The sequence below is a fragment of the Carcharodon carcharias genome, chromosome 33 (genome assembly GCF_017639515.1).
Source record: "Carcharodon carcharias isolate sCarCar2 chromosome 33, sCarCar2.pri, whole genome shotgun sequence".
Lineage (NCBI taxonomy): Eukaryota > Metazoa > Chordata > Chondrichthyes > Lamniformes > Lamnidae > Carcharodon > Carcharodon carcharias.
The window spans coordinates 10416836-10488513 of NC_054499.1; the positions used below are offsets into that span (position 1 = coordinate 10416836).

Genomic DNA, 71678 nt, shown 5'->3' on the forward strand with positions numbered 1-71678 from the left:
CGGGGAGTGGGGTTTGGGGGTTGGGGAGTGGGGTTTGGGGGTTGGGGAGTGGGGTTTGGGGGTTTGGGAGTGGGGTTTGGGGGTTGGGGAGTGGGGTTTGGGGGTTGGGGAGTGGAGTTTGGGGGTTGGGGAGTGGGGTTTGGGGGTTGGGGTTTGGGGGTTGGGGATTGGGGTTTGGAGGTCGGGGAGTGGGGTTTGGGGGTTGGGGAGTGGGGTTTGGGGGTTGGGGGTGGGGTTTGGGGGTTGGGGAGTGGTGTTTGGAGGTCGGGGATTGGGGTTTGGGGGTAAGGGAGTGGGGTTTGGGGGTCGGGGAGTGGATGTCATTGACTGGGGTTTGGGGGTTGGGGAGTGGGGTTTGGGGGTTGGGGAGTTGGTTTTGGGGTTTGGGGAGTGGGGAGTGGGGGTTGGGGAGTGGGATTTGGGGGTTGGGGAGTGGTGTTTGGGGGTTGGGGAGTGGGGTTTGGGGGTTGGGGATTTGGGTTTGGGGGTTGGGGAGTGGGGTTTGGGGGTTGGGGAGTTGGGTTTGGGAGTTGGGGAGTGAGGTTTGGGGGTTGGGGAGTTGGGGTTGGGGGTTGGGGAATGGGGAGTGGGGGTTGGGGAGTTGGGTTTGGGGGTTGGGGAGTGGTGTTTGGATGTCGGGGAGTGGGGTTTGGGGGTAAGGGAGTGGGGTTTGGGGGTCGGGGAGTGGGTGTCAGGGACTGGGGTTTGGAGGTTGGGGAGTGGGTGTCGGGGGTTGGGTGGGGGATGGGTGTGGGCAGTTCTCCCCAGTGCCCTGGGCCAATATTTACCCCTCAATCTCTATAAAAAGAAACAGGTGACCTAGCCATTATTGCTGGTTGTGGGAGCTTGCTGTGCACAAATTGGCTGCCACATTTCCTGCATTACGACAGTGACTGCACCTCAAAAGTATCTCATTGGCTGTAAAGCATTTTAGGAGGCCCTGAGGTGGTGGAAGTCTAGTTTTTGGTTGTTTCTGGTGCAGCTCCGCATTACGATTTGAACAATAAATGGACCAGGTTTGAAAAATAGTCATCCTGAACCAAGCTTTGAAATGTTCAGCTCAGTTTTTTCACAGAGCCAAGGAAGGATAGAGGTCAGACAGAGGCCATTCAGGCCATCACACCTGTGCCATCCCATTTCGTCTTGGCGACAATCCAACCGAGCTAAATACAGTCTGACTGCCAAGAGTTGGAGAGAACGTGGAGAAGAGAAATTTTCACGGCATTTCGGACTGCAAGGCCTTAATTGATTGACTTTTCTTCCAAGGACACCAGGAATAGGAGGAAGGAGTAGGCAATTCAGCGCCTTGAGCCTGCTCTGCCATTCAGTATTATCATGGCTGATCCTGGGCAACTACTCCACTTTCCTGCCAGCTCCCCAAACCCCTTGGTTCTCCGAGAGGCCAGAGATCCATTCAGCCCAGCCTGAAATGTGTTCAACAATGGAGCAGCCACAACTCTCCAACCCTCCAAAGATTCGCAGCCCTTTGAGTGAAGTAATCTCTCCTCATCTCAGTCCTAAATGATCGGCCCCGTAATCCTGAGACTGTGCACCACCCACACCCCTCCCCCACCCCCGTCCCTGTACTTTAGATTCCCCTGACCAGCGGTAATAATCTCCCAGCGTCCACCCAGTCAAACCCCTTCAGGATCGTGTCTGTTTCAATGAGATCACCTCTCCTACTTCTATACTCCAGAGAGAATAGGCCCAATTTCCTTAGCCCCTCATCATTACACAACCCTCACATCCCAACAATCAATTTAGTGAAATTCCACTGTACCGCCTCAAATACAAGATTATCCTTCCTTAAATACTGTGTATCTAACCCCGTGCTGTACCTGTCCTGGGAGTGTTTGATGGGGACAGTGTAGAGGGAGCTTTACTCTGTATCTAACCCCGTGCTGTACCTGTCCTGGGTGTGTTTGATGAGACAATGTAGAGGGAGCTTTACTCTGTATCTAACCCCGTGTTGTACCTGTCCTGGGAGTGTTTGATGGGGACAGTGTAGGGGAGCTTTACTCTGTATCTAACCCCGTGCTGTACCTGTCCTGGGAGTGTTTGATGGGGACAGTGTAGAGGGAGATTTACTCTGTATCTAACCCCGTGCTGTACCTGTCCTGGGAGTGTTTGATGGGGACGGTGTAGAGGGAGCTAAGCTCTGTATCTAACCCCGTGCTGTACCTGTCCTGGGAGTGTTTGATGGGGACAGTGTAGGAGGAGCTTTACTCTGTATCTAACCCCGTGCTGTACCTGTCCTGGGAGTGTTTGATGGGGACAGTGTAGAGGGAGATTTACTCTGTATCTAACCCCGTGCTGTACCTGTCCTGGGAGTGTTTGATGGGGACATTGTAGAGGGAGCTTTACTCTGTATCTAACCCCGTGCTGTACTTGTCCTGGGAGTGTTTGATGGGGACAGCGTAGGGGGAGCAGTACTCTTAGGGGGAGGTAAGTAATCTGATAAAATCCTCTCCCTGTTGCCCCAATGAGATCAAAACTAGCCCTGATTTAATTATGAGAGAGGTAGCAAGGATATAATGGGCTGAAAGGCCTCCATCTGTGTTGTAACCTTTCTATTCCATTGAAAGGCCACCTGTGCTGTGACCTCCACCACAGCCATGAACTGACCCGACTCTCTCCTGAAGGGACACGGAGATTCGGACCTCACAGGCTGGGCTTTTGTGATGCCCACTATACTGTGAGTTAAAGAGGAGCTGTTTCATATTTAACCAAACCACTCAAACTCTCTCACTCTAGTATTCTGATTAACCCAGTCATGCTGTGTCAAAGGACGAGTTCCTGCGATTAATCATTGAATGGAAATCAACAAAGTGTTGGTTCCAATGTTGGGTCCCTATTGGTCAGTGACCACCTTGCCAGCAGCCTTGGCAAGTGCTTAGCTGGTGTAAGTGTTGAAGGAGATGAGAGTTTCAGCCATTAGGTGTCCTTAAACGACCCCGTAACCCCGTTCATTGCCAACTTTTCCGGTTGCTGTTAAACATTTATTAATCCTGTGAGGGAAACCTAAAGAGTTTCAGACCTCAGTGCATTTTCCTTACTTTTATTCTTTGTGGGATGTAGGAATCTTTGGCTAGAATTTATTGCCCATCCCTAATTGCCCTTGTTCAGAGGGCATATTTAAATTCAAACATATGTCTGGAGTCACATGTAGTCCAGACCAAGTGAGGATGGCAGATTTCCTTCCCTAAAGGGCATTAGTGAACCAGATGGGTATTATTTTACTGTAATTGCTTCACAGTCATCATTAGACTTTTAATTCCAGATATTTGTTGAACTCAAATTTCCCCATCTGCATGGTGGAATTGGAACCTGGGTTTCGGGATTTCCAGTCCAATAACAATACCACTCTGCCATCGCTTCACCTCCCCTCACCTTGGTGTGTGCTGCAGTGAGTGGGTTTAACCTCCTTAGAGTAGAAAAAATTACGGGGAGATTTACTAAAGGCTTCCCCAATCGAGAATGGTGTCGATCATGTGAATAAGGAGAAATTGTTTCCACCGGCGGTGGGGGGGGGATCTTCAACCAGGGAGTCACAGATTCAATGCAAGTTGATGAAAGAGCTGGAGGGAAGATCAGGGTAAGACATGTTATTGGAGCGTTCCCGGGAAAGTCAGTGGAAGCGGATTCAATTATAACATTCAAAAGGAAATTGGATGAATATTGAACGTCCGAAAATTGTAGGGGCAATGTGTCTAATTGGATGGGTCTTTCACAAAGGGCTGGCACAGACACAATGGGCTGAATGGCCACCCCGTGTGTTGTAAGATTGTATAATTCCATCGCGCTGTAGGAAGTCAGATTGGGTATACGAATTGGCCCATTTGATCACTCACAATGGTTGAAGGGTTAAAGCTGGGTCAAGCGCTATCCAATATGAATGAAGGTTTGTGTTGATAATTTATTCAGAAGACCAACCCGATATCATCTGAACCTTTCTCCCCAGATATTCTGAGGCACCATCATGCTGCGGGGATTGATCCTCTTCATTCTCTTCACTCAGGGTAAGTCCGTCTGTGTTCAGTCTTGGTGGAGGGCATGCTGTGGAATAATTTCTGATTGTTTGAGGTGTTTACAGTGAACATTTCAAAGCTCAGCATGGTCAGACAGGCAGGAACTGAGACAAGGAGATTCCTTCCTCTCAATCGTGCTGAGTGAGTTGTTTACGAGGGTCTTTTCCCTGAGGTCCCACTAAGTTAATTAAGGTGTATCTCAGTCTAATTGGCTGTTTACAGCTGTGACACACTGGGTGACACGCTGGCTTTTCAATTGCAAGGTTCTGGGTACAAGTCCCACCCCAAAGGTGAATACAAAACTCTATGTCAATAGTCCTGCCGTGGTGAGGGAGTGCTGCATTGTTAGAGGGGCTGCCTCTTGATTAAGTTGTTAAACTAAGGCCTCATCCTCCTGTTTGGGGGGATATAAAAGGTCCTGCTTTCAAAGAAGAATGGTGGCATTCTCCCCTGTCTTCTGGGTCAATATTTACCCCTCAATCAAAAACACACACAAAGAGATCACATTGTTATTGGGAGCTTGCTGTGTGCAAATTGGCTGCCACATTTCCTGCGTTATTCCAGTGATTACACTTCAGGAAGCATTTTATTGGTTGCAAAGCTGCTTTGGGATGTCCTGCGGTTGTGAAAGGCGCTATAGAAATGCAGGACTTTATTTTGTTCTACATTCTTGCTGAAAAGTCTCGTTCCGATGACTGCAGTTTGTTGAACGGCCATTGTGTGACACTTCCCATGTCACATCTCCATGTGAATTACTCTCCAAATCAAGTTCCTGAGGGTCGCAGTGACAGCAGTAGGTTGGTTTTAATTCATTCACGGCATTGCTGGCTGGGCCATTGTTTATTGTCAATCCCTAGTTGCCCTTGAGAAGCTGGTGGTGAGCTACCTTCTTGAGCCGCTGCAGTCTCTGTGGTGTAGGTACACCCAGCGTGCTGTTAGGGAGGGAGTTCCAGATTTTGATCCAGCAACAGTGAAGGAACAGCAATGTATTTCCAAGTAACGATTGTTAGTGACTTGGACGGGAAAATCCAGGTGGTGGTGTTCCCATTTATCATTTGCCCTTGTCCCTCTGGGTGATAGTGGTTGTGGGTTTTGAAGATGCTGTCTAAGAAGCCTTGGTGAATTCCTGCAGTGCATCTTGTATATGGTACACACACTGCTGCAAATGTGCAAGATTGGTGGAGGGAGTGAATGTTTGTAGATGTGGTGCCTATCAAGTGGGCTGCTTTGCCCTGGATGGTATTGAGCTTCTTGAGTGTTGTGGGAGCTGCACTAATCCAGGCAAGTGGGGAATATTCCATCACACTCCTGCCTTGTGCCTTGTGGATGGTGGACAGGCTTTGGGGAGTCAGAAGGTGAGTTACTCATCACAGGATTCCTAGCCTCTGACCTGAAATTGTAGCCACAGTATTTATATGACTGGTCCAGTTTAGTTTCTGGTCAATGGTAACTCCCATGATGTTGCTAATAGGGGATTCAGTGATGGTAATGCCATTGAATACCATAGGGTGATGGTATTGCCTGACACTTGATGCATTGGAGATGGTTATTGCCTGACACTTGTGACTTGTCAGCCCAAGCCTGGATATTGTCCAGGTTTTGCTGCATTTGGGCATGGACTGATTCAGTATATGAGAAGTTGCAAATGGTTCTGAACATTGTTCAATCATCAATGAACATCCCCACTTCTGACCTTATGATGGAAGGAAGGTCATTGATGAAGCAGCTGAAGATGGTTGGGCCGAGGACACTACCCTGAGGAACTCCTGCAGTGATGTCCTGGAGCTGAGATGACTGACCTCCAACAACCACAACCATCTTCCTTTGTGCTGGGTATGACTCCAACCAGCGGAGAGTTTTCCCCTGATTCCCATTGACTGCAGTTTTGCTCGGGCTCCTTGATGCCACACTCAGTCAAATGCTGCCTTGATGTCAAGGGCAGTCACTCTCACCTCACCTCAGGAGTTCAGCTGTTCTGTCTATTCTGAAGCTCACCATCTCTCTCATCATAACCTGAACCAGAGAGTGTGGGCACCGAGTGCCAGGACCAAGCTCAGGGTAACACAGCTGCCCAGAGACACCCAGGTGGAGTTTGCAGTAAGAATGCAGAATGTGAGTAATCTCCCCTCTGCTTCACCCGCTGGGAGTCCCCAGCACAGTGGGACATTCCCTTCTTTGGAGACAATTTACAATAGTCCCAGTCCCAGGCCTTGAACCCTTCCATACCACATTCTCCTCATCACTCCCCTCACCATTAATATCATCCCCTGTCTAATCCCACTCTCCCCCTCACTCCCCATACCATTAATATCACCCCCTGTCTAACCCCACTCTCCTCATCACTCCCCACACCACTAATATCACCCCCTGTCTAACCCCACTCTCCTCATCACTCCCCACACCATTAATATCACCCCCTGTCTAATCCCACTCTCCCCCTCACTCCCCACACCACTAATATCACCCACTGTCTAATCCCACTCTCCTCATCACTCCCCACACCATTAATATCACCCCCTGTCTAACCCCACTCTCCCCCTCACTCCCCACACCATTAATATCACCCCCTGTCTCACCCCACTCTCCCCCTCACTCCCCACACCACTAATATCACCCACTGTCTAACCCCACTCTCCCCCTCACTCCCCACACCATTAATATCACCCCCTGTCTAATTCCACTCTCTCCCGTACTCCCCACACCATTTATTATCACCCCCTGTCTAATCCAACTCTCCCCCTCACTCCCCACACCATTTATTATCACCCCCTGTCTCTCCCCACAACATGTAATATTCCAAAACAAAAACAGAATTACCTGGAAAAACTCAGCAGATCTGGCAGCATCGGCGGAGAAGAAAAGAGTTGACGTTTCGAGTCCTCATGACCCTTCCACCCAGTCTAATCACTCTCTCCCCCTCACTCCCCAGATCATTTAATATTCCATCCAGTTTAATCCCTCTCTCCCCCTCACTTCCCACATCTTTTACTATCCCACCCAGTCTAATCCCTCTCTCCCTCTCACTGCCCAAACTCTTTAATATCCCAACCAGTCTAATCCCTCTCTCCCCCTCACTTTCCACATCTTTTACTATCTCACCCAGTCTAATCCCACTCTCCCCCTCACTACCCAAACTCTTTAATATCCCACCCAGTCTAATCCCACTCTCCCCCTCACTACCCAAACTCTTTAATATCCCACTCAGTCTAATCGAACTCTCCACCCTACTCCCCAAACTTTTCAACATCCCGCCCAGTCTCAACCCATCCCTATTCTCCCTGCACAAAGAATCAAAGGGATTGTTCTCTATTTTACCTTCGCTTTTACCATTTTTACCAGTGCAGGATGTCACATTTCACCTTTTCTGTGTTAAATTCTCTCTCGTACAGTTATGGCTGGGAGATGGGGGCAACTGTGTGATGGCAATCCCACAAACAGAGTGAGAGGGAAAGATAGATACGGCAGAGGAGAGTATGGAGCACCCAGGTAATTGTCACTCTGTGGTTATCAATGCAGCCATGCTGCCCCTCAGCAAGCAACACTTGCATTTATATAGCGCCTTGCACCTGGTAAAACATCTCAAGGTGCTTTGTGAACTGAAATTTGACACCAAGGCCCATATTAAGAGGATGAGGTCGAAGAGGTGTGTTTTAAGGAGGAAATAGAGATTGAGAGTAAGAGAGGTGGGTAGGGAAGTCCAGAGCTTGGGGCCCAGGCAGCTGAAGGCACGGCCACCAATTGTGGGGCGATTAAAGGAGGGGACGATCAAGAGGCCGGAATTGGAGGAGCACAGGGACCTCGGAGGGTGGTGGGGATGGAGGAGGTTACAGAGGTGAGGAGGGTTTGGTCAATACAGAGGGTTTGAAACAAGAATGGGAATGTTGCTTGTCCGGGAGCTGGTGTCGTTCAGCAAGCACAGGGATGGGAAAGAAATGGGACTTGCTGAGACACGGGGAGCAGAGATTTGGATGGCCTCATGTTTACAGAGGGTAGAATGTCGGGGACCAGCCAGGAGGCTGTTGGAATAGTCAAGTCTCGAGATAACGAGGAACGAATGAGGATTCAGCAGCAGATGAACTGAGACAGGGATGAAGTTTGACAATGTTATGGAGGTGGACATGGACAATCTTAATGAGGGTATGAATATGAGGCTGGGAGCTCAGCTCTGGATCAAAGCTGGAACTAAAGTTGCAAACAGACGGGCTTAGTCTCAGACTGTTGGCAGGGAGAGGGATGGAGCTGGTATTTAGGGAACTGTGTTTGGAGTGGGGATTGAAAACAATGGCTTCAGTCTTCCCAACATTTAATTGGAGTGAAAGCCACAGGAGGTTCCCTGGTAATTTTTCTAACGTGACATCTGAGACTTGGGGGAACCTGTGTCCTGTTTTGGTTCAATAATGGGGGTGTCCGTCAGACATGGCCGACATCCCAGGGAGACATTGAACGGAGAGATGACGAGAGGCTCGGGGCTAATTCTCTTCTGTTGTGCCCAGGGGTAGACGCACACACTTGGGAGTCGATGTGATTTGCAGTGACGGGTCGATAGTTCATGCCCCCTTTACCGGCAGGATGGTGAGACAGCTGAATCCCTTTGGTAACAACAATGCGATTGACAATGGAGCGATGCTGGAAGGATCAGGTGAGAGAGGATTTCAGACCATTCAGTGCATCCCTGCTTAGTCTGTAGCCTGCTCACTCTGTGGCCTGACACTGGGTTATTTAGCATAAGAGATGCCACATCTGGAGTACTGTGCGCAGTTCTGGTCACCACACTATTGGAAGGATGTGAATGCACTGGTCTCTGTGACATTATCATTCCTGACCAACTGTCAAGTCATGTGTCTCTGTGGAGTGGGACAGCGGCAGTGACCCCCATGACAGGGAGAGAATCTAATCTAGCGACTTTTTGCACTGGGAGGTTCTGCTCCCTCCTCCCCGGTAGGGGGAGTCTAAACCAATCCACAGGCCTTCGAAACATGGAACAGTCACAGAACAAGAGGTGGGCATTAGGCCCTTCATGTCGGTGCTGGCCCTCTGCAAAAGTAACTCAGCTAGCCCCACTCCCCACCCTTTACCCTGTAACCCTCCAAATTTCTTCTCTAGAGATAACTCTCCAATCCCTCTCGAAGGCCTCGATTGAATCTGTCTCTACCACACTCTCAGGCAGCGCATTCCAGATCCTATCCTCCTGCTGCGTAAAAACATTTCTACTCATGTCCTCGTTGCTTCTTTGTCAATTGCCTTAAAAGAGTGTCCCTCTTGTTATTGATCTTTCCATCAATGGGAACAGTTTCACCCTCTCTACTCCGTCCAGACCCCTCTCACTACCCCCGCCCCCATTCCCACACCCCCTGCTGACCATGATTTTGAACACCTCTATCAAATAACCTACCAGCCTCTCGTCTCCAAGGAGAATAATCCCAACATCTCCAATCTATCCACGGAACCATCATCCTTGCAACCATTCTCGTCAATATTTTCTGCACCCTCTCTAAAGCCTTCACATCCATCCTAAAGTGCGGTGCCCAGAACTTGCACAATACTCCAGTTGAAGCTAAAACACAGCTTTATAAAGGATTATCATGGTCGATGCCTCTATTTAGACAGCCAGAGATGCTATTTGCCTTAGGAACCACTTTCTCATAATGCCCGTCCATCTTCAAAGATTTGTGTACATATACGCACAGGTCTCCCCATCCTCTGCAGCTAGGTTCACGGCTGGGTGTCCCTGCAGAGGGAGGACGCGGGGTCTACCAGAGCTGTCCAAGTTCGGTGGGCACCTTGGAGTCTGCCATGTTTTACTGACCCTCTTGATCAGATTTTAGTTTAATGTTCTTAAGTTGCCTTTAAGCTTTGTCTTTGTTTTTGTAGTTTCCCTTTAAGCGGCTGCTTTTTCATTAGTTCCCCTGAGTTGTTAGTTTAGTTTCTTTGGTTTTGACTCAAAAGACTTACGCCCAGGTCCCTCTGTTCCCGCACCTCCATGGTTCATGGGCTGTCCTCTTATCTGTGAGTCAGAAAGTCCAATTGTTCAAACCCCACCCCAACCCTTAAACAAACAATGTGGATTGAGATTAGGATCTAGAACGAGGGGGCACAGTTTCAGAACAAGGGGTCACCCATTAAAGACGGAGATGAAGAGGAATTTCTTCTCTCAGGGGTCCATTAATGCTTGGAACTCTCTCCCCCAGTGAGCAGTGGAGGCTGGGTCACTGAATAGATTCAAGGCTGAGTTAGAGAGATTTTTGATCTATCAGGGAGACAGGGCTTAGGGGGCACAGGCAGGAAAGTGGAGTTAAGGCCACAATCAGATTGTCCATAATTTTATTGAATGTCAGAGCAGGCTCGATGGGCCGAATAGCCTCTTCCTGCTCCTGTTTCTGAGGAACTTTAGGCTACAGTGCGGCGTTTAGCGAGAGCTGCTCTGTCAGTTGTACTGGTTAAGAACCACAGTAATAGACCCTTGTATAGGTGCTCAGTGTGGCAGAAGTGGAGTCAGTGTGGGATCAATATTACTGTTCTAGTTCCTAATGAAATCTCTCCAACTCCAGGTTACTGCGTCAAGATGTTCCCCATCACTGCACAGCGTTACACTGGGAGCGTTACAAAAGGGGAGGTGATTGGGAGGCTGCTGAATATTCAAGACGTTTACCCCGGAATGATCTCTCACGTACACATCCAGATGTGCGATACCTCCATAAACCCCACACCCTACCTGTAACTCCGGACTGGAGGAAAGCCGGATACAGGGGGGCCTTCAAAATCGAGTGTAATCCTGACCAATTCAAATCATTAAGTGGGACATTGATAATGGAGGGTGGGGAGTTTGGAATCGAATGGTGAGAGCACGATGGGTGTCCAGGATCCTCCCCATTCCCTCTTTTGGGCTGGAATTTTATGCTTTTCCCAGGTAGCAGGCGGTGGGTGTACAAATGGGTGGGATGGCAGTGGGCGGGCTCTATGCCCGCTGACACCCCCACCTCCAGCGGCAGTGTTAGTGTCAGACACTCTTCTCACTCCTTGGGCCATTTGAGTCACTTAAGAGGCCAATTAATCATCACTAAAGGGCCTGTCCCCATTTCGCTTGGTTTAGGTGGGGCCAGAGTCCCTCCAGCTCGGACAGCCTGCGCTCCAAGGAGGACCCGCGAGCAGTAAGGTCCACCCAAGCTTGCTTACCCATCTCCTGCCCTTCCATCACCCCTAACAACAACTGCCCCTCACCTCCCAACCAATTTGGGCTGGTGAGCCTCCCCCATTCAGCGATGGCAGCGCCATTGAACGCCAAGGGCAGGTGGTTAGATTCCCTCCTGTTGGAGATGGTCATTGGCGGGCACTTGTGTGGCACGAATCTTAGATACAACCTGTCAGTCCAAGCCTGAATGTTGTCCAAGGTCGGTCAGACCTCACCTCCCCATCCCCTTTCCTGGATTCAGCTGGGGCAAGGAGAAAGGCCAGATCCCATATCCCAGGGCAGCTCACATCCTCCCACTGGCCCAGTAACAAATCGAGACTCAGAGACTTGGAGCCGGAGGTAGAATGAGGGTCCCGGGGAAAAGGTGATACAGGTTCCAGGTGTCCCCAACTCCAATTCTAAGAAGCTCTTTCTCTCCGATAAACCAAAGGAAAACCAGCCCAGTCAGTTATTCGCAACATCGAGGCTTCTGTTTTGTACTCTGAGTGATAAATAATAGATTAATTTGAGCTGTGCGAATTAAACTGATCTCTGTCTCCCTCTTTGACCTTTCTTGGTGCTGTGACTTGACGCCCCCAAGGTACTTTACAGCCAGTGAATTACTTTTTCAATCACAGTCACTGTTGTAATATAGGAAACGCAAAAGCCAATTTGCGCACAGCAAGCTCCCACAGCAGAATGACTAGATAATCTGTTTTTGTGATGTTGATTGAAGGATAAATATTGGCCAGGACTACAGGAAGAACTCCTGCTGATCTCTTTCGAAAAAGTGGACATGGAATGACTTTACATTCACCCGAGCAGGCAGATGAGGCCCTTGGTGTAATGTCTCATCCAATATTCGGCACTTCCAATTGTGCAGCGCTCCCTCAGTACCGCACTGGAGTGGCAGTGTAGACTCCTGTGGTCAAAGACTGGACTGGGACTTGAAACTGGGACTTTACAGTTCAGAGGTGAGCGTGACACTGACTGAGTCACCACCTACTCATTTTAACAGTCTTTATTTTCTCTTATATTGCAAACGCACTTATATTGTACTCACACTGTCCTCCCTGAGCCCCTTTCTTCCCCTACAATTACAAGTGGAGATGGTGGTGTAGTAGCAATGTTACTGGGTGTGTAATCCACAGGCCCAGGCTACTGCTTTGGGGACATGGGTCCCAATGTAGCAGCTGGCGGAATGTCAGGTCACATAATAAACCTGGAATCCTAAGCTAATCTCAGTCATGGTGACCATGAAGCTATCATTGATTGGTGTAAACACCCATCTGGTTCACTCACGCCCATTGGGGAAGGAAATCTGCTATCCTTTCCTGCATTGGCCCACGTGTGACCCCAGACCCACAGCGATGTGGCTGGCTCTTTAACTGCCCCTCTGAAATGGCCAAGCAAGCCGTTCAGTTCAAGGGCAATTAGGGATGGGCAACAAATGCTGGCCTTGCCATCGATGCCCACATCCCATGAAAGAGTAAAATAGTCCCATTCTTTCCTTGAGAGCTGTGACACTTTTCACCCCCCTCCTCTATCCCTGACATGTTCCTGTGATCCCAGTTGATGTCGTTTCTGGGCAAGTCAGATCCCAGGATGGAAGCTGGCTTGATCAACTGTCATAGAAACATAGAAACTAGGAGCAGGAGTAGGCCATTCAGCCCTTCGAGCCTGTTCCGCCATTCATTATGATCATGGCTGATCGTCCAACTCAATAGCCTGCTCCCGCTCTCTCCCCATACCCTTTGATCCCTTTCACCCCAAGAGATCAGTTTTCATTAATCCGTGGAGGGGACTTAGTGAAACAGATTCACAGGAACCTGCTGTTGACTTTTTAACAACAAGATAAAAGGTCCAATAAACAAGAAACATTATCTCTATTACACTCGGTAACCAATAGGTTGGAAAGATTTCAACACAAACACCAAGAGAAAGAGCTTCAAACCCAATGCTATCCCTTTTATCCCGGCAATACTCTTACAGAGCCCACACTCCACTGACGAGGGATCACTATTCCCACACCAAGCCTACAGCTGCTCAGTTACAAAGATGTCTACTTTTCCATTAGACTTCCAAATATTCACAAGAAGCCCTTCCCCAATGGCATCTCCCTTGAGATATCTAGAAAACTCAGTTGAAATCCGCTATTATTTTAACCTTAGAGCAATACTTATGAGTTCTTTAAACTCATTTCCTAGCAGCCTGGCATCATGTCCACCTCAGTCCTTTGTTGTCTTTACTCTGTGGTATAATCATAGCAACTGATGTCCCTTTCTGTCTCTCCCTGTGCCCCTGTGACTCTCTCCCTGACCCCCTGTTGCTCGGCAACAGCACAGCTTTTACCCACTTTTTGTGTTTGTTTTAACTTCCCTAAACTGCTAACCCCTTGGTGACCCATCGCTTCACTTCAAGAGTCGCAAAACCTCATTAAACATGCATGTATACAAAGAGGGCCTAGAGACTTCTTGGCTCCATCTCAAAAAAACCCTCTAAAATGAAACCAACCCAACCCCAGATTTCACCTTTCTTAACACTCGAATGGAAACAGTATAAACTAAACTTAAAGCTATAGCTTGTTCCTGACACCCACAAACACAATATAGCTTCCTTAAATCTATATCTAGCTCCTAACAATGTTCAAAAGACAAACTGAAGTGTCAACTGATTCTCCTGTGTTGTTTCCTCCCTCTACTCCTTCGGGGGTGGTCGGATATTTCCGGAATGTTACTTCAGGACTCCCAACAGGGATCAGATGCAGATTGATCTGGTTAATGCTAAACATCAACCCTGAGTCCTGAGCCCTATCCCGTCCCCAGTCAATGGATCAGCCTAAACTCAGGGGCAAGTTTCCCCACCAACCCCCCCACCTGCCCCCTCCCCCTCTTTGCGTTAAACTGCGAGTGCCAGCCTGCCCAGACCCTGGGTGCAATGTTCTGCACCCGCCTGCCGCCGCTGGCATCTTCCGGTCCCTCCGCAAGTTCAACGGACTCCTGGCTGGGGCCCCGCCTCATCCCGCGGAGAGTCCCACCCAGGACGGGTTTCCCGGCCCCTGAGTCACTCCGGGCCCTGAGACTCCATAGCCAGTCGGCGCTGGGGTGGTTATCGGAGGGTGGGGGGTGCAGGAGTGGGGGCAGCACGGGGAGGAGACGGCAGGGAGGGGCTGAGTGGGAGGGTCAGCGACACCATGGGGCATCCACACAGCAATGCTGGAGGGAGGGTTCAGTCAGGCAGCCGCACTTCCCCTTCCACGTGTCGACTCTCTGGGCCTGCTCCTTCCTCAGAGGTTGGCAGTCCGTGCCCTCAGGCGACTGAACCCCTCCCTCAGCCCAGCCCCTGTACACAGTTCCTTTCTCAAACCTTCCCCCCCCACCCCCCTCCACAATGCCCCCATTCATCTCCTGTTCTCCCCGAAAGGCCTGGACTCTCATTGCGGTCGTGGGAGGGGGCAGGTCACTTCCGATTCTCAGATATGAACTTAGATATTGGGGCTATTCGGCTGCAGAGGCGTCACAGCTGAGACCCTATTATCTCGTTTTGACCCCCCCTCCCCTTCCTGACTTTGACCGATGGGCACAATCCAGCCTGGGTGAGAGTGTCCGGGATAACAGATTGGGATGGAGAGCTCGGGTTGGAAGGTTGGGTCATCTGTTTGGGATGTGAGATTGTGGTGTACAGCTGGGATCTAAGATTATGGATTGGAATATCAGGATGGGGTGCACGATTGGGATGTAGCCTTGGGATATGGGTTCGGACAGGTACATGAGTGTGAAGGGAGTGGAATACGTTGGAGATGAGATTTTGGATTTCAGGTTCTTGGGAACAATTTTAGCAGTGAAAGCGACGTTGAGCTGGAAGCTTCCTGGGAGGCGCTGAGACACAAGTAGCTGCTTTAGCTGTGATCTGACACTGAGGAACCTTTGCCCCAAATCTGCAGAGGAAACTGAGTGAGTTTGAAAGTTAAATCTTACCCCATGTCAATAACACCCAGAGACAGTGAGTCTGCACCAAACAGCTAAAACCTTGTTTGACCTCTGCAAGCTGGAGAGGATCATGTCATGTTGAGATGGGAGCACAAAGGGCATTTGTGCAGCCTGCGTTCCGCTGTTTTAAAAGCTGATATCTCTCTGCACAGGGTTCAGTGACAGCCTGATTTCCTGAGGATGATCTGTTCATGGTTAAGCTAATGTGAAACCTCAAATGTTCTGCAGTTCATTCAGGGTTAATCGTCAGCCAATGGGTCAGACAGGAGCATGAAGCTGCCGAATGTCACTGTTATCAGCATCTGGCTGTTAATAATTAACGGTAAGTAGAACAGGTCAAATCATCCAGCTCTGTACTCAGCTGTCTGAATGTCTGACAATCTGTCTGTCTATCTATCTCCGCCTGTCAGTCTATCTATCCATCCATCTATCTATCTATCTATCTATCTATCTATCTATCTATCTATCTATCTATCTATATATCAATCTGTCAGTTTAACTATCTATTTATCTATCAATCTGTCGGTCAGTTTAACTATCTATTTATCTATCCATTTATCAATCGGTCTGTCAGATTAACAATATATTTATCTATCTATCAATTTGTCTGTCAGTTTAACTATCTATTTATCTATCTATCTATCTATCTATCTCTGTCAGTCTGTCTATCTATCTATCTATCTATCTATATATCTATCTCTGTCAGTCTGTCTATCTATCTATCTATCTATCTCTGTCAGTCTATCTATCTATCTATCTATCTGTGTATCTATCTATCTATCTATCCATCTAGCTATCTGTCTACCTGTCTATCTGTCTATCCGTCTATCTGCCTGTCTGGCTGTCTGCCTATCTGAGAGTGCGGTGGGGACAGGTTCAATTGGATAATTATCTGAAAAGGAAGAATGTGCAGGGTTCTAGGGAATGTTATTGGTGAATTGTTCATTCGGAGAGCCGGTGCAGAGACGACAGCCGGAACCAGCCCCTTCTGTGCTGAAACCATTCTGGGACTCTGTGAATTCTTTGTTTCTCTCTGACTGAATGCAAACAGGGATTGTAGAACGAGTGCCTTATTTTCTAAGAGGTTGAATATTAGATATAAGAATTGGAGTAACACAGCAATATTTAAGGCAGAGGTTGCTGAGTGGAATCCCCATCGTCTCCTGGGCTACATTAACAAACAACAAACACTGTGCAGGAAAATTCTCCACAGCTTTCCACTTTCATTCTACATTAGATAATCAGAATCATAAATACATCTTGGATCCGACTAAATAGCTCAGGAGGAGGAAAACACAAAAACTATTAAGCAACAGTCTGTCCTGTGCTGTACCTGTCCTGGGAGTGTTTGATGGGGACAGTGTAGAGGGAGCTTTACTCTGTATCTAACCCCGTGCTGTACCTGTCCTGGGAGTGTTTGATGGGGACAGTGTAGAGGGAGCTTTACTCTGTATCTAATCCCGTGCTGTACCTGTCCTGGGAGTGTTTGATGGGGACGGTGTAGAGGGAGTTTTACTCTGTATCTAACCCCATGCTGTACCTGTCCTGGGAGTGTTTGATGGGGACAGTGTAGAGGGAGTTTTACTCTGTATCTAACCCCGTGCTGTACCTGTCCTGGGAGTGTTTGATGGGGACAGTGTAGAGGGAGATTTACTCTGTATCTAACCCCGTGCTGTACCTGTCCTGGGAGTGTTTGATGGGGACAGTGTAGAGAGAGATTTACTCTGTATCTAACCCCGTGCTGTACCTGTCCTGGGAGTGTTTGATGGGGACAGTGTAGAGGGAGTTTTACTCTGTATCTAACCCCATGCTGTACCTGTCCTGGGAGTGTTTGATGGGGACAGTGTAGAGGGAGTTTTACTCTGTATCTAACCCCGTGCTGTACCTGTCCTGGGAGTGTTTGATGGGGACAGTGTAGAGGGAGCTTTACTCTGTATCTAACGCTGTGCTGTACCTGTCCTGGGAGTGTTTGATGCGGACAGTGTAGAGGGAGATTTACTCACTATCTAACCCCGTGCTGTACCTGTCCTGGGAGTGTTTGATGCGGACAGTGTAGAGGGAGATTTACTCTGTATCTAACCCCGTGCTGTACCTGTCCTGGGAGTGTTTGATGGGGACAGTGTAGAGGCAGCTTTACTCTGTATCTAACCCCGTGCTGTACCTGTCCTGGGAATGTTTGATGGGGACGATGTAGATGGAGCTTTACTCTATATCTAACCCCGTGCTGTACCTGTCCTGGGAGTGTTTGATGGGGACAGTGTAGAGGGAGATTTACTCTGTATCTAACCGCGTGCTGTACCTGTCCTGGGAGTGTTTGATGGGGACAGTGTAGAGGCAGCTTTACTCTGTATCTAACCCCGTGCTGTACCTGTCCTGGGAGTGTTTGATGGGGAAAGTGTAGAGGGAGGTTTACTCTATATCTAACCCCGTGCTGTACATCCTCTGGATAGGCCGAAGAGCTGCCTTCTTCAGGTTCTCTATCCACATATCGATTCTGGATCCCCATTGCTCCTCGGTGACTCCTGCCCATTGGTCAATTCTGGCATACAGGTCTAGTCGGGACTCGGAAAAATTTATTAATTTTGCTTCCAATCTCCACCCCTCCATCATTTTCACATCGTCCATCTCTGACATTTCCCTTCCCTTCCTTGACCTCGCTGTCTCAATTTCTGGTGATAGACTGTCCACCAATATCCATTACAAGCTTACCGATTCCCACAGCTACCTCGACTACAGCTTCTTACACCCCGCTTCCTGTAAGGACTCCATCCCATTCTCTCAGTTCCTTCGCCTCCGTCACATCTGTTCTGATGATGCTACCTTCAAAAACAGTTCCTCTGACATGTCTTCCTTCTTCCTTAACCAAGGTCTTCCACCCACAGTCATTGACAGGCCCCTCAACCGTGTCCTGCCCATCTCCCGTGCATCCGCCCTCACGCCTTCTCCTCCCTCCCAGAAACATGATAGGGTCCCCCTTGTCCTCACTTATCACCCCTCCAGCATCCGCATTCAACGGATCATCCTCCGCCATTTCCGCCAACTCCAGCATGATGCCACCACCAAACACATCTTCCCTTCACCCCCACTGTCGGCATTCCGTAGGGATCATTCCCTCCGGGACACCCTGGTCCACTCCTCTATCACACCTTACTCCTCAACCCCCACCTATGGCACCTCCCCATGCCCACGCAAAAGATGTAACAACTGCCCCTTCACATCCTCTCTCCTCACCGTCCAAGGGCCCAAACACTCCTTTCAAGTGAAGCAGCATTTCACTTGCATTTCCCCCAATTTAGTCTACTGCATTCGTTGCTCCCAATGCGGGTTCCTCTACATTGGAGAGACCAAATGTAAACTGGGTGACCGCTTTGCACAACACCTGCGGTCTGTCCGCAAGAATGACCCAAACCTCCCTGTCGCTTGCCATTTTAACACTCCACCCTGCTCTCTTGCCCACATGTCTGTCCTTGGCTTGTTGCATTGTTCCAGTGAAGCTCAACGCAAACTGGAGGAACGACACCTCATCTTCCGACCAGGCACTTTACAGCCTTCCGGACTGAATATTGAGATCAACAACTTTAGGTCGTGAGCTCCCTCCCCCATCCCCACCCCCTTTCTGTTTCTTTCCCCTTCCTTTTGTTTTTTTCCAATAAATTATGTAGATTTTTCTTTTTCCCACCTATTTCCATTATTTTAAAATATTTTTAAATCTTTTATGCTCCCTCCACCCCCACTAGAGCTATACCTTGAGTGCCCTACCATCCATTCTTAATTAGCACATTCGATTAGATATATATCACCAACTTTAACACCTATGTGTTCTTTTGTTCTGTTGTCTGTGACATCTTTTGATGATCTGCTTCTATTACTGCTTGCTTGTCCCTACAACCACACCACCCCCCCTCCACTTCTCTCCCCCCACCCAACCCACCGCCCCCCCCCACAACACACACCTTAAACCAGCTTATATTTCACCCCTTTCCTATTTCTACTTAGTTCTGTTGAAGGGTCATGAGAACTCAAAACGTCAACTCTTTTCTTCTCCACCGATGCTGCCAGACCTGCTGAGTTTTTCCAGGTAATTCTGTTTTTGTTTTGACCGTGCTATACCTGTCCTGGGAGTGTTTGATGGGGACAGTGTAGAGCGAGCTTTACTCTGTATCTAACCTCGTGCTGTACCTGTCCTGGGAGTGTTTGATGGGGACAGTGTAGAGCGAGCTTTACTCTGTATCTAACCTCGTGCTGTACCTGTCCTGGGAGTGTTTGATGGGGACAGTGTAGAGGGAGCTTTACTCTGTATCTAACCCCGTGCTGTACCTGCCCTGGGAGTGTTTGATGGGGACAGTGTAGAGGGAGCTTTACTCTGTATCTAACCCCGTGCTGTACCTGCCCTGGGAGTGTTTGATGGGGACAGAGACGTCTTTGGCTTTGAGCTAGGGGTGTTCCCGCCATTGATATCTCAGATTTCAGCTTTTCTGTTCAAATTCAGAATGACAAAATACTTTCCCTTATGTAGCGCATTTCATAATCTGCAGAATTACATTTTGAAATACTATAGGAAGCGCAGCAATCAGTTTGGGCACAGGAAACTCGCACAAACAGCCATGTGACTTTGACCAGATTTCCTCTTATTTTTGATGTTGGTTGGTGAATAAATTTTGGCTTTGAGGAACTGGAGGAAGGAGGAGAACCTCCCAGCTCTTCCTCCAATAGTGACCTTGTATTTTATCGGTCCAACTGAGAAGCGCCACACTTGTGTCGTCTCCTTAAGACGGTACCTGCGACAGTGCAGCTCTCCCTCAGTAACTACACAGGGGCCTCATCCTCGGTCGATATCTGTAACTTTGTGGATCCCTCACCTTTCAGTCAGGAGAACGAGGGGTCGTGGCCCACTCCAGTGACGTGAGCAGTGAGAGCCAGGCCGACTCTCCGGTGCAGTACTGAGGGAAAGCTAAACTCCCAGTGTTGCCGTCCTTCAGATAAGGCCTTAAATTGAAGCGCCATCTGCTCTCACTGTTGGGTGTAAAAGATCCCACGGCCACTATTTAAATGAGGGGTGGCACCTGATGTCCTGGGGGTCTTTATTTATCTTTCAAGGAAGATCAGCAAATCAGTCTACCTGACCACTTTCACATTACTGTTTGTGGGATCTTGCTTTGCACCGATTAGTTACCACGTTTCCTACATTCGAACATGCTTAAGACCTAACGCATTGGCTGGTCTTTTTTACAGGGGGCTTGGCCCATCATCTTGCCCACCAGTCACCCACCTCGCTCGAGGCTGAAGAAGGCACCACTGTCTCTCTGAACTGCTCCTTCGACCCCCCCAGGATGCCGCCCAGCTTGGTGGCTTTCCGGTGGCATCTGCCCGAGGGCAAGGTTTACAGGCTGGTGCCGGGCGGCAGGATGAGGGGCAAGGCCTGCCAGAGGCTGGCTCTCGATGCCGACCTGCGGACACGCAGCATGACCTTATGGATCAGCAATGCCAATGCCAGTGACAGCGGGCGCTACGTGTGCTTCATCCAGATCCTCAAACCTCTGCCCATCATTGAGCTGGAGGGCAGTGGGACCCAGCTTCGCATTGTACCAGGTACAGTACTGGCACATACAGATTCAAACCACCTTCAGCCACTCCCTCTGCCCTCATTCGCAAGCATCTATTGGTGGGAGTGCAGCCTGGGTTTACCAGAGGGATGCCTGGACTCAAAGGTCACAGTCTCTGGAATGTAGAAGGTTAAGGGGAGGTTGAATCAAAGTTTCCAAGATGTTATGTGTAATGGAGAGAGAGCGAGAGAGGAGAGAGAGAGCGAAAGAAGAGAGAGAGAGAGAGGAGAGAGAGTGGAGAGAGAGAGAAGAGAGAGATAAGAGTTAGAGGAGAGAGACGAGACAGTGAAAAGATAGAGAGAGGGGAGATGGAGAGAGAGCAAAGAGAGAGAGGAGAGAAGAGAGAAGAGAGAGAAGAGAGAGAGAGAGAGAGAGGAGAGAGAGTGGAGAGAGAAGAGAGAGGAGAGAGAGTGAAGAGAGAGAGAAGAGAGAGATAAGAGTTAGAGGAGAGAGACGAGACAGTGAAAAGATAGAGAGAGGGGAGATGGAGAGAGAGCAAAGAGAGAGAGGAGAGAAGAGAGAAGTGAGAAGAGAGAGAGAGAGGAGAGAAGAGAGAAGAGAGAGAAGAGAGAGAGAAGAGATAGAGGAGGGAGACGAGACAGTGAAAAGATAGAGAGAGGGGAGATGGAGAGAGAGCAAAGAGAGAGAGAGAGGAGAGAAGAGAAAAGTGAGAAGAGAGAGAGAGGAGAGAAGAGAAAAGAGAGAGAAGAGAGAGAGAAGAGATAGAGGAGGGAGACGAGACAGTGAAAAGATAGAGAGAGAAGAGAGAGGGGAGAGAGAGAAAAGAGAGAGAGAGGAGAGAAGAGAGAAGAGTGAGAAGAGAGAGAGGGAGAGAGGAGAGAAGAGAGAAGAGAGATGAGAGAGAGGAAGAGAGAGCGGAGAGAAGAGAGAAAAGAGAGAAGAGAGAGAGAAGAGAGAGAAGAGAGAGGGAGAAGCTTTTTCCGGTGGCTGGAGAGTCGAGGAGTCACTGTCCACAGACTGGGAAGAGAGTTGTAATGTCACTGCACTAATAACCCAGTCAGCCCAGGCTAATATCAGGTACATGCAGGTTCAAACCCCAACAAAGCTGGGAATTTAAATTGTAATAATTAATCAAAACCATCTAATTAATTAACAAGAAACCTGGAACTGAAAGGTAACCTCAGTAAGGGGGATCGATTGCCATAAAAACCCATCTGGTTCACTAATGCCCCTTAAGGAAGGAAATCTGCTATCTTTAGCTGGTCTGTTCTGGCCTCCATGTGACTCCAGACCCACAGCAGTCTGGTTGCTTAGCTGCCCGTCAGGTCACTTAGGGAATGCTGGTTTTGCCAGTGATACCTGGATCCCATGCAAGGATAATAAAAAGAATCTGAGGCAGACATTTCAGGAGTGAAACTCGGAGATGTCCCCACACACAAAGGGGGAGTATGGGGGAGAAGTTTGGAGTTCTCTTCCACAAACACCAATTGATGCTGGATTAACTGTTCATTTTAACTCTGAAAGTGATAGACCATTCTTTTATCCACCAGGCTGATTGGGGCAAAGTCGGCCATGATCTCACTGAATGGCAGAGCAGGCTCGAGGGGCTGAATGGCCTCCTCCAGTTCCTAAACTCTTCCCGTAACCATGTTGGATGTAGCTAGGGTTTATCACTGTGACTAATATTGTATCAACGCCCCTCCTCACTCTCTCTTGGCCTTTGATAATGATAACCGGTTCATCCCACTCCAATGGCTTTCCTCTGTCGACCAGCTGGTTTGGAGTACCCTCACCAGGTTCCACCGCATCTCTCTTCCTCTCTCTTGACCTCTCCGCGGCCCTGAACATGGTCAGGAATGGCTCCCCCGGTGTGTCTTCCTCATTGTCCAGCTCAGTCAGACTATCATTGCAAGCTTCCAGAATTGCAGCTTCCTTACTCAGCCTAGCATCTCGAGCTGAGGCTTTTCTCTGTGGCCCCCCACCTCTCGCCCATTACCTCTGGAGCACACCGCCCCTCCCCGCCAAGCCCCTGTACACAAAGGTTTGAACATCGGTCCCTCGCTTCCCTCATCGACACACTGCCCATTAACGACAACGTTCCACAGACATGGGCTTGGCTGAGAGCACATCTGGAGTTCCGGGTACAATTTCTGTCCCCTTACTTCAAGCGGGACATAAGGAGCAGTTCAGAGACTGTTCACTCAGCCGATCCCAGGCATGTAGTGACCATCTTGCCAGTAAATGTTAAGCAAATCGGGCCTGTACCCATTGGACTTTAGAAGAACAGGAGGCGATCTGATCGAAACATGTAAGATCCTGGGGGGATTTGACAGGGTAGATACTGAGAGGATGTTTCTCCTTGTGCGCGAGTCCAGAACCAGGGGTCAAAGTTTCATAAAATGGGGGTCTCCCGTTTAAGAGAGATGAGACTTTTTTTCTCTCTCAGAGGGTCCTGAGTCTGTTGAATTCCTTTCCCCTGAGAGCAGGGGGGTGCTGGTTCTTTGGCTATATTTAAGGCTGGACTAATGATAAACGAGGGACACCTTTGTCTATCTCGGGTGCCAGTCCTAGGAGAGAGTGCATCAGATCAGGTCGGCATGTGGCTTGCCCGTCCAGAATGAGACCATTCAATCCGTCAAGCCTGTGATAGTTCTTTGCTAGAGCAATCGAAAACTATTGTTCCACTGTGAGAGGTCAGCAATCCTGATTTTCCCAATGAGCTCTCATAGGAGAATATACTACATTCCCACTGCATCCTCCATTGACTTCAAGTGGCAGGGAATGACATATCACAGTGTCAGTGCACACAGGCTAAAATGGTCAGTCAGATTTATTAGCGGATGAAAGATTATAAAGAAATGACAATACAAAACAAGCAAAAATGGACACTTGTCTCAATGCTATCAATTTTATGTCTGAGTCAAAAGGTTGTGGGTTCAATCCCCAATCCAGGACTTAAGGACAATTACTAGGCTGATAGTTCTGTGCTTTTCTGAGTGAACACTCACTATTGGAGCTGTTGTCCTCCAGGTGTGACATTAAACAGAGCTCTGTCTACCTGCTCAGGTGTAAATACTGATTCCATGGCCCAACTGAAAGAAGCCTATCGGCCTCTGCTCATAGTCCAGGCCAACATACCTCTTTCAAACACCATCAGTGAAAACAAAGCAGATGGCTCAATCATCTATCCCATTTGCTCAGCCTGGGATCTTGCTGTGTATACATTGTAAATTTAGGCACAATGAGCAGTTGCAAATCCATTTCAAAAGGAATTCATTGTGAATGAGCTTGGGACATTCTGGGTATGTGAAATGCTAGATATAAAGGTGAACTATTCCCTCTTATCTCCCAGGTAGTGTGACGCTTCCAGGAACAAAGGAACCCAAAGTTATCACAGATCTGTCCGGTAAGTACTTGTGAAAATGTCTTAGGGTTCAGCCCCATTATTTTACTGTAACCTCTACATAGGCTGACAGTGAATTAATGAGACAGTCTGGGGATGTGCAAGGTACTATATAAATGCAGGTTATCCCTTCTCATCTCCCAGGTAATGTGTTGCATCCAGGAACAAATGAATCCAAAGTTCCTCATGGTAAGTGCTTGCAGAGTCGTCTCTGGTTAAGGTATATCTCAGAGCCAGCAGTGAGGGCTGGGTCAAGTAGTATATTTAAGGCTGAACTAATGTCAAACAAGGGAGCACAAAACTCATTTTGTCCATCTCGTGTCCCATTCATAGGGGAGAGTGCATCAGGTCAGGTAGGCATGTGGGTTGTCTGCCTGTCTATCCATCTATCTGTCTATCCGTCTATCTGTCTATCTGTCTGTCTATCTATCTATCTATCTATCTACCTATCTATTTATCTATCTATCTATATATCTATCTACCTATCTATCTACTTATCTATCTAGCTATCTACCTCTCTGTCCATCCATCCATGCATCTTTCTGTCTATCTATCTATTTGTCTATTTATGTCTATCTTCTCTCCTTCTATCTGTCTATCTATCTATCTGTCTACCTGTCTATCTGTCTATCCGTCTATCTGCCTATCTGTCCGTCTGCCTATCTGAGAGTGCGATGGGGAATGGTTCAATTGGATAATTATCTGAAAAGGAAGAATGTGCAGGGTTCTGGGGAATGTTATTGGTGAATTGTTCATTCGGAGAGCCGGTGCAGAGACGACAGCCGGAACCAGCCCCTTCTGTGCTGAAACCATTCTGGGACTCTGTGAATTCTCTGTTTCTCTCTGACTGAATGCAAACAGGGATTGGAGAATGAGTGCCTTCTTTTCTAAGAGGTTGAATATTAGATATAAGAATTGGAGTAACACAGCAATATTTAAGGCAGAGGTTGCTGAGTGGAATCCCCATCGTCTCCTGGACTACATTAACAAACAACAAACACTGCGCAGGAAAATTCTCCACAGCTTTCCACTTTCATTCTGCATCAGACAACTGAAAGAAGCCTTTTGGCCACTGCTCATAGTCCTGGCCTACGTACATCCTTCAAGCACCATCAGTGAAAACAAAGCAGATGGCTTTATCATCGATCCCATTTGCTCAGCCTGGGATCTTGCTGTGTAAATTGTAAATTTAGGCACAATGAGCAGTTGCAAATCCATTTCAAAAGGAATTCATTGTGAATGAGATTGGGACATTCTGGGGATGTGAAATGCTAGATATAAAGGTGAACTATTCCCTCTTATCTCCCAGGTGATGTGACACTTCCAGGAACAAATAAACCAAAACTTAGCACAGATCTGTCCGGTAAGTACTTCTGACAATGTCCTGAGATTCAGCCCCATTAGTTTACTGTAATCTTTGCATTGGCTGACAGTGAAATAATGAGACATTCTGGGGATGTGCAAGGTACTATATAAATGCAGGTTATCCCTTCTCATCTCCCAGGTAATGTGACGCATCCAGGAACAAATGAATCCAAAGTTCTTCATGGTAAGCACTTGCAAAGGTGCCTCTGGTTGAGGTATAGCTGAGAAGCTTTTATAAGAAAGGGAAAGCCGGATATGAGGGGTCTCAAGGTGGAAGTTGGGTTATAAAGGCATCCTATACAATAGCTCCCTATCACAAAATTGTACTTAACACACATCACCTCAAACGCAGTGTGATTAACTCAGGAAACAATGCATCACTTATTTTTGTAATGATTAACAAAACACAATGGAATTGGATTCCACCAGTGGAGCCTTGAATCAATCCCAAACTGTTAGCAATGTTCCTCACGCTTTCCTCATAGCCCTGTATCAACTGCAAACTAATCCCACAGCCCTGCTCTCTCCACAGCCCTGTATCGATCTCAAACTAATCCCACTGCCCCACTCTCTCCCCATAGCCCTGTATCAATCCCAAACTATTACCAATGATCCTCACTCTTTCCTCATAGCCCTGTATCAACCCCAAACTAATCCCAGTATCCCACCCTCTCCCCATTGTCCCGAATCGATCCCAAACAAATCCCACTGCCCCATACTTTCCCCATAACCATGTATCAACCCCAAACTAATCCCAGAATCCCACCCTCTCCCCACTGCCCCGCTCTTTCCCATTAACCCTGTATCAACCCCAGATTAATCCCACTTTTCTGCTCTCTCCCCATAGCCCTGTATCAATCCCAAACTAATTCCACTGCCCCGCTCTCTCCCCATAGCCCTGTATCAACCCCAAACTAATCCCACTGCCCCGCTCTCTCCCCATAGCCCTGTATCAATCCCAAACTAATCCCACTGCCCCGCTCTCTCCCCATAGCCCTGTATCAATCCCAAACTAATCCCACTGCCCCACTCTCTCCCCATAGCCCTGTATTAATCCCAAACTAATCCCACTGCCCCACTCTCTCCCCATAGCCCTGTATTAATCCCAAACAAATCCCACTGCCCAGCTCTCTCCCCATAACCCTGTATCAATCCCAAACTAATTCCACTGCCCCACTCTCTCCCCATAGCCCTATATCAATCCCAAACTAATCCCACTGCCCCATCCTCTCTCCATTGCCCTATATCAATCCCAAACTAATCCCACTGCCCCGCTCTCTCCCCATAGCCCTGTATCAATCCCAAACTAATCCCACTGCCCCACTCTCTCTCCATAACCCTGTATCAATCCCCAAACTAATCCCACTGCCCCACTCTCTCTCCATAGCCCTGTATCAATCCCAAACTAATCCCACTGACCCACTCTCTCCCCATAGCCCTGTATCAATCCCAATAACCCTCTGTGTAACTTTTCTGCCAATCCTTCTCATTGTTCAGACTGTTTGAAATGATCAGTGTCCCACTCCAGAGCTGGGTGTAAGTTGCTTTTCCATCACCAGAGGGCAGTTAGAATTCACTGTCTGTCCCCAGCCCTAACACCAGCACAGTCAGGGGCTCACAGCCATACTAATCCTACTGCCACCCCCTCCCTCCCCACCACACTGTAACAACCTCAAACTAATCCCCCTGCCCCAGGGGTCACTTCCTGGGGGGACTTGAGTGCCACATTGCAGGTGGGGGAGGGAGGGGTGCGGAATGGGGTCGGGGTGGGATGGTGCACAGCTTGGGGAAGGGGGTGGGGCAGAGGGTGGTTCGTGGGGCTGGGGTATGTTATGGGGGAGGGGCAGTGGGTCAGGAGAGGGGGGGGGCGAGGGGGTGGGGAGGAGGTGGGGGAGGGGGTGGGGTGCGTTGTGGGGGAGGGGGTGGGGTGCGTTGTGGGGGAGGGGGTGGGGTTGTCTCAGTGACCAGTCTGTGTGTCTCTCCCCCTGCAGTGAGCAGTGTGGACGGGAGCTGGAAGGTGGGGATGGAGCTGGGCTGCTTGGTCTCGCTGCTGTGCATCATCGGCCTAGCTCTGGCCACAGGTCTCGTCTCCTCCGTTTGGATCAGATTTAAAAACTCCGGGAAGGATCCTCAAGGCAGGCGTAGCGAGGGGAGGGTCTGTGATCCTCGGGGAGCCTCACTGTCAGCTCACGCCACCCACTGGGCAGGGTCTCTGCCCCCCTGATCCTCCTCAACCAGGGGCCCTCATTCAGGGTCAGGTGGTCCATAAGACCATAAGACATAGGAGCAGAAATTAGGCCATTCGGTCCATCGAGTCTGCTCCGCCATTCAATCATGGCTGATAAGTTTCTCAACCCCATTCTCCCGCCTTCTCCCGTAACCTTTGATCCCCTTACCAATCAAGAACCTATCTATCTCGGTCTTAAATACACTCAATGACCTGGCCTCCACAGTCTTCTGTGGCAATGAATTCCACAGATTCTCCACTCTCTGGCTAAAGAAGTTTCTCCTCATCTCTGTTCTAAAAGGGCTTCCCTTTACTCTGAAGCTGTGCCCTCGGGTCCTAGTCTCTCCTACTAATGGAAACATCTTCCCCACGTCCACTCTATCCAGGCCTTTCAGTATTCTGTAAGATTCAATCAGATCCCCCCCTCATCCTTCTAAACTACATCGAGTATAGATCCAGAGTCCTCAAACGTTCCTCATATGTTAAGCCTTTCATTCCTGGGATCGTTCTCGTGAACCTCCTCTGGACCCTCTCCAGGACCAGCACATCCTTCCTGAGATACGGGGCCCAAAATTGCTCACAATATTCTAAATGTGGTCTGACCAGAGCCTTATAAAGCCTCAGCAGCACATCCCTGCTTTTATATTCCAGTCGTCTCGAAATAAATGCCAACATTGCATTTGCCTTCCTAACTACCCACTCAACCTGCAAGTTAACCTTAAGAGAATCCTGGACTAGGACTCCCAAGTCCCTTTGCGCTCCAGATTTCTGAATTCTCCCCATTTAGAAAATAGTCTATGCCTCTATTCTTCCTACCAAAGTGCATGACCTCACACGTCCCCACATTGTATTCCATCTGCCACTTCTTTGCCCATTCTCCTAACCTGTCCAAATCTTTCTGCAGCCTCCCCACCTCCTCAATACTACCTGTCCCTCCACCTATCTTTGTATCATCTGCAAACTTAGCCAGGATGCCCTCAGTTCCTTCATCTAGATCATTAATGTATAAAGTGAAAATTCGTGGTCCCAACACTGACCCCTGCGGAACTCCACCATCCTGAGAAGGACCCCCTTATCCCCACTCTCTGCCTCCTGCCAGACAGCCAATCTTCTATCCATGCTAATACCTTGCCTCTAACACCATGGGCTCTTATCTTACTGAGCAGCCTCCTGTGCTGCACCTTGTCAAAGGCCTTCTGGAAGTCCAAGTAGATAACATCCATTGGCTCTCCTTTGTCTAACCTACTCGTTACCTCCTCAAAGAATTCAAACAGATTTGTCAGGCAGGACCTCCCCTTGATGAAACCATGCTGACTTTGCCCTATTTTATGATGCACTTCCAAGTATTCTGAAATCTCATCCTTAATAATGGATCTAAAGTCTTACCAACGACTGAGGTCAGGCTAAACGGCCTGTAATTTCCCGTCATTTGCCTCACTCCCTTCTTAAACGGGGGGGTTACATTAGCGATTTTCCAGTCCTCTGGGACCCTCCCTGACTCCAGTGATTTCTGAAAGATCACCATTAACACCTCCACTATCTCTTCAGCTATCTCCTTCAGAACGCTGGGGTGTAATCCATCTGGTCCAGGTGATTTATCCACCTTCAGACCTTTCAGTTTTCCTAGCACCTTCTCCTTGGTAATGGCCACCATACTCACCTCTGCCCCCCAACTCTCTTGCACTTTGGACTTGTTACTCGTGTCTTCCACCGTGAAGACTGACGCAAAGTACCTATTCAGTTCCTCCGCCATTTCTTTGTTCCCCACTATTACTTCTCCAGCGTCATTTTCCAGTGGCCCAATGTCCACTTTTGCCTCTCTCTTACCCTTTATATATCTAAAAAAAACTCTTGCAATCTTCTTTTATATTACTGGCTAGTTTACCCATATATTTAATCTTCTCCCTCCTTATTTCTTGTTTAGTTGTCCTCTGTTGGTCTTTGTAGGCTTCCCAATCCCCTGGTTTCTCACTGCTCTTCACCACATTGTATGGTCCTGGGGTTAATGGGGGCTGGGCCAGGGGGATCTTCAACATCATAGACTCTCCAGGTCAGGAGGGCTGGTCAGCCCCCTACCTCGGACTCCACCCTCTCCCCCACTCCGCCCACCCTGCACTCTGTACCTATCCCCTCGTCCTCTCTCCCCTATCTCCCTTCACCCTCTTCCCTCCATCACTCATTCCCCTCACTCTGCCTCTCTGTGCTCACTCTGTCCCCTCCCTCTCTCCCCTCAGTCCGACCCACTATCCTCACTCTCTACTCTCTCATCCACTCTCTTCCCTAATTCTGACCCTCACTCGAACCCTCACTCCGACCCTCGATCCTCACTCACCCCTCACTCACCCCTTACTCTCTCTACTCACCACGATCCTCAATCTCCCCCTCACTCGTCCCTCACTCTCTCCCCATCCTCTCCCATCACTCTGATGCTTTAACCTCACTCTCTCCCATTACTTGCCCCTCATTCTCTTCCCTCACTTGAACCCTCACTCGCACCATTTATCCTCACTCTGACCTTCTACTCTCACTGTCCCCTCACCCTCCCCTCATTTACCCCTTACTCTCTCCCCTCACCCCAACCCTCACTCTGACCCTATACCCTCACTCTCCCCAAACTCCAGCCCTCACTTTGGTCCTCAATCCTCACTCTCTTCCCTCACTCTGACCCTCTCCCCTCACTCTGACCCTCTTCCCTCACTCTGACCCTCTCCCCTCACACTGACCCTCAGTTCTCACTCTGACCCTCTCCCCTCACTCTGACCCTCTCCCCTCACTCTGACCCTCTCCCCTCACTCTGACCCTCAGTTCTCACTCTGACCCTCTCCCCTCACACTGACCCTCAGTTCTCACTCTGACCCTCTCCCCTCACTCTGACCCTCTTCCCTCACTCTGACCCTCAGTTCTCACTCTGACCCTCTCCCCTCACACTGACCCTCAGTTCTCACTCTGACCCTCTCCCCTCACTCTGACCCTCTTCCCTCACTCTGACCCTCTCCCCTCACTCTGACCCTCAGTTCTCACTCTGACCCTCTCCCCTCACTCTGACCCTCAGTTCTCACTCTGACCCTCTCCCCTCACTCTGACCCTCAGTTCTCACTCTGACCCTCTCCCCTCACTCTGACCCTCAGTTCTCACTCTGACCCTCTCCACTCACTCTGACCCTCAGTTCTCACTCTGACCCTCTCCCCTCACACTGACCCTCAGTTCTCACTCTGACCCTCTCCCCTCACTCTGACCCTCTTCCCTCACTCTGACCCTCTCCCCTCACTCTGACCCTCAGTTCTCACTCTGACCCTCAGTTCTCACTCTGACCCTCAGTTCTCACTCTGACCCTCTCCCCTCACTCTGACCCTCAGTTCTCACTCTGACCCTCTCCCCTCACTCTGACCCTCTCCCCTCACTCTGACCCTCAGTTCTCACTCTGACCCTCTCCCCTCACTCTGACCCTCAGTTCTCACTCTGACCCTCTCCCCTCACTCTGACCCTCAGTTCTCACTCTGACCCTCTCCCCTCACTCTGACCCTCTCCCCTCACTCTGACCCTCTCCCCTCACTCTGACCCTCTCCCCTCACTCTGACCCTCAGTTCTCACTCTGACCCTCTCCCCTCACTCTGACCCTCTCCCCTCACTCTGACCCTCAGTTCTCACTCTGACCCTCTCCCCTCACTCTGACCCTCAGTTCTCACTCTGACCCTCTCCCCTCACTCTGACCCTCAGTTCTCACTCTGACCCTCTCCCCTCACTCTGACCCTCAGTTCTCACTCTGACCCTCTCCCCTCACTCTGACCCTCAGTTCTCACTCTGACCCTCAGTTCTCACTCTGACCCTCTCCCCTCACTCTGACCCTCTCCCCTCACTCTGACCCTCAGTTCTCACTCTGACCCTCTCCCCTCACTCTGACCCTCAGTTCTCACTCTGACCCTCTCCCCTCACTCTGACCCTCTCCCCTCACTCTGACCCTCATTCTCACTCTGACCCTCTCCCCTCACACTGACCCTCAGTTCTCACTCTGACCCTCTCCCCTCACTCTGACCCTCTCCCCTCACTCTGACCCTCAGTTCTCACTCTGACCCTCTCCCCTCACACTGACCCTCAGTTCTCACTCTGACCCTCTCCCCTCACTCTGACCCTCTCCCCTCACTCTGACCCTCTCCCCTCACTCTGACCCTCAGTTCTCACTCTGACCCTCTCCCCTCACACTGACCCTCAGTTCTCACTCTGACCCTCTCCCCTCACTCTGACCCTCTTCCCTCACTCTGACCCTCAGTTCTCACTCTGACCCTCTCCCCTCACACTGACCCTCAGTTCTCACTCTGACCCTCTCCCCTCACTCTGACCCTCTTCCCTCACTCTGACCCTCTCCCCTCACTCTGACCCTCAGTTCTCACTCTGACCCTCTCCCCTCACTCTGACCCTCAGTTCTCACTCTGACCCTCTCCCCTCACTCTGACCCTCAGTTCTCACTCTGACCCTCTCCCCTCACTCTGACCCTCATTTCTCACTCTGACCCTCTCCCCTCACACTGACCCTCAGTTCTCACTCTGACCCTCTCCCCTCACTCTGACCCTCTCCCCTCACTCTGACCCTCAGTTCTCACTCTGACCCTCAGTTCTCACTCTGACCCTCAGTTCTCACTCTGACCCTCTCCCCTCACTCTGACCCTCAGTTCTCACTCTGACCCTCTCCCCTCACTCTGACCCTCTCCCCTCACTCTGACCCTCAGTTCTCACTCTGACCCTCTCCCCTCACTCTGACCCTCAGTTCTCACTCTGACCCTCTCCCCTCACTCTGACCCTCAGTTCTCACTCTGACCCTCTCCCCTCACTCTGACCCTCTCCCCTCACTCTGACCCTCTCCCCTCACTCTGACCCTCAGTTCTCACTCTGACCCTCAGTTCTCACTCTGACCCTCTCCCCTCACTCTGACCCTCTCCCCTCACTCTGACCCTCAGTTCTCACTCTGACCCTCTCCCCTCACTCTGACCCTCAGTTCTCACTCTGACCCTCTCCCCTCACTCTGACCCTCAGTTCTCACTCTGACCCTCTCCCCTCACTCTGACCCTCAGTTCTCACTCTGACCCTCTCCCCTCACTCTGACCCTCAGTTCTCACTCTGACCCTCAGTTCTCACTCTGACCCTCTCCCCTCACTCTGACCCTCTCCCCTCACTCTGACCCTCAGTTCTCACTCTGACCCTCTCCCCTCACTCTGACCCTCAGTTCTCACTCTGACCCTCTCCCCTCACTCTGACCCTCTCCCCTCACTCTGACCCTCATTCTCACTCTGACCCTCTCCCCTCACACTGACCCTCAGTTCTCACTCTGACCCTCTCCCCTCACTCTGACCCTCTCCCCTCACTCTGACCCTCAGTTCTCACTCTGACCCTCAGTTCTCACTCTAACCCTCTCCCCTCACTCTGACCCTCTCCCCTCACTCTGACCCTCAGTTCTCACTCTGACCCTCTCCCCTCACTCTGACCCTCAGTTCTCACTCTGACCCTCTCCCCTCACTCTGACCCTCAGTTCTCACTCTGACCATCTCCCCTCACTCTGACCCTCTCCCCTCACTCTGACCCTCAGTTCTCACTCTGACCCTCAGTTCTCACTCTGACCCTCTCCCCTCACTCTGACCCTCAGTTCTCACTCTGACCCCCTCCTCTCACACTGACCCTCTCCCCTCACTCTGACCCTCAGTTCTCACTCTGACCCTCAGTTCTCACTCTGACCCTCTCCCCTCACTCTGACCCTCAGTTCTCACTCTGACCCTCAGTTCTCACTCTGACCCTCAGTTCTCACTCTGACCCTCTCCCCTCACTCTGACCCTCATTCTCACTCTGACCCTCTCCTCACTCTGACCCTCAGTTCTCACTCTGACCCTCTCCCCTCACTCTGACCCTCAGTTCTCACTCTGACCCTCAGTTCTCACTCTGACCCTCTCCCCTCACTCTGACCCTCTCCCCTCACTCTGACCCTCAGTTCTCACTCTGACCCTCTCCCCTCACTCTGACCCTCAGTTCTCACTCTGACCCTCAGTTCTCACTCTGACCCTCTCCCCTCACTCTGACCCTCAGTTCTCACTCTGACCCTCAGTTCTCACTCTGACCCTCTCCCCTCACTCTGACCCTCAGTTCTCACTCTGACCCTCTCCCCTCACTCTGACCCTCAGTTCTCACTCTGACCCTCTCCCCTCACTCTGACCCTCTCCCCTCACTCTGACCCTCTCCCCTCACACTGACCCTCTCCCCTCACTCTGACCCTCTCCCCTCACTCTGACCCTCAGTTCTCACTCTGACCCTCTCCCCTCACTCTGACCCTCAGTTCTCACTCTGAACCTCTCCCCTCACTCTGACCCTCTCCCCTCACTCTGACCCTCTCTCCTCACTCTGACCCTCAGTTCCCACTCTGACCCTCAGTTCCCACTCTGACCCTCAGTTCCCACTCTGACCCTCAGTTCCCACTCTAGCCTGTCTGTAGAGCTGTGCATTAAAGTTCTATCTGTTTTAACAGTGTAGTTGGCAGCTTTGGCAGCCAATCCCTGCCCTAGGGGGGACGGTGGGGGTGGGCGGCGTGGAGACGGTGGGGGTGGGGTGGGTGGTGTGAGATGCTGACCCTGCCCAGGGCTAGAGATGGACCCCGTGCAGGTGGCAGACTGGGAGACCCTGGATGGCACAGACAGGGTCTCACGGAATGGTGATCATTCACCACATCAGAACTGCAGAGCGGGCTAATGGTTCATAACACAGCCCAGTCCAAGACAACACTGATCTCAGTCCCAGTCTCTGAACAAACACTCGAATCCACTGTAATTATAACAGAGAGAGAGAGAGAGGCACGTGCATGCACACATGCTCAAACAGACACAGACACGCACAATCACACTCAGACAAACACACTCAAATACTCACACACACACACACACACACACACACACAGACACACACACACACACACAATCACACACACACACACACACACAATCACACACACACACACACACACACACACAGACACACACACACACACACAATCACACACACACACACACACACAATCACACACACACACACACACACACACACACACAATCACACACACACACACACACACACACACACACAATCACACACACACACACACACACACACACAATCACACACACACACACACACACAATCACACACACACACACACACACAATCACACACACACACATACAATCACACTCACACACACACACACACAATCACACACACATACACACACACACACACACACAATCACACACACACACACACACAATCACACACACACACACACACACACACACAATCACACTCACACACACACACACACACACACACACCACACACACACACACACACAATCACACACACACACACACACACACAATCACACACACACACACACACACACACACACACACAATCACACTCACACACACACACACACAATCACACACACACACACACACACACACAGACACACACAGACACACACACAATCACACACACACACACACACACACACACACACACACCACACACACACACACACACAATCACACACACACACACTCACACACACACACACACACACACAGACACACACACACACTCACACACACACAGACACACACACACACACAGACACACACACACACGAGCACACACACAGACACACACACACACTCACACACACACACAGACACACACACACACACACACGAGCACACACACAGACACACACACACACACACACACACACACGAGCACACACACAATCACACACACAGACACACACACACACACGAGCACACACACACACATACACCCACAGACACACACACACACACCCACAGACACACACACACACACACATATGCAGAGACACGCATACACACAGACACACACACCCACAGACACACACACACCCCCAAAGACACACACACACATATGCAGAGACACGCACACACACAGACACACACACCCAAAGACACACACACACACACGCAGAGACATGCACACACAGACACAGACACAGACACACACACACATGGATGCACACGCACACAGACACACATACAGACACACGCACACATACAGAGTAACACATGCGTACACAGACGTGCACACACATACATAGACAGACATATCCAGATACACCTTCCCCGCCAACACACAAACCAACACAGAGACATTTTTACACCCTGCCCCCAAATTTCAGAATCCCCAGCCAGCGGAAATAGTTTCTCTCTATTGATCTTATCTGTTCCCCTTAAGATCTTGAAAACTTTGATCAAATCACTCCTAACCGTATAAATTCAAGCCTCTAGTTTTTGTAATCTCTCCTAGTAATTTAACCCTTGGTGTCCAGGTCTCATTCTGGTAAATCTACACAGCTCCCTCCAGGGCTAATACACCCTCTCCCTAGGGTATGATGACCAGACCGGATGACAGTAACTGCAGGTGTGGTCTAACCAGGGCTTTGCATAGCCTAAGTTTATCTTCAGCTGTGTTCTAGTCTATAGATGTGAAGATATAGATATGAAGCCTTGATGCATTATGTTTCTTCATCAGGACTCTATGCCCAGCCTCTGCCTGTCTTACCCATCAACATGCGGTGAGGCCATCTATTGCCTGTCTAAAAGCCACTATGTTTCGAGGCATTGAGTATGCTAGCTTTCAGACTGGGAGTTGGGGGCTGGGTGGGGGTTGGGGGCAAAGTGGTGGAGGTGCAGGTCCGGAGGGTGGACATGTAGTTGGGGGGAAGTGAGGAACAGAAAGTTGGGAAGATTCCTCTCCCCACCCAATTTGGGCCAGATCTGTATATACATACCATATGTTTCAGGCTAAAACAATGAATCATATTTCTTTGTATGATGTAAGTTTATACACAAACACACACACACACACACACACACACACACACACACACACACACACACACAAAAATTGAGGTTTTTTCTACCTGGTTATACTGCAAAGGATCCATCAGAGCAACCAAAAATGTGGCCCTTGTTCATTTAACCCACTGCTGCGGTTCAGTTATCCTATGCTTAATATGTTGTGTACAAGATGCTTGATTTGTCAATAAACCAAACCCTCATGGTAAGACTGCTATTGTGCCATTTTTGTCGCACCCGACACCATTTGTGCCTCTCAGCCACGCCTCTGAGTGAGAATGCCGTGGGTTCAAGACACACTCCAGAGACTTGAGAGCAGGAATCTGGGTGGATGCTCCCTGTGGAGTACCGAGGGAATGCTGTAGTGCTGGAGATGTCATCTTCCAGCTGGGAAACATGAAGCTGAAACCCTGCCCACTCTCTCAGGCTGGTGTAAAAGATCCCACGCTGATACGTTGAAGAAGAGCAGGGGAGTGCCCTGGCCAACATTCTGCCCTCAATCAACATCACAAAGTCAGATTATCTGATCCTTATCGAGTTGCTGCTGGCAAGAGCATGCTGTGCGCAAATTAACTGCCGCGCTCCCTACTCTCTGGCAGCGGCTACTCTTTGAAAAGTATTCCAGAGGGTGTAAAAGCCCCTCGGGGATGTCCTGAGGTTCTGAAGGGTGCTATATAGCCTAAAGGTGATGTGTCAGAGGTGCTAAGGGGAGAAGGCGGAGACTGTTAGTGCTTGAGCACAGAACAGTGGACTCAGAGTAGCGTCAAGAGAGGGAAGGTGCAGTGCAGGATTCTCACGTGGGTGTTCACCGCTGCCCTCACTATGTCCTCCCCGGCCAGCTCCAACATGAATGGAGCGAGGACCTTAACTCCATCCCCCCCCAACCCTCCCCCCACCACCCACCCCCCCCCCCCCCCCCCAACTCCCCCACCCCCTACCCCCACCCCAGTCTGACACCTCTCCCAGTGACTGTGCGTGATCTGGTCCTGCGCAAAGGTAGATGGAGCGAGTGTGTGGCAAGGCGCTTGCCAGGCCAAGTGAGAAGGGTGCCAGGCGTGGGTGGCGGTTGAGTAATGCCATGGGCAGGATGAGGAGGCAGCCTCCAGAGGAGGCGAGGCCAGGTGGAGGTGTGAGGGTTTTGGGTGAGGTCCCTTTAGCGGGCAGTGAGTGGGTGAGCTGTGATGGGTGAGATGGTTGACTTACCCTGGGAGAACGGGTGAGATGTTGATCCGCTTTCTGCACTGGATGGCTGACATCCACTGTGCCGTGTTGGCACTGACCACCTCTGCCACTGCCTCCAAAGCCGGAGTGGTGAGGCTGGTGGGCCTCCTGAGGTACGGGTCCCACACTCACTCTGACTCTCAATGGGGTACGGGTCCCACACACACTGACTCTCACTGGGGTACAGTTCCACACACACTGACTCTCACTGGGGTACAGGTCCCACACACACTGACTCTCACTGGGGTACGGGTCCCACACACACTGACTCTCACTGGGGTACGGGTCCCACACACACTGACTCTCACTGGGGTACGGGTCCCACACACACTGACTCTCACTGGGGTACGGGTCCCACACACACTGACTCTCACTGGGGTACGGGTCCCACACACACTGAGTCTCACTGGGGTATGGGTCCCACACACACTGAGTCTCACTGGGGTACGGGTCCCACACACACTGACTCTCACTGGGGTACGGGTCCCACACACACTGACTCTCACTGGGGTACGGGTCCCACACACACTGACTCTCACTGGGGTACGGGTCCCACACACACTGACTCTCACTGGGGTATGGGTCCCACACACACTGAGTCTCACTGGGGGACAGGTCCCACACACACTGACTCTCACTGGGGTACAGGTCCCACACACACTGACTCTCACTGGGGTACGGGTCCCACACACACTGACTCTCACTGGGATACAGGTCCACGCACACTGACTCTCACTGGGGTACGGGTCCCACACACACTGACTCTCACTGGGATACAGGTCCACGCACACTGACTCTCACTGGGGTACGGGTCCCACACACACTGACTCTCACTGGGGTACGGGTCCCACACACACTGACTCTCACTGGGGTACGGGTCCCACACACACTGACTCTCACTGGGATACAGGTCCACGCACACTGACTCTCACTGGGGTACGGGTCCCACACACACTGACTCTCACTGGGATACAGGTCCACGCACACTGACTCTCACTGGGGTACGGGTCCCACACACACTGACTCTCACTGGGGTACGGGTCCCACACACACTGACTCTCACTGGGGTACGGGTCCCACACACACTGACTCTCACTGGGGTACGGGTCCCACACACACACAGACTCTCACTGGGGTACGGGTCCCACACACACTGACTCTCACTGGGGTACGGGTCCCACACACACACTGACTCTCACTGTGGTATGGGTCCCACACACACTGACTCTCACTGGGGTATGGGTCCCACACACACTGACTCTCACTGGGGTACAGGTTTCACACACACTGACTCTCACTGGGGTATGGGTCCCACACACACTGACTCTCACTGGGGTACGGGTCCCACACACACACTGACTCTCACTGGGGTATGGGTCCCACACACACTGACTCTCACTGGGGTACGGGTCCCACACACACTGTCTCTCACTGGGGTACGGGTCCCACACACACTGACTCTCACTGGGGTACGGGTCCCACACACACTGACTCTCACTCGGGTACGGGTCCCATGCACACAGACTCTCACTGGGGTACGGGTCCCACACACACACAGACTCTCACTGGGGTACGGGTCCCACACACACACAGACTCTCACTGGGGTACGGGTCCCACACACACACAGACTCTCACTGGGGTACGGGTCCCACACACACACTGATTCTCACTGGGGTACGGGTCCCACACACACTGACTCTCACTGGGGTACGGATCCCACACACACTGACTCTCACTGGGGTACGGGTCCCACACACACTGACTCTCACTGGGGGACAGGTCCCACACACACTGACTCTCACTGGGGTACGGGGCCCACACACACTGACTGTCAGTGGGGTCTGGGTCCCACACACACTGACTCTCACTGGGGTACGGGTCCCACTCAAAGTGACTCTCAGTGCGGTACAGTTGCTACACACACTGACTCTCACTGGGGTACGGGTCCCACACACACTGACTCTCACTGGGGTACGGGTCCCACACACACTGACTCTCACTGGGGTACGGGTCCCACACACACACAGACTCTCACTGGGGTACGGGTCCCACACACACTGACTCTCACTGGGGTACGGGTCCCACACACACTGACTCTCACTGGGGTACGGGTCCCACACACACTGACTCTCACTGGGGTACAGGTCCCACACACACTGACTCTCACTGGGGTACGGGTCCCACACACACTGACTCTCACTGGGGTACGGGTCCCATGCACACAGACTCTCACTGGGGTACGGGTCCCACACACACTGACTCTCACTGGGGTACAGGTCCCACACACACTGACTCTCACTGGGGGACAGGTCCCACACACACTGACTCTCACTGGGGTACGGGTCCCACACACACTGACTCTCACTGGGGTACGGGTCCCACACACACTGACTCTCACTGGGATATGGGTCCCACACACACTGACTCTCACTGGGGTACGGGTCCCACACACACTGACTCTCACTGGGATATGGGTCCCACACACACTGACTCTCACTGGGGTACGGTTCCCACACACACTGACTCTCACTCGGGTACGGGTCCCACACACACTGACTCTCACTGGGGGACAGGTCCCACACACACTGACTCTCACTGGGGTACGGGTCCCACACACACTGACTCTCACTGGGGTACGGGTCCCACACACACTGACTCTCACTGGGGGACAGGTCCCACACACACTGACTCTCACTGGGGTATGGGTCCCACACACACTGAGTCTCACTGGGGTAGGGGTCCCACACACACTGACTCTCACTGGGGTACGGGTCCCACACACACTGACTCTCACTCGGGTACGGGTCCCATGCACACTGACTCTCACTGGGGTACGGGTCCCACACACACACTGATTCTCACTGGGGTACGGGTCCCACACACACTGACTCTCACTGGGGTACGGGTCCCACACACACTGACTCTCACTGGGGTACGGGTCCCACACACACTGACTCTCACTGGGGTACGGGTCCCATGCACACAGACTCTCACTGGGGTACGGGTCCCACACACACTGACTCTCACTCGGGTACGGGTCCCATGCACACAGACTCTCACTGGGGTACGGGTCCTACACACACTGACTCTCACTGGGGTACGGGTCCTACACACACTGACTCTCACTGGGGTACGGGTCCCACACACACTGACTCTCACTGGGGTACGGGTCCCACACACACTGACTCTCACTCGGGTATGGGTCCCACGCACACAGACTCTCACTGGGGTACGGGTCCCACACACACTGACTCTCACTGGGGTACGGGTCCCACACACACTGACTCTCACTGTGGTATGGGTCCCACACACACTCACTCTCACTGGGGTACGGGTCCCACACACACACTGACTCTCACTGGGGTACGGGTCCCACACACACTGACTCTCACTGGGGGACAGGTCCCACACACACTGACTCTCACTGGGGTACGGGTCCCACACACACTGACTCTCACTGGGGTATGGGTCCCACACACACTGACTCTCACTGGGGTACGGGTCCCACACACACTGACTCTCACTCGGGTACGGGTCCCATGCACACAGACTCTCACTGGGGTAGGGGTCCCACACACACTGACTCTCACTGGGGTACGGGTCCCACACACACTGACTCTCACTGGGGTACGGGTCCCACACACACTGACTCTCACTCGGGTATGGGTCCCACGCACACTGACTCTCACTGGGGTACGGGTCCCACACACACTGTCTCTCACTGGGGTACGGATCCCACACACACACTGACTCTCACTGTGGTATGGGTCCCACACACACTGACTCTCACTGTGGTATGGGTCCCACACACACTGACTCTCACTGTGGTATGGGTCCCACACACACTGACTCTCACTGTGGTATGGGTCCCACACACACTGACTCTCACTGTGGTATGGGTCCCACACACACTGACTCTCACTGGGGTACGGGTACCACACACACTGACTCTCACTGGGGTACGGATCCCACACACACTGACTCTCACTGGGGTATGGGTCCCACACACACTGACTCTCACTCGGGTACGGGTCCCATGCACACTGACTCTCACTCGGGTACGGGTCCCACACACACTGACTCTCACTGGGGTATGGGTCCCACACACACAGACTCTCACTGGGGTACGGGTCCCACACACACTGACTCTCACTGGGGTACGGGTCCCACACACACTGACTCTCACTGGGGTACGGGTCCCACACACACTGACTCTCACTGGGGTACGGGTCCCACACACACTGACTCTCACTGGGGTATGGGTCCCACACACACTGACTCTCACTCGGGTATGGGTCCCACACACACTGACTCTCACTGGGGTACGGATCCCACACACACTGACTCACACTGGGGTACGGGTCCCACACACACTGTCTCTCACTGGGGGACAGGTCCCACACACACTGACTCTCACTGGGGTACGGGTCCCACACACACTGACTCTCACTCGGGTACGGATCCCACACACACTGACTCACACTGGGGTACGGGTCCCACACACACTGTCTCTCACTGGGGTACGGGTCTCACACACACAGACTCTCACTGGGGTACGGGTCCCACACACACTGACTCTCACTCGGGTATGGGTCCCACGCACACTGACTCTCACTGGGGTACGGGACCCACACACACTGACTCTCAGTGGGCGGTGGGTGGGGAGGGGGAAGTGGCTGAATGTGGACGTCCACGAACACGGGTGGGGTTGTGCTCGGTGGGAGCTCCCTGAAGGCCCAGAGCTGCCTCAGGGAGCCGAATATATTCATCATTAAGAATAAAATGTAAATCAAAAAGGAACAAGTCCCCTCATGTGACTCTGTCATATTAGAAATGAGATTTAAAATTTTCTCTTACATTTTAATTCACACCAGAAACCTCATTCCTCCAAACTGCTAACGCCACTTCGGCCTCTTAGTCAACCTGTCAGGTTGGACAGGCCAGGAAATATCTCTGTCTCGTTAATTCATGAACTCATCTGCGCTTTTGACGGGGGAAGCAGCACCCCCTCCCCCTGCGTCCCCCAAGGCTGACATTCGGCTGGGGTAGGCCTCACTGAAATGCCAAACGCTTGTTCGTCGCTTCCTGCCGACCCGGTGATTGCCGGGAATGGCTGAGACATGAGGATTATTCTAATTTCACAACAACCCTAAAGTCCCGGCCATCCCGTCCCCTTGACAACATGAGTCAGCGTCAGCTGATGTTTTTACAACGCAGGAAGAATCCTTCTTTGCAGGACTTCCGGTTTTAACAACAATCAGACCGTGAACTCTCTCCTCCCCTCTTGTCTTCCTTTTTAACCCAGTTTGTGTTTATTTTTTTAAGCGGCTTCTTTATTCTTTACATTTAAATGATTCGTTTTTTTTTTAATCCTTTATCTTTATTCCCCCGGCCTCCTCGAACACCCCTCCCCCTCACAGACCTCTTTCTACGGCTAGGCCTTGACATTGGTCGGGCGGGTGTGGACGAGAGAGGGCGCAGGGTGGGGAGAGGGTGCGGGGGGTGGGGAGGGCTTTTATTTTCAAAGTAAAGCCTCTTAAATAATCAGCATTAGCTTCGGGGGGGAACCTCACCCCCGCCTGGTGGATGAGGTTCCCTAAAAAACGGCAAAGGCCGCTCGGCCTTTTCTCCCAGCCCCGCCAAACCCGTTAGGCCGGACGGGCAGCCTAAGTTTGGAGTTAATTCGCCGGTTCGCGGCCTTATAAAGGGCCTTTCAATTATGGGCGGGAGCGCAGCCGACTCCGGTGCGCGCTCGCCGAACAAAATATCGCGAGAGAGCGCGATGATGTCGGGGCACACGCCCCACGTCATTAACACATCCTGTTAGGTTCCAGGGTGTCGGGCTCAACCCCACAGGCCAAATGTACAATTCTTCCCCATGTTGTGCTTTCACAGAGCGCTGGTCCTTGTTCTGCTATGAACACATTCTGCTATCTTACCCCTACACCGCTATCAGCACCTGCTTTAGTCTTTAACATGACCATGAACGCTCCCCTCGTCTTGTGTCCATGACGTCTTTGTCAATCTCTCCTTAGCTGTCACTTCTCCCGCATATTCCACCCGCTCCAGCCCCTCTTAAACAGTATAAAATCCGTCACGTTTCTACTTCTCTTTAGCTCTGGAGAAGAATCATACGGACTCAAAATGTTAACTCTGTTTCTCTCTCCACAGAGAGAGTGCTGCCGGACCTGCTGAGTTTTCCCAGCATTTTCTGTTTTTATTTCAGAATCCTTCTAAGTTTGCTGTGTTTACTTTCGATATTAGTATGTGAGCCCATTGATATACATACTCCGGACCCCCACTGTAACACTCCCTGAGACCCCTCCCTCCTCAGTAAAAACCCGTAGAACTAGACTGTGTATAATGCTCTTAACACTCTTATATCCCTTTCCTCACTGCAACGTTCCAAGTTATTCCACTTTTGTTGATGGAAAGACATTAAAAAAGCCTTTGCTGAGCACACTCCTCACTGTTACCCCTCTCCAATAGCCCACCCCCTGTGAGATGGATCCATATCACTCACTCCTCACTGTTACCCCTCTCCAATAGCCCACCCCCTGTGAGATGGATCCATATCACTCACCCCTCACTGTTACCCCTCTCCAATAGCCCACCCCCTGTGAGATGGATCCATATCACTCACTCCTCACTGTTACCCCTCTCCAATAGCCCACCCCCTGTGAGATGGATCCATATCACTCACTCCTCACTGTTACCCCTCTCCAATAGCCCACCCCCTGTGAGATGGATCTATATCACTCACCCCTCACTGTTACCCCTCTCCAATAGCCTACCCCCTGTGAGATGGATCCATATCACACAGCCCTCACTGTTACCCCTCTCCAATAGCCCACCCCCTGTGAGATGGATCCATATCACTCACCCCTCACTGTTACCCCTCTCCAATAGCCCACCCCCTGTGAGATGGATCCATATCACTCACTCCTCACTGTTACCCCTCTCCAATAGCCCACCCCCTGTGAGATGGATCCATATCACTCACCCCTCACTGTTACCCCTCTCCAATAGCCCACCCCCTGTGAGATGGATCCATATCACTCACCCCTCACTGTTACCCCTCTCCAATAGCCTACCCCCTGTGAGATGGATCCATATCACACAGCCCTCACTTTTACCTCTCTCAAATAGCCTACCCCCTGTGAGATGGATCCATATCACTCACCCCTCACTGTTACCTCTCTCAAATAGCCTACCCCCTGTGAGATGGATCCATATCACTCACCCCTCACTGTTACCCCTCTCCAATAGCCCACCCCCTGTGAGATGGATCCATATCACTCACCCCTCACTGTTACCCCTCTCCAATAGCCCACCCCCTGTGAGATGGATCCATATCACACAGCCCTCACTGTTACCTCTCTCAAATAGCCTACCCCCTGTGAGATGGATCCATATCACTCACCCCTCACTGTTACCCCTCTCCTGTTACCCCTCTCCGATAGCTCACCCACTGTAACATGGATCCATATCACACACCCGTCACTGTTACCCCTCTCCGATATCTCGCCCCCTGTAACATGGATCCATATCACTCACCCCTCACTGTTACCCCTCTCCGATAGCTCACCCACTGTAACATGGATCCATATCACACACCCGTCACTGTTACCCCTCCCCGATAGCTCGCCCCCTGTAACATGGATCCATATCACTCACCCCTCACTGTAACGCTCTCTAACATCTCGCTCACTCCGATAGGAACTCACTTAAACGTTGCCGGTGTTCACAACATACAGGGTGCACTTCAGTGATTCACCAAACAGCCCATGACAGCAGCCTTCTCCTCTGTGACCCCCGAGGGAAAGAGCAAAGGTCGTGTTGGTGACTTCACCTCCAGAATCGCCTCCTATTGCAACTTGGGCCACGGAGCACTGTGTCCGACTGTGGGCACCGAACTCTGGGAAGGCGGCCAGCTGAATTGCACAGGCCTGAACGCAGGCCGAAAGCCTGGCAGGGGGTGGGGGGGTGGGGGGTGTTTTCTCTCAGAGGCCTGCGTTGGCGGCTTTGCCCAGCAGCCCTGCTAACCGAGGGTCCGAGTACGTCCAACGCAACCATCTGGGGAGCTGGACTCGTTGCTCAGGAGGCTGTCTGGTATCAGTTCCCTTCCCCTTTGCACCAGACGTTTCGAGTACCCGGCAGCAAGAGAGGGAGGGGGCTAGCGTTCGGCAGGACTGGTGAATCCATGGACGAGGAGGCACCAGGAAACGCAAAGGCCCTTCGCCCGCCGAGACCCTCCTGTTCCCCGCGATGCCCTGCCACCCCCCAAAGGCTCGGCACCACCATCTGTAAGCGCCCCCTCCGCCTTGTGGGATCAGGCCGTGTATCTGCTCACTGACCGGCGGGGCTGACCAATAGGCAGCAGTGTCTCTCCTCCAGCCTGAGGCGCAGTTGGGCCATCGGTTGGGGAGGGGTTGGGGCTTTAAGGTAATGCCCCTTTGTGGTGAAACTCAGCATCCACAGGGTGGGGGGGTCCAAGAACACAACACAAGGACTGGGAGCGAGAGAAGGCCATTCGGCCCCTCAAGCCTGCTCCGCTGTTCAATGGGACGGTGGCCTACCTGACTGTGGCCTCAACTCCACTTTCCTCTGACCCCCGACTCCCTCGTCGATCAAAGATCCATCTAACTCGGCCTTGAGTGTACGTAGTGGCCCAGCCTCTGCTGCTCTCTGGGGAAGAGAACCCCAAACGCCAACGAACCCCTGAGAGGGAAAAAAATAATTCTCCCCGTCCCCGTCTTCCATGGGATTTTTAAACTGCGCTCCCCGCACCCCCCCCCCCCACTGTTTCTAGTCTCCGCGTCACTAGAAACACCCTCCCCGCTCCTCCACCCTGTCAAAACCCCTCAGGATCTTAATAGGTTTCAATCAGGTCGTGCACCTCATTCTTCTAAGCTCCATAGGGCACGGTCCCAGCCTGACCAAGCTTTCTCCGTAAGGGAAGCGAGATAAGGCGCACTGATGAAAACAATTATTTGGGCAGAAGTCAACGAGATGCGAGAGAGAGAGAGAGAGAGAGAGCGGGGAAGGTGGAGGAAAAAATATACTCAGGGAGCGCACAATCTCAGAGCAGAGGCGGTGAGGGAGTGGGAATGGGCAGCAGGCTTGGTGAGGCCAACACTAGCTTTCGCTTATAGTAGCGCAGAGACCATAAGCCCATAAGACATAGGAGCAGAAATTAGGCCATTCGGCCCATCGAGTCTGCTCCGCCATTCAATCACGGCTGATAAGTTTCCCCACCCCATTCTCCCGCCTTCTCCCCGTAACCTTTGATCCCCTTACCCATCAAGAACTTATCTATCTCCGTCTTAAATACATTCAATGACCTGGCCTCCACAGCCTTCTGTGGCAATGAATTCCACAGATTCACCACTCTCTGGCTAAAGAAGTTTCTTCTCATCTCTGTTCTAAAAGGTCTTCCCTTTACTCTGAGGCTGTGCCCTCGGGTCCTAGTCTCTCCTACTAATGGAAACATCTTCCCCATGTCCACTCTATCCAGGCCTTTCAGTATTCTGTAAGTTTCAATCAGATCCCCCCCTCATCCTTCTAAACTCCATCGAGTATAGACCCAGAGTCCTCAAACGTTCCTCATATGTTAAGCCTTTCATTCCTGAGCTTGAGTATTGTTGAAAAAAAGACACTTTATCTTGCATTCATCAGGGCAATTGCACTGGGACCAATGCCAGGGGAAATAACAACTTCATACTGTATGAGAAGAGAGTGTGGATTAGTTAGCAAGCGAGCTCTAATTGATTGAGATGCTGCTGTGGAGAATACACCAGTTGATTGTGGCTGACAGTTAATTGCCTAGCGTTATTTGAAATTCAAACCAGGCAGCTATCTTGACTCTGATTGGTCAAGGCATTGCCCTGATGCATGAACCAGCGAACGGCTGTCGCTTATTTTGTTTAGCTGCAACCGGCGCAATGTGCATACACGTTCTTTCAGCAAAATTCAAGCTTTTTCTTAATTTATTTGTGGGGATGTGGGCGTCACTGGCTGGGCCAGAATTTATTACCCACCCCTAACTGCTGCCTCCTTGAACCGCTGAAGCCCCTGTGGTGTAGGTACACCCACCGTGCTGTTAGGGAGGGAGTTCCTGGATTCTGACCCAGCAACAGCGAAGGAACGGCCGATATATTTCCAAGTCAGGATGGAGAGCGGCTCGGAGGGGGAACTTGCAGGTGCTGGTGTTCCCAGCCGTCTGCTGCCCTTGTCCTTCTAGGTGGGAGGGAAAGTGCGTTTGGGAGGTGCTGGACAAAGAACAGGTTCAGCCCTGGGAACCTGGTACAAATCCATCCCCAATCACGGGCTGAAGCAAGTTCAGAAGTTGAGCTGAACAAGAGCGAAATTGAAAACTTGGACTAATAACGTCAGAATTTTTCATTTCCACGCATAACGATTGCGCAACATGTGTCACATGCGTCAGGGTCACAGTGGCAATGTTATTACAGTTCCTCCTGATTCATGTTTACTGATTCAGTGACAGGCTGCATTGAGGTTTCCTGGAAACGCTCCTCTCTGAACGACCTCTGACTGCCATCCCCGCAACCTGACAACTTCCTCGAGTATTGCTCAGCGTCTGTTAATTCCAAATGGCTTTGCCTCTCTCTCTCTCTGACATGCAACCCCTCTCATCCCTGAGCCAGAAGGTTGTGGGCTTGAGCTCCACTCCAGAGGGGTGAGCCTAAAATCTTGGTCGGCGCTCCCAGCACTGAGTAAAAGCTAATGCCTTTCATTTGTGTGTCTCATTGTAGTCATTGCTGCAATGTAGGGTATGCAGTTGTACCTTTGCTCACTGCCATTTCCCACAAACAACATGTCTGATGTCTGAGCGAGGGATGAATATTGGCCCTAGGACACAGGGTGGGGAAACTCCCTTGTTCTTAAAAGTGTCAACACTGGGACCGTTCACACCCAACCAACAGGGAAGGCAAGGCTTCACTTCATTGTCTCACCTGAAAGACAGTGCTGGCACTCCCTCAGCACTGCACCGGGAGCGTCAGCCGGGATTCTGTGCTGAAGTCTCTTGGTGTGGGTCTCGAGCCCAAAACCTTCTACTTTAGAGGCCAGAGGAAAGAGAGAGGCAATATATCGGCCGTTCCTTCACTGCCGCTGGGTCAAAATCCTGCAGGTCCCTCCCTAACAGCGCGGCGGGTGTACCTATACCACATGGGACTGCAGCGGCTCAAGGAGGCAGCTCGCCCACCCCCTTCTCCCTGATTCAACCACCTTCACCGCCATCATCTTTACCCTGTATGGCCTACATGTCACTCCAGGCTCCCACCCCCAGCAACGTGGTTAAGTCTAAACTTCCGGTGCAATGCCCTAGAAGCCACTCACTCAAGGGTGATTAGGGTTGGCAGCAAATGCCATGCATATGCGCATGAAAGGATTTAAAAGGAGACCCTAAAATAGATGATCTGCTCATTGTCACGTCGCTGTTTGTAGGAGCTTCCTGTGCACAAACTGACTGCATTTGAAAAGCTTTAACAGACAGAGGGGGTGGGGGGTGTAGTCGTTGGAGGGTATAACGAGCCAGCAATCTGTTATTGCCCACTTGGGTGGGTGCTACCTTAACTTTAGCAACAAGCCTCAGTTTGACCCCAAATTTCTATTGCATGCGGGTCTTGTACAAAACATTTCCCTCTTCCTTTTTTTTTTGTTTATTAAAAGGTTCCTTCTTCCTTTTCAGAAGTGAAAGCAATTGCCATGGTCCAATGGGCTGTGGAGTCCGCAGAGAATTGTGTGACCTCTTGTGGTCTCATTTGCTAAAACCGCTTTCAACAAGCTGTCAAGGTTCAGTCAGAAGTAACTTGTGTTGTCTGCAAACTGCAGATCGAGCAGAGTGAGAGTCACAGTGCGCCCATATGGCGGCTGTCCCTGTCTGCAACTCAACGGATACACAGGGAGGACAGGAGAATGGTGCTGAGCTAGGAGAATCGGCCGTGATCCCCTTGAATGGTGAACAATGAGGTCACGTAATTCTCTGCAGACTCCTCCACAGCCCATTGGACCATGGCAAAGGACGAAGGGCTGAATGGCTTCCCAGAACGAGAAAACGGGAAGTAAGAGCACTGGTCCGAACTGGTCTTGTACACCTTAAAATGGAACGCCAGTAAAAACTGGGAAATAAGAGTACTGGTCCGAACTGGTCTTGTACACCTTAAAATGGAACGCCAGTAAAAACTGGGAAATAAGAGTACTGGTCCGAACTGGTCTTGTATACCTTATAATGGAACACCAGTAAAAACTGGGAAATAAGAGTACAGATCCAAACTGGTCTTGTTTACCTTATAATGGAACACCAGTAAAAACTGGGGAATAAGAGTACTGGTCCGAACTGGTCTTGTATACCTTAAAGTGCACCTCCCACCCCCGCTCAGCTGAACCTAGCCAGACCCTGACCACTGGGTTAAGTTTAAGCCCTGTGCAACGCTTCATGTCAAGGCGCCATTGGCGGAACTGATGAAAATAGCGCCCCTCCCCTACCACCCCCCCCCTTCCCCCCCCTTCCCCCCACCCTACACAGGGGGAAATCCTGACCTCAACTTTCAGACTATGAACTGGGCTTCTTTCTCCACAGGCGCTGCCGGGCCTGCTGAATGCTTCCGGCATTTTCTGCTCCCAGCAACAGCGGCATTTCGCTCCAGCAAAAACCACTCCCCCGACCCCGGTTTTCTTGTGAGGCAAGGGTCGTGTGGGAGATGCAGACAGGAAAGCGGCGCCGGGGTCCATAACCGGGTCCAGCCATGATCTTAGTGAATGGTGGAGCAGACTCGAGCTGGGAGAGGGGGCAGGGCAGCATACGGCCTACTCCTGCTTCGATGCTCCTATTTTCCTACCTCTCGTTCATCATTATATCCCCATACCACTAAACCCAAAGCCATCACACTGTCCCGCCCTCTCCCCGTAATTCCGGTCCCCCTCCTTGAAGACCCATTAACCGTGGACTTCCATGACTCTGCTTGGCCAAGCACTGCAGTGCAGCCTCCGATACCAGGCTCCATCTTGTGCGGGGGGGGTCACTGGAGTGGGACTCGAGCCCGCATGCCTTGCAACTCAGAGATGAGAGCTCGCTCGCTCCCACCGCCCCCTCACCCCTCCCTCAAAGCCTGCAACGATTTACCCCTGCCGCTGCACAGAGCTCCTGTTGGAAGTGGTGACTCACATTTTCAGATAGTGATGGTTGCATCGCTGGGAGACAAGAGCTCGAGTGCAAAAATGTGGTCCCAAAGATCAAAAGGTTAGACTCTGATCATGTGCCTGCATGTGTATGTGTGGTCAGCCTGATCAGATATAGGTTCCACCATTTGCCCTGCACTGTGTTTCATGTGAAACATCAATGCCTTACAAAAAATACATTTAGCTCTTTTTGCTAACCATTTTCTTCCAAACTTTGTACCCCAGTCAGCACTCCAATCAACCACCCAGCGCCAAACTCTTATGGTGTCCACTTTCAGGTCTTTTGTAAGGTTTGGCTCGGTGCACTGACTGCTCTCTCATGCCCCACAGAGAGTCCTAGGTCCAGCCTAGGTGCTTGTGCCAGCAGGCTTTTGATGGGCTCAATGGCCTTCCAGAGGATTACACTTTATCAATTCCAAACTAAGACCCCTGTCCCACCTCCTCCCCATAACCATGCCCTCCTCCTTCAGGTACCATGACCTAGGAGGGAGTTGGCAACAATGGGCTTTCATTGGATTGGTCCATGATGGTGCTTGGCAAAGTACCACAGTGGTTTGCCTTTGCCTTCTGCAGTATGGCCCACTCTCTCCCCATAACCCTGTATCAATCCTTAACTAATCCCACTGCCCCACTCTCTCCCCATAACCCTGTATCAATCCTTAACTAATCCCACTGCCCCACTCTCTCCCCATAACCCTGTATCAATCACAAATTAACCCCACTGCCTCATTCTTTCCCCATAGCCATGTATCAATCCCAAACTCATCCCACTGCCCCGCTCTCTCCCCCTAGCCCTGTATCAATCCCTAACTAATCCCACTGCCCCACTCTCTCCCCATAGCCATGTATCAATCCCAAACTCATCCCACTGCCCCGCTCTCTCCCCCTAGCCCTGTATCAATCCCTAACTAATCCCACTGCCCCACTCTCTCCCCATAGCCCTGTATCAATCCTTAACTAATCCCACTGCCCCGCTCTCTCCCCATAGCCCTGTATCAATCCCAAATTAATCCCACTGCCCCGCTCTCTCCCCATAGCCCTGTATCAATCCTTAACTAATCCCACTGCCCCACTCTCTCTCCATAGCCCTGTATCAATCCCAAATTAATCCCACTGCCCCACTCTCTCCCCATAGCCCTGTATCAATCCCAAACTAATCCCAATGCCCCACTCTCTCCCCATAGCCCTGTATCAATCCCAAACTAATCCCACTGCCCCACTCTCTCCCCATAGCCCTGTATCAATCCCAAATTAACCCCACTGCCCCACTCTCTCCCCATAGGCTTGTATCAATCCCAAACTAATCCTACTGCCCCACTCTCTCCCCATAGCCCTGTATCAATCCTTAACTAATCCCACTGGCCCGCTCTCTCCCCATAGCCCTGTATCAATCCCAAACTAATCCCACTGCCCCGCTCTCTCCCCATAGCCCTGTATCAATCCTTAACTAATCCCACTGCCCCAATCTCTCCCCATAGCCCTGTATCAATCCCAAACTAATCCCACTGCCCCGCTCTCTCCCCATAGCCCTGTATCAATCCTTAACTAATCCCACTGCCCCACTCTCTCCCCATAGCCCTGTATCAATCCCAAACTAATCCCACTGCCCCACTCTCTCCCCATCGCCCTATATCAATCCCAAACTAATACCACTGCCCCGCTCTCTCCCCATAGCCCTGTATCAATCCCAAACTAATCCCACTGCCCCGCTCTCTCCCCATAGCCCTGTATCAATCCTTAACTAATCCCACTGCCCCACTCTCTCCCCATAGCCCTGTATCAATCCCAAACTAATACCACTGCCCCGCTCTCTCCCCATAGCCCTGTATCAATCCCAAATTAACCCCACTGCCCCGCTCTCTCCCCATAACCCTGTATCAATCCCAAACTAATCCCACTGCCCCACTCTCTCCCCATAGCCCTGTATCAATCCCAAATTAATCCCACTGCCCCACTCTCTCCCCATAGCCCTGTATCAATCCCAAACTAATCCCACTGCCCCACTCTCTTCCCATAGGCTTGTATCAATCCCAAACTAATCCCACTGCCCCACTCTCTCCCCATAGCCCTGTATCAATCCCAAACTAATCCCACTGCCCCACTCTCTCCCCATAGCCCTGTATCAATCCCAAACTAATCCCACTGCCCCACTCTCTCCCCATAGCCCTGTATCAATCCCAAACTAATCCCACTGCCCCACTCTCTCCCCATAGCCCTGTATCAATCCCAAACTAATCCCACTGCCCCACTCTCTCCCCATAGCCCTGTATCAATCCCAAATTAACCCCACTGGTCCACTCTCTCCCCATAACCCTGTATCAATCCCAAATTAACCCCACTGCCCCATTCTTTCCCCCTAGCCCTGTATCAATCCCAAACTAATCCCACTGCCATGCTCTCTCCCCATAGCCCTGTATCAATCCCAAACTAATCCCACTGCCCCACTCTCTCCCCATAGCCCTGTATCAATCACAAACGAATCCCACCGGGAGCACCAGCCGCTCCCTGTAGGCCTTCCTAATATCAAGCCCGAGTTGCCGAGTTTCTATATTTCACCAAATAGTCTGGACAGGAAATGTGCAATTGAGTCGGGGCTCCCTGATGAGTTCATGATGGTCAAAATATTTTCCAGGTTGCTTCACTACCAGCTGATCAGCTGAGCACTGCAGAGGAATGATTGGTTACGTTGGAGAATTCCCCTCAACCTCATGTGATATATCATCACCACAACGTTATTTATACATCAGTCAGTGAGGTTTCTGATTACTGCTGAGACTTGTTATCGGGCTGCGCTGTTTGATTTCTGGTGCTGCTTTGAAAATCTTTTGCTCTGCGCAGTCATTCTCACGTCCCCTTTGCCAAGACCTCTCGGGATTCGTGCTTTTGGACTGGTGAGTACCCCTCGTTGAGCTGGCGCTCTATGTCTTATCGCCGAGCAGTCTTTCTGTGCCCTGAGTGGCTTTAGTATTGAAATCAAAGCCTCCATCAAGAGGCGCGAATCATTCCTCACTCAGAAGGCTGCAGTTATCGCTGAGGTTATTATACAGAGTTCCAGCTCTTTACCCCCCAGACAAGCCTGGGGCGATTTGAATCAGGGAGGAACGAACTTGCATTTGTATAGCACCTTTTTGCCACCTTTTTCCAGTGGTGACATTTTGGAATGCAGGGAGTGGAGCAGAGGGACAAGAGGAGGTGAATCAGTAAGACCTTGGCCAATCTGCCCTTGCCCCTTATCCCAGGACAGCCATGGCGCACAAAAGATCTATCAACCTCCGGTAGAAAATGAATAGTTAATCCTGTGCCAATTGCCATTTGCCAAAGAGAGTTCCAAACTTCTACCCCACCCCATTTCTGAATCTTGCACCCAAAAAGCTTGGCTCCATTTTTAGACTCATCTACCTTAAACCCCCCCTTCCCCCCGCCTCCAGTTTTACCAGTCCTGTTCTCCAACCCTCCTAATATCACTCGCCCAGCCGGTGGGCTGGCAGTTCAACAACCTGGAAAATATTTTTTTTAACCATCGCGAACTGATCAAACAGCCCCGACTCCACCGGGAATTGGAAAATAGGCGACGTCATCGGCACCAAATCAAATTTCAACCATCAAATCAACAACAACAACTTGCATTTATGTAGCGCCATTAACCTGTCCTGGGAGTGTTTGATGGGGACAGTGTAGAGGGAGATTTACTCTGTATCTAACCCCGTGCTGTACCTGTCCTGGGAGTGTTTGATGGGGACAGTGTAGAGGGAGATTTACTCTGTATCTAACCCCGTGCTGTACCTGTCCTGGGAGTGTTTGATGGGGACAGTGTAGAGGGAGCTTTATTCTGTATCTAAACCCGTGCTGTACCTGTCCTGGGAGTGTTTGATGGGGACAGTGTAGAGGGAGCTTTACTCTGTATCTAACCCCGTGCTGTACCTGTCCTGGGAGTGTTTGATAGGGACAGTGTAGAGGGAGCTTTACTCTGTATCTAACCCCGTGCTGTACCTGTCCTGGGAGCGTTTGATGGGGACAGTGTAGAGGGAGTTTTACTCTGTATCTAACCCCGTGCTGTACCTGTCCTGGGAGTGTTTGATGGGGACAGTGTAGAGGGAGCTTTACTCTGTATCTAACCCCGTGCTGTACCTGTCCTGGGAGTGTTTGACGGGGAAAGTGTAGAGGGAGATTTATTCTGACTTCCGGGACCTCCCTTCTGGGTCAAAATCCGGCCATTTCTGAGCTGCCCAAGGATTGCCGGAACAGATCCAGCCGAGAGGTGATCCGTGCTTTGTAAATGTTTCCCAGAGCTTCGATGCTCTGTCGGGCGTCACGGCGACGCCCAGTGTTCTGGCCGCATGAACCAAGCTACCTGCTGGTCCCAGCATCCCTGCCAATTGTAGGATTCTCGTCGGGAGGCCCACTCCCTCCTCCCGGCTCGGGAAAACGCCCGAATCCGGAAGGCCTGGCTATTGCTGGAAAAATCGAGCCTTTGTTTTGTGTTGCTGCGTCATTCTCTGTTCCAGGATTTTATCGCTGCTGAGAAAATGATCGTTTTGCTGAACCGGCCAGTTTTCCAGGGTTTTGAATGAGACCCCATGGGGGTGGGGGGGGTGGGGCAGATTCGGATTGGACTAACAAACATGTTCCCTTTTCTGTCTCCAGGCAGGGATTCACAAAATGGATTCCATCTACCTCATAGGGAGTCTCTGTCTGCTGTCCCAGATCGCAGGGTTACACGCCGGTAAGAAGCATCTTCACCACCCACACACCCCCACACGCCCCAGTCCCTCCCCTGGGGGAGTGCACTGTGATCGGACTCCCTCACTCAGTCCCGATAAACCGGCAGAGGGAGCTTTACTCTGTACCTAACCCCGTGCTGTACCTGTCCTGGGAGTGTTTGATGGGGACAGTGTAGAGGGAGCTTTACTCTGTATCTAACCCCGTGCTGTACCTGCCCTGCGAGTGTTTGATGGGGACAGTGTAGAGAGAGATTTACTCTATATCTAACCCCGTGCTGTACCTGTCCTGGGAGTGTTTGATGGGGACAGTGTAGAGGGAGTTTTACTCTGTATCTAACACCGTGCTGTACCTGTCCTGGGAGTGTTTGATGGGGACAGTGTAGAGGGAGATTTACTGTGTATCTAACCCCGTGCTGTACCTGTCCTGGGAGTGTTTGATGGGGACAGTGTAGAGGGAGATTTACTCTGTATCTAACCCCGTGCTGTACCTGCCCTGCGAGTGTTTGATGGGGACAGTGTAGAGAGAGATTTACTCTATATCTAACCCCGTGCTGTACCTGTCCTGGGAGTGTTTGATGGGGACAGTGTAGAGGGAGATTTACTCTGTATCTAACCCTGTGCTGTACCTGTCCTGGGAGTGTTTGATGGGGACAGTGTAGAGAGAGATTTACTCTATATCTAACCCCGTGCTGTACCTGTCCTGGGAGTGTTTGATGGGGACAGTGTAGAGGGAGATTTACTCTGTATCTAACCCCGTGCTGTACCTGTCCTGGGAGTGTTTGATGGGGACAGTGTAGAGGGAGATTTACTCTTTATGTAACCCTGTGCTGTCGCTGCCTGGGAGTGTTTGATGGGGACAGTGTAGAGGGAGATTTACTCTGTATCTAACCCCGTGCTGTACCTGTCCTGGGAGTGTTTGATGAGGACTGTGTAGAGGGAGATTTACTCTATATCTAACCCCGTGCTGTACCTGGCCTGGGAGTGTTTGATGGGACAGTGTAGAGGGAGCTTTACTCTGTATCTAACCCCGTGCTGTACCTGTCCTGGGAGTGTTTGATGGGAACAGTGTAGAGGGAGATTTACTCTGTATCTAACCCCGTGCTGTACCTGTCCTGGGAGTGTTTGATGGGGACAGTGTAGAGGGAGCTTTACTCTGTTTTTAACACCTTTGTGTCTCTGCCACTGATTTCTTGCATTTTGCCACATCGAATTCCCATCTCCTTCATGGACACAGGTCACCAACTAAAGGCATTTAAAAAGATTTTGCAGGGAGATTATTTGATCCATCAAGGGTATTCCCTGTTCTCTGAAATACTGTGGCATTGCTACATGGAGTGAATTAGTATTAGAGAGCGATAGAGAGGCAGAGTGAGAAAATGAAAGGAAAGAGGCAGAAAGAGAGATCTCGAAACACAGTATGAGAGACAATAGAAAAGAGAAAGGAGAGCAGACAAGGATGTATTGCTCAGTGGAAAGAGAGAGAGATGAAGCGAGATCGATGTCGAGGTAAATACTTACAGTGGGTGGTTCAGTTTCAGTACTGACTGAGTTTATCTTTTCCTTTTCTCAGAGGATGTGAAGTGTGTGGAAGCAAAACCATCCATAGAGGCCATAATTGGAGATGACGTATCTTTGCCATGTTTCTTTAGTAACCCGAGTGAGATCCAAGGAATGGCATCAGTCTCCTGGCAGATGGGGCTTGGCAATGATTCTATCGTCGTGCATGCAGAGGACAAGGCGGGAGTGAATGTGGAATCGCAGGCTGATGTGTTTAAAGGACGCACCAGCCTCTCACATTCCTGGAATGTAACGGGTAACGCATCCCTGACCATCACTCAGATAAAAGCCACAGATTCTGGAAAATACATATGTTTCATTAAAGGCCAATATTTCGCCATATCATGTACCCGGCTGGAGCTGACAGTGCGATCAGGTAGGAGATACATCTTCTAACTCACTGCCTTGAGTGTGTTGTATTTCAATGTTTGCTTGATGCAGACAGACTGGCAAATGAAACATAGATTTGGTTCATTTGAAGATTTACTACAGGAGACTGATTTACTATAAAGATTCAACAGCTATTGTTAACAGGAAAGCTCCAGCTGCAATTCCTTCATACCATATGCTGCTAGCTAACCTGAAAGCTGCTCTGAACAATGTCCGCTGGTCACATGGTTTACATCCTGGCTGCTTATCGTTAGCATACTTTCTCCTAAAGCGATATCACAGGAGAATGCAGCCTCTCCCATCCAGGCTTGCATTTATATAGCACCTTTTACCATTTCAGGACATCCTAAAATGTGTTAGAGCTGGTGAGGCAGTTTTCAGAAGTGTAGGTGCTGTCATAATGTAGGAAAACCAGCAGCCAATTGACGCGCAGCAAGCGCACAAAATGTGGTAATGGCAGATCATTTGGGTCTTTTTTGGTGATGTTAGCTGAGGGATAAATGTTGGTTCCAAGGCACCAAAATAAGGCCCTGTGCTCTTCTTTGACATAGCAGCACTTGATCATTTGCCCCACCTGAGATGACAGACTAGGCCTCAATTTAATGTCTCATCTGAAAGACAGCGGTGTCGGTAATGCAGCACCCCCTCAGTACTGCAGCACCCCCTCAGTACTGCAGCACCTCCTCAGTACTGCAGCACCCCCTCAGTACTGAGCACCCCCTCAGTTCTGCAGCACCCCCTCAGTACTACAGCACCCCCTCAGCACTGCAGCACCCCCTCAGTACTGCAACACCCTCTCGGCACTACAGCACCCCCTCAGTACTGCAGCGCCCCCTCAGTACTGCAGCAACCCCTCAGTACTGCAGCACCCTCTCGGCACTGCAGCACCCCTCAGTACTGTAGCACCCCCTCAGTACTGCAGCACCCCCTCAGTACTGCAGCGCCCCCTCAGCACTGCAGCACACCCTCAGTACTGCAGCACCTCCACAGTACTGCAGCACCCCCTCAGCACTGCAGCACCCCTCAGTACTGTAGCACCCCCTCAGTACTGCAGCGCCCCCTCAGTACTACAGCACCCCCTCAGTACTGCAGCACCCCCTCAGTACTGCAGCGCCCCCTCAGTACTGCAGCACCTCCTCAACACTGCAGCACCCCCTCAGTACTGCAGCACCTCCTCAGTACTGCAGCACCCCCTCAGTACTGCACCGGGAGTGTTGCCCACGGTTACCTCCTCGAATCCCCGAGGGGAGGATTTGTAACCACAACATCCTACCTCAGAGCTAGTGGAGAGCAATAGCCACTGAAGGAGAGCTGGCACTAGATAGCCAGGCCCACACATTAACAGTGGCCCACAGGATGGGGCCTTGAGGGAACTGCCAAGTCGGTGGGTGGGGGTGATGTGGGAAGGAATACAGAGTAGGTGACACCTCCATGGCCTTGTTCTTCCACCCCCCCCCTTCCCCCCTCGACAAACTCCTTCAGCCCTACAACCCTCGGAGATCCCTGCGCCCCTCCAATTCTGGCCTCTTGAGCATCCCCGATTTCCATCACTCGACCAGTGTCAGCATTCCTTCAACTAACTGGGCCCTGAGCTCCGGAATTCCCTCCCTAAAACTTCTCCAACTCCCCCTCCTCCTTTCCAGCAGCTCCTTACAATCACCAACCACCTTCTTTGTGCCTTCACTAATGCCCCTTCAGAGAAGGAACTCTGCCCTCCTTACCCAGTCTGGCCGACACGTGACCCCTGACCCTATGTGGTTGACTCAATTGCAATTTATTTTTATTATTCATTCGCGAGACGCGGGTGTCGCTGGCTGGGCCCAGCGTCTATCGCCCGTCCCTAATTGCCCCTCGAGTAGGTGGTGGCGAGCTGCCTTCTTGAACCTCTGCAGTCCCTGTGGTGTAGGTACACCCGCTGTAGCTCGCTCGGCCTTTCGGGGGCATTTAGGAGTCAACCACATAAGGTCAGGGGTCACATGTAGGCCAGACCGGGTAAGGAGGGCAGATTTCCTTCCTTAAAGTGAAACAGATGAGTTTTTGACAACAATACTATAGTTTTACAATCCCAATCAGTAGAAACTAGCATTTTATTCCAGATTTATGAATTAATAGCATTGAAATTACCCCGGGTGCTGTAAAGGGATTTGAACTCACATTATTAGTCCAAACCTCTGCATCATTAGCCCTGAAACGTAACTACCAGACTCTTTATGTGACCCCGAATGAAATTTTAAAAGATTTTACTCCTTTCAAGTGTTGTGGGACATTTTACTGCCATCTACAAATGTAAATTATCATTGATTTCACAATTCCTATTTATCAGCAGTGATGTTATTGAATGTAGGGAGTGGCAGACTTGATGGGCTGAATGGCCTCTACCTGCTCCTGTTCCTTATGTTCATTGTATCTACACCCAGCTTCTAAAGTCACCAATTTTTTATTTCCTCTTTGTTCAAACATTAGGAGCATTTCAACCCTGTGGGCATCTCTCTGCTTGGATCGTTCTCCTGCTCCTTCCACTGACCAAGATTCTAACATGATCATCGTTCCTCTTTTCCTGCGGCTGTGACCAGCGGCTCTTCCCTTGCTGCCTTACAAACCCCTACCACGGCACCCCCCTCCCCTGCCACCCAACAACCCCCTCCGAGGGAAGCAGAAAACACATTGATACCTGCGAAACTCCTGATGTCTTCCACTACCAACCGCCCCCCCCACAACCCCAACCCCCAACTAGCTGGGCAGTCCAGGACGCGGGAGTCATGTTCTCAGGATAAAGGCTCAGACATTTTCGACAAAGATGAAGAGGAGTGTCTTCACTCAGAGAGCTGTGGACATTCATTCACCAACATCATTCAGGACAAAGACGGATAGGTTTTTGAACACTTAATGTAATCAAGGAATGGGGGCTGGCCGGGGGTTGGGATTGATACAATGGGTGCTATTCATGCAGCTAAACGATAGTGTATGTGCTGCATGTTATTGTAATGTATAGGGGCTCATAGAGGAAGAGTGTTATAAGCATTTGCTTTCAGAGAATTTCCTGCCACTTCCTTCCCATGATAAACTTTGCAGCCCGTGGATTCCCAGGATTCTGTTTTGGGACCATTGCTTTAATCAACGACCAATGTAGCATTCTGTGTCAAAATGTTCATCAGGTACCTTATTGTCACGTAAGCTATTAGCAATGTGCGTCTTATTTATGTATACAATAAAGAACTCCACAACAAAAACATTGGTTTTTAAAGCATTGATGGACCTCCTATGGCATTGAAGTTGTTGCATGTGCCTGATATATGAGCCGGCCATCTTAGTTGCTGTTATACTCGAGAATGACAAGTGGTGAAGGATGGAACCGGAGCCCATATTTACACACTTTGAGAATTATTTACAGAAGTATGCATTGCCAACATGCCCCTCCTAACCCAGCCACATTTTCATCTGCTCCTATTCATAGGGGCACAAGTGAATCCCCCATTAATGCCCATCATCAGGACACAATTAAATACAATTAGCATACAATTAGCATACAATTTACATTTTCTGTTTTCCATTCCCTTTTCTTCAGCGTTTTGTTCTGCTTCTTCCTCTTCCACTTTGCACCCATGCACAGCACCACCCATGTCCCCACCCTCCCCTCCATCCTCCCCCAAAAATACACAGGCCAGCCCCCACCACACCCCCCAACCTCAGCGGACATGACACTTGCCTCCATGTTGGCCTCCAGGGTTTGCATCACCATGAGGCCTCAAAAAGAACAACCAACGTGGGGCGGAATGTTCTGCCTGTCAGACGGGCCAGTCGGGAGCGGGCGCGAAGCCGACCGCCACCTGTGACCAGCTGCGCGCGGCGCCATTTTAGGTGGGCGGGTCAATTAAGCTCAGCGCTACCCGTGCATTGAAGTTGTTGCAGGTGCCCGATATGTGAGCCGGCCATCTTAGTTGCTGTTATACCCGAGAATGACAAGTGATGAAGGATGGAACTGGAGCCAATATTTACACACTTGGGGTGGGGTTGGGGGTTTAGGGAGAATTGGGGCCTGCGCTGTTTTGCGTTAAGTTCAGATTGAAAGTTTTAAGTGAAGAAAGGTTAACATTATTCAGATATGTCCCCTCATGTCACAGCGTCACATGAGCCGGGGCATGTTTATGAATTGTGGGGAAAAAAAATGCTTATTTATTTTATAAAAGCCTTCAGGAAGCCTCTGACAGGCCCGGCCGTGGATGAGGTTCCCTGGAAAACACGAAGGCCGCTTGGGCTTTTTGCCCGCCCCGCCGACCTTAAGGCCAGACGGGCAGTGTTGATAGTTACCCCAGTTGGTCTCTCAATGGGCTTTAACAGGCCTCGGACAGGATGAAAGGCCTGAGTGACACACGCCCGATGTCACCGCGCGGCGTCTTATGTGTCAGCGAGCGGAACCCGCCCCTGCCCACCGACGAGGAAACTCTGGCCACGATGTCACTCAACCCGCCCCCTCAGACAGACCTCAAACCACCCCCACACCCATCCACCACATTGGCTTGAAGCGGGAGGCCGTGGTGTGGTGGTATCATCGGCCGGAGTGTTGTGGTGGGGACCTGGGTTCGAATCCTGCTGTGGCAGAGGGTGGACCTTGAATTTAATGGAAATCTGGAATTAGATGACCATACAACTGTTGGCGTATAAAACCCATCTGGTTCACTAATGTCCTTTAGGGAAGGAAATCTGCTGTCCTTACCTGGTCTGGCCTACACATGACTCCAGACCCACAGCATTGTTGGCTGTTTAAAAAAATGCCCTCTGAACAAGGGCATTTAGGGATGGGCAATAAATGCTGGGCCTAGCCCCCAGCGATGCTGTCAATGAGTAAAGGAATAAAAAAAGGTGGCATTCTGTGTTACTTGGCCCAGCATAGAAACAGGAGTAGGCCATTGAGATCCTTGAGGCCATTGAGTTCCTCCATTCCATGAGACTATAACTGACCTGTGACCTAACTCCGTAAACCTACCTTTTCCCCATATCTCTTAATACCTCTAGTGAACAAAAATCCATCAACCATGGATTTAAAATTAACAACTGATCCAGTGGCAATTGCCATTTGCTTTTTGGGCACCCCATTCACTCTCTGCACCACCGACGCACAGTAGCAGCAGCGTGAGTACCATCTACAAGATGCACTGCAGCAACTCACCAAGGCTCCTTAAGCAGCACCTTCCGAACCCATGACCTCTACCATCCAGAAGGACAAGGGCAGCAGATAGATGGGAACACCTCCAGCTGGAAGTTCCCCTCCAAGCCACTCACCATCCTGACTGGGAAATATATCGGCCGTTCCTTCACTGTCGCTTGGTCAAAATCCTGGAACTCCCTCCCTAGCAGCACTGTGGGTGTACCTACACCACATGGACTGCAGCGGTTCAAGAAGGTAGCAGCTCACCACCACCTTCTCAAGGGGCAACTAGGAATGGGCAATAGATGCTGGGCCCAGTCAGTGAATCCCAAATTCCCGTGAATGATTTTTAAAGATAAATTTGTGTGAGAGAGTTCCAAACTTCGACCAAACTTTGTGTGTAGAAGTGTTCCCTCGTTTCACCCCCGCGAAATATCTGGCTCCAATTTTCAGACCCTGCCCCTTAGTCTTCACTGCCCAACCAGTGGAACTAGACCCTCTCTATCTTTCTGCTCCCCTTAATGCCTGGAAAACCCTTTATCGAATCACCATTGAACCTTCCAAGTCCCAGGGGATTTAGCGTAATCGCCCGTCATAATTTACCCCTTGGATTCCAAGCCCCAGATGTCGAGCTGTGCTGGTGGCATTGCTTTGGGTTTGGCATGCTGGCGCAGGTATTCCGCGTGCCCCGCCTTCTCCCGTTCGATTGACGTGCCCTCCGAAGAGGTGGGCGGAGCCACCGTGCGGATCAGCGCCACCGGGGTTTCCCAAGGGCAATTAAGGGGCGGTCACCGGGTCCTGGTGGGGCTGATTTTTGAGGTGCTGTGGGGTCGGCATTGCCCACTGATGCCCGGGTCAAGGAGTGCTTTTGTTGCCCCTCTGTTATGCGGGCAAGGGAGTGTTGGCGGGTTGGTGGGATGTCCTGGAGGACCATAGCGTGGCCCGGCCTGACCGCCAGTGTGTGCGTCAGTGCCCATCATCTCCCTCGTCCTCTCCCTGACCCTTTAGACAGTGGGCCTGGCTGGTGCACAGTCACTCGCGGGTATGCTGCCTCCTGATGGCCAGAGAGCTGAACAGCGATCGAGCTTGATGTTGGATCATGGCGTTCCAGGGTTTATGGGGGTGGGCTGGCGTTAATTGAGGCATCGAGGACTTTGGGGAAAGCATCCATGTGAAAGGAATCTAGTTCACTCACCCGGGGTGAAACTATGAGTATTCACTCTTCAGAGAAAAAGACCATCGGCTGTTTGTTTCATAACATGAGAAGTTGCGGGTTGATTGTTGTTGCTACTGGTCAGCAACAGAAGTGGAACACTGTTTCATCCCATATAATGGCAATAGGAGGCTGGAGATGTCTGAGACGCTGTGCCAGGATGGTCATTGTAAAAGCTGAAGTCCCTTAAATAAACTCTAAAGGGAGAGACAGAGGGCTGCACTGGAGAGAGGAGATGGGACTACGGAACCAAACGGATGCAAATAGGAGTGATGGTGAGGGGCAGGGGTGGGAGTTGCCGGGGGAGTGATGTTGGTGGTGGGGGGTGTGGGGGGGGCGCGGAAGAAGGGGATTGGGTGGGAGGTAGAAATAGGACTGAGGAGGGGATGGGAGTGAGGGGAGAAGATGGGATTGAGATTGAAGGGAGGGTATGGCAGTGGGGGAGGAGTGGGGCGGTGAGGAGGGGGAGATGGGAGTGAGAATGAAGGGAGTAGGTGGGGGTGGGTGTGAAGGGAAGGGATGGGGTTGGGGGATGGGGAGGGGTCAGGGTTGATATGAACAATATTCTCAGGAAGGACGATACTCGTTACATCATGGGCACACCCCTGTGAGGGGCAGAATATTGAATTTGTTATAGGCAGGGAAAGGAGTGTCATGAAGCTATTAATGGACATATTATCATTGGAAAATATATTTCTTTTAAGATAGAGGTTTAGTCTGTGGGTGTGTCTTAATTGGATTAAAGCCGGCTAGTCTGGGTGCTTTGTTGTGTACTAGTTTTGATATGTAAACAGAGAGGAAGAATGCATTTGCATTTTTTGAATAGAGCATTCAAGATGTGGGGTGAATTCTGACACCTAGCGAGCAGAGATCAAGCAATATGATTATATTGTTAATAAAAGTTGGTACCATGAAAGGGGTTTTGATGTTAGAAGAGACTGGTGATACAATGCAAATTTACATTCAATGGGCTGCGCCAGGTATAACAAGATGTCCATTTTGTGTGTGTGTAGAACAGAAGCAATGTAAGATCAAAAGGCAGCTGTAAGCCTCCAACTGGCTCCACAGGAACCAAAGTGAAAAGAACCTCATTTTAAATTCGTAAGGTGAAAATGCTTTGCCTGGTGTCCAGTTGAGTCTATGGGCTGCTTTTGCCTTAATGGAGATTAGTTTGGGAATTTGTTAAAAGCTATGATCATAGTAATTTGTAGTCATGTGCATATATTTAACTTGTGTAAATTAATAAAATGTTTCATTTAGCTTAATATAAAATCTCTCAAGAGCTGATGGTATGATTCCTGAATTTAGAGTTGCATTTTACATATACTGCTTAAAATTATAGGTTATGACAATTGTTTAAAGTTTCCCTCTGGGATCTTTTTTAAAAATAACTCAGCTTTACCAACTGCTTGGTCGTAACAGGAGGCAAAACCGAACTCGTTTATTTTCTCATCATCAGTCCGTAAGCAGAGTTGCTTTAATTTTTGAAATAGGCTGTAGCATGTTTCCCTAAACCCTCTGCTTATGAGATCAATTGTAAATGTGACTTCCAGCAAGCTCGCTTTAGGTTAAATCAGAAGTATAGTTTATTCATACATTCAAACCCGGGGGGTGATTGCAACTTCTCACACACACACACACACACACACACACACACACACACACACACACACAGACACACACACAATAATATAATAAGGAAAGGTGAGTTATTACAACTATGAATAGCTTAAAAGAAAGAGCACCACAAATATGGAGATCATTTCACATGATTTCCAGAGTCCAGAAAGTCCGAGTCCAGTGAATGTTCCTTCACAGAGCAGCTACAGTTCAAGCAGGTTCAGCTAGCTATTGCGGAATCCCTTTAAAGTTGATGGGGATGCGGCACAATGAGGTTGATGTACAGACACCTGGTCTGAAGACAGGCAGGCAAAAACCTCCAGAGAGGATTAGGCTTGATGCGGGCTGTTGGTCAGCCTGGAGTCCTGCTCTGATGGTTGCATGCTGGAGGCTAAACAGCAGGCTGAGTTGTGAGTCCAGAACTGTAATGTTCAAACTTTCCAAAGACTAGGAACTTAGGTCATGTGATGTTGGTCATTAAGGGGTCAGTTGCAAGCTAACAAGCAGTCCCTATGCCTCTGGTAAAAATCCATTGTTCACCTTAGGAGAAAGATTAGCGCCCCTGCAGGTATAATGAGTTTTTATGGCTCTCACTTTGTTATAGGGCTAGGCTGGGGAGACCAATTGCCTGTGGGTCCCTGGTTTCACTCATTGCAATATGTCCTCACAATGAGATGTGTGAGATTCCACAAGGATGAGAGTTAAGCGTTTGCCTGTAACTGCTGTTTGCAAATTTCCAGAAAATGTAGCCAAATTGTGAATCATGTGACCTGTGGCAGTCACCTTATGGTTCAGCAAGGTCTACTTTTCAAAAGAGCAATAAGGTTTGAGTTAAACAGTTTATGATTTCATTCCTGTGTCGGGGATATAACACATTGAACATGTCAGTAATTTGTTGGAATGCGTCAATCCAACAGAGGAACGGCCTCCCTCGAGTATCGCTGGGTCTATGAGATCTGAAGCGAGCAGGATGTGCAAGTCATCAAGAGCTCAGTGAACTGAAACAGACCACAGGTTCTCCCAGGACATCTGCATTCAAGCAAAGACAACAGGTACCATCTCACAAGAAAACCATGGGCTGTCGACTGTGAACAACAGCTTCCAACTCAATTGTTTCAGAGAGTGACAGCACAGAAACAGGCCATTCGGCCCAACGCTCTGGTGCTGGTGTTTATTGCTCCTCTTATTAGCCTCTTCATCACAGTCCATCAATAGGTCCTTTCTCCCTCATGTGTATATCCAGTTTCCCCTTCAATGGATCGACAATCTCCACCACAAGCGCTCCCTGCGGTAGCGAGTCCCACATTCTCACCGCTCACTGAGTAAAGAAGTTGCTCCTGACTTGCCGATTGGATCTATTAGTGACCATCTTAGACTTATAACCCCCAGTCCTAGTCTCTCCCACAAGTGGAAACATCTACTTTGTGTCTACTCCATCCAAACCTTTCCTAATCTTAAAGACCTCAATCAGGGCACCCCTCAGCCTTCTCTTTTCTAGAGAAATCCCGGATAAGTATAACCTCTCTGTTCTAGTATCACTCAAGTAAAATGTTTTAAATCCCCAAGGTCACAATATCCTTTTATAATCTGGAGATTCAAACTGTCCACAATTCTCCAAGTGTGGTCCAACCGAGGTTCTGTACAATGCAACGAAGATACAAAGATCTGTCTAGACTCAGTAACCCAGATGGTTTAAGAGCTAAAACATATTTTAAAGGTGTATTCTCTCTTATCTCCAAACATATTAAACCTGCCAATCCTCCCTTGTGCCTCTCAAGGATTTCAAACTTTTCACCGAACTTACCTGCACAGAATTTATTGGCCTATGAAGAATTCTGTGGTGCACGGTGAGTATTAAAACGCTGGCCTTTTATAACCCAAGGGCGAGAAGACAAGGGGATGGGAGTTGGTTCTCTAGCCAGTCCACACCTGGAGTTGCTGTGAACAGTCCTGGACACCACACCTCAGGAAGGATGTATTGTACTTGGGGGGAGTGCATCGCAGATTTACCAGAATGGGACCTGAACTCCAAGGGTTAAATTACGAGGAGAGATTGCGCAAACCTGGGCTGTATTCCCTGTGATTCACAAGGTTACGGAGTGAATTCATTTAATTTTTCAGAATACGAAGGGGAACAGAAAGGGCTGATGGAGGGTAGCTATTTCCGCTGGTTGTAGAGCTTAGGACCAGGGCTCAGAGTGTAAACATTCGAGCCAAACCTCTCAGGAGTGAAATCAGGAAACACACAAAGGGTGGGAGAATTTGGAATTTTCCTCCTGCAAACCACAACTGGATCAATTGTCAATTTTAAAGCTGAGATTGATAGCTTTTTATTATCCAAAGATATTAAGGGATACGGGGCATTGGCAGGTAAATGGAGTTAGGTCACTGGTCAGCCAGGGTCTCACTGAATGGCAGAACAGGTTTGCGAGTTAAACGGCCTCCTCCAGTTCCCATAGAGACACATGACTGTAACCCTGTAATACAGAGGAAGCACTGTCCACTCTCTGATCAGTGCAGTGATTCAGCCTCCATAACATGAGGATTTGTGGCTCATTGATGAGACTGCACTTTAGTTTGGGTGGAGTTCCACCCAACTGTCATCTGATGCTATCAGGTCACCACATCAGAAGCAGCAGAAAAGGAAGTTCAGGGTGAAGGGTGCATTCCCCATGCTCGCTGTGCACACTGGCACAGGCTTTTCCTGTGGTGAGGCCACATGGTAGTTCCCACCTTGTGTAATTATAGAATCTGTTCATAGCGTGTGAGTGTGTGTCTGTGTTTACACGTGTATATGTTTGTGCGGGTGTGTGTTTGTGCATGTGTGTGCGTCTGTGTATCTGTACTTGTGTTTGTGTGTGTGCGTTTGTGTGTCTGTGTGTCTGTGTATACATGTGTCTGTGTGTGCGTGTACTCATGAGTGTGTGGACGCTTGTGTGTGTATGTGACTGTGTGTGTATGTGTGTGTGTGTGTGTGTGTGTCTGTGTTTGTGCGTGTGTGTGTTTGTGCATGTGTGTGCGTCTGTGTATCTGTGCTTGTGTTTGTGTGTGTGCATTTGTGTGTCTGTGTATCCATATGTCTGTGTGTGCATGCGTGTACTCGTGAGTGTTTGCACGCTTGTGTGTGTATGTGTGTGTGTGTGTGTGTGTGTGTGTGTGTGCGCGCGTCCCAGTCATTGAGTGTGTGACCATCGGTTGCCACCTTCTCTGGCTTCCTGTCCAACCCGTGGCAGTTCCCACTCCTCAAGTGGTAAAAAAAAACCCCTTCTTGTCTCTCTCGTGCGTCAAGGGTTGGGAATTTGGAATGGAATTTGTTTCCGTCTATGTCTCTGTCTGAACATCAGGCAGCTTGGGAACAGGAGGGGGCCATTCAGCCCCTCCAATCTATTCACTCATTCAGGGAGACCATGGCTAATCTGTATCTTGAATCTGTCTTGGTTCTATAGGTTACTCCACTCTCCCAGCTCTGCTTGGAGCACACCCATATCCCTCTCCAACCGATCTATATCCCGTTGTATCCTTTGACAATCCTCTTCACTATCCGCAACTCCTCCAACCTTAGTGTCGTCTGCAAACTTACTAATTAGCCCTGTTACATCTTCCTCCAGGGAGGGAATTGCCCAGCTTAGGGCCGCAGGCAGCCGGAGACACGACTGGCCAATGGCGAAGCGATTAAAATCGGGGGGGGGGGGGGGGGTGGGGGGGGGGGTCACTCATGAGGCCGGAGTCAGAGGAGTGCAGAGGGAGGGTTGTTGGCTGGAGGGGATGATAGAGATAGGTGAGGGGCAGGGGTGGTGGGTGGGTGTTGAGGCCTTGGAGTGTTTCCTCTTGTCTTTTCCAACCTTTACGGGGTCCCTCATGGGCGTCCTTTATTACTGCTGGTCTAACTTCGATCCTTTTAACTTGCTCAGCCACTACCTTGTTTCTTCCTACTCCTGTTGGCCTGTTGTTGCCTCTTTAAACTCCAACAACTCTCTGGCTCACTTAGTTGCAACCGGCCTGGTCCCTGCTGTTTAGCTCTGCCGTTCTAAAGGCCCCTCCCTGACTGGCATCCAGAGGCCCTCGGGTGCCCTTAATCTGACTCACGCGGGGGTAAAACCGGCCGACCCGTTTGCCCGTGTCTGTCCCCGGTACCTGGTACCGGCATCATACGGCCTGTTGCAAAGGCTGTTGCTCGGGACCTTTCCCTTGGCTGCTGGGCCGAAACTCTTTGGCCTGGCTCTGTAGCCCATGAATTTACAGGCTCCCACCCAGGCACCTTTACAGGCCTCGTTGCCGGAGCGTTGGTGGGTCACGCATCGACTTCTGTCCCCACCTCAGGATTTAGGCTCCCTACCTTCGCTTTGAGTGAGTCTTTCCTCAACACGGTTCTGGTCGAGGTGTGAAGGCCGCCTTGTTTCACCCGGTTGGTCAGCTCCGACCCCACCCCTCCCCCCGCCCTGCCCGGCTTCCCCTCCTATCCTATCCCCCTTGCGGCCTCCAGGGGTTTCGCCTTCCCGTAGGGTGGACTCCGCCCCCCTTCTGCTTGGGATCCCAGGACGAGTACCCTTCCCCCTCACCCAGCCCACGCGCTCGAGCGACACCCCAAGGCCCTCAGGCCGAGGCTCACTGCCCCGCGGCTCACCCAGCGCGGGGTGAGGCGCTCCCCCCCCCACCTCCCCCCTCCCCCCCGACACCCTCTCCTCTGCCCCCACTCCCCCCCCCCCCACAAGGGTTTTGCCCTTGAAATTCCTGTTCTTAAGGCCATTGGTGAGTTAATTAAGGCGAACTTTACCCTTGCCCGTCCGGCCTTGACGTCTTTTTGGGGAAAGCTCAGCCACAAGCGTTCCTGAAGCTAATGCCAATTAAATAAAAAGCTTCACTTGAGCTTTAAAAATGTGTCCCATCCCTCATGGGACAACAGTCACTTGTTTTGTTCAATTTTTATTTATTTTTTTCTAAATAGCGCCTCGGCCTACCTGAGGAGGCTTCGTGCCTCAGGGAGATCGAAGAGCTCTTTCGTGCCAACTCCTCGCTGGACCCGACCCCCCCCCGCCCCCCCATCTCCTCCCCACACACCCCCACCCCCCCACCCCCCTCTCCCCCGGCGCCCCCCTCCACCCCCACCGCCCGCCCAGGTAAGCGATCAGCGCCGCCGCTCGCGATCCACGCAGGGCAGGCCTCAATTGAACCCGGCCCACCTGAAATCGCGGCTCGGAGCATACCAGCTCCGTCACTGCTCACCCCCCCCCCGCCTGCTCCCACAGGAGTCCTCCGACTGCTGGTGCCCTGGGCACTCTCTGCCTCTGAAGCGAGTGTGAAGTGCCCCTCACTGCTGTGCCCAACATTCTAGCCAACAACCTAATGCCCACCAAGGTGCTGGTATCTGCGCTGATGCCTGGTTCAGGTGCATCTAAAGACCGGTGGTCCTCTAATGTCAAGGGTGGCTCCTCAAGGTCCAGCTGGTGATTCTAGGGGAGAACAAGGACATGTCATTAGTTTAAGTCATCACACTGTCACTGTGCATGCCCAGCACCCTGGTGAGACAATGGAGATCTGCATCATGGTGCCATCTTCTTTCAGTGATCAATGGGGCCTCCAGGTTTGATGCTCCCATTAGCAATGAGCCAAAACAAGAATGTTTGCATAATCCGACACTCTCACCCCTGCGCACTGCACTCTTACCTTCACCAGAGACCCCCCCGTCTCTCCACGACCGGCTGACCGAGGTGGGTGACGGCTCTCCAGCTCCAACACATCCATATTGTACCTCGTCAGAATGAGAAGGTTTGGTGGGGGAGGGGGCCTCTGCCTGTCTTAGTTCTTTCGTTGGCGTTATGTCTTCCCTTCTGAAATGACAGAGGAGCATTGATTTGTCCGCTCTCTACCTGCAGCGCCACTGCAGCCTGGCAATCCGCGCCCCCCCCCCCCCAAGCCCCCAACTTGCAGGGCACATCCGAGTC

The 71678-nt window shown here is 50.8% G+C and overlaps 3 protein-coding genes across 3 annotated transcripts; all 3 read left to right on the forward strand.

The window, feature by feature from the left end:
• Positions 1-3961: 3961 nt before the first annotated feature.
• On the forward strand, positions 3962-10746 carry LOC121272240 (leukocyte cell-derived chemotaxin-2-like). The gene is made up of 4 exons (XM_041178768.1): positions 3962-4019; positions 7418-7514; positions 8522-8667; positions 10577-10746. Exons 1-4 carry the CDS (start codon positions 3980-3982, stop codon positions 10744-10746), a joined length of 453 nt encoding a protein of 150 aa, XP_041034702.1. The 5' UTR covers positions 3962-3979.
• Positions 10747-15339: 4593 nt separating this feature from the next.
• On the forward strand, positions 15340-49679 carry LOC121272241. The gene is made up of 6 exons (XM_041178769.1): positions 15340-15507; positions 20418-20774; positions 24102-24155; positions 25462-25515; positions 25657-25701; positions 49600-49679. The coding sequence occupies exons 1-6, from the start codon at positions 15456-15458 to the stop codon at positions 49677-49679; spliced, it is 642 nt and encodes a 213-aa protein (XP_041034703.1). The 5' UTR covers positions 15340-15455.
• A 4030-nt stretch (positions 49680-53709) lies between these two features.
• Positions 53710-60987, forward strand: LOC121272391 (myelin-oligodendrocyte glycoprotein-like). The gene is made up of 4 exons (XM_041179061.1): positions 53710-53980; positions 55734-55812; positions 57381-57743; positions 60221-60987. Exons 2-4 carry the CDS (start codon positions 55749-55751, stop codon positions 60295-60297), a joined length of 504 nt encoding a protein of 167 aa, XP_041034995.1. The 5' UTR covers positions 53710-53980; positions 55734-55748; the 3' UTR covers positions 60298-60987.
• Positions 60988-71678: the final 10691 nt, after the last annotated feature.

Excerpts from the sequence above, each read along its gene's own strand:
- LOC121272241 (XM_041178769.1), top strand. The coding sequence starts at position 15,456 with ATGAAGCTGCCGAATGTCACTGTTATCAGCATCTGGCTGTTAATAATT. Across the intron at positions 24,156-25,461 it reads AGTTATCACAGATCTGTCCG|GTGATGTGACACTTCCAGGA; the intron begins GTAAGTACTTGT and ends CTTATCTCCCAG. Across the intron at positions 25,516-25,656 it reads ACTTAGCACAGATCTGTCCG|GTAATGTGACGCATCCAGGA; the intron begins GTAAGTACTTCT and ends CTCATCTCCCAG.
- LOC121272240 (XM_041178768.1), top strand. The coding sequence starts at position 3,980 with ATGCTGCGGGGATTGATCCTCTTCATTCTCTTCACTCAGG. Across the intron at positions 4,020-7,417 it reads CTTCATTCTCTTCACTCAGG|TTATGGCTGGGAGATGGGGG; the intron begins GTAAGTCCGTCT and ends TCTCTCGTACAG. Across the intron at positions 7,515-8,521 it reads GGAGAGTATGGAGCACCCAG|GGGTAGACGCACACACTTGG; the intron begins GTAATTGTCACT and ends TGTTGTGCCCAG.
- LOC121272391 (XM_041179061.1), top strand. The coding sequence starts at position 55,749 with ATGGATTCCATCTACCTCATAGGGAGTCTCTGTCTGCTGTCCCAGATC. Across the intron at positions 55,813-57,380 it reads GATCGCAGGGTTACACGCCG|AGGATGTGAAGTGTGTGGAA; the intron begins GTAAGAAGCATC and ends TCCTTTTCTCAG. Across the intron at positions 57,744-60,220 it reads GGAGCTGACAGTGCGATCAG|GAGCATTTCAACCCTGTGGG; the intron begins GTAGGAGATACA and ends TTCAAACATTAG.